At 37.0% G+C, this 72,089-nt stretch overlaps 1 protein-coding gene and 1 pseudogene across 1 annotated transcript; both read right to left on the bottom strand.

The window, feature by feature from the left end:
* Positions 1 to 14,316: 14,316 nt before the first annotated feature.
* LOC114905868 lies at positions 14,317 to 20,803 on the bottom strand (annotated as a pseudogene).
* Positions 20,804 to 24,875: 4,072 nt separating this feature from the next.
* AGTR2 (angiotensin II receptor type 2) lies at positions 24,876 to 27,813 on the bottom strand. Its single transcript, XM_029241133.1, has 3 exons — positions 27,703 to 27,813; positions 27,490 to 27,551; positions 24,876 to 26,236 (listed from the first exon to the last, which is right to left on the bottom strand). Exon 3 carries the CDS (start codon positions 26,195 to 26,197, stop codon positions 25,109 to 25,111), a length of 1,089 nt encoding a protein of 362 aa, XP_029096966.1. The 5' UTR covers positions 26,198 to 26,236; positions 27,490 to 27,551; positions 27,703 to 27,813; the 3' UTR covers positions 24,876 to 25,108.
* Between the last annotated feature and the right edge of the window lie 44,276 nt (positions 27,814 to 72,089).

Genomic DNA, 72,089 nt, shown 5'->3' on the forward strand with positions numbered 1-72,089 from the left:
CATGCTCAGAGGTGTCTATAGAAGCTTTGTTCAAAATTTCCAAAACTTGGTAGCAACCAAGATGTGCCTCAGTAGGTGAACTGATAAATAAACCATGGTGCATCCAGACAATGGAGTATTATTTCAGACTAAAAAGAAATGAGCTATCAAGCCATGAAAAGATATGGAGGAAACTTAAATGCCTGTTACTAATTGAAAGAAGCCAATCTGAAAAGGCTACCTATTATATGATTCCAACTATATGACATTATGGAAGAAGCAAAACTATGAAGACAGTAAACAGATCAGTGGTTTCCAGGAGTTAGTGGGGAGGAAGGAATGAATTGGCTGAGCACAGAGGATTTTTAGAGCAGTGCAGCTACTCTATATGATATTGCAATAGTGGATACAGGTAATCATATATTTATCTGAACCCATAGAATGTACACCACCAGGTGTGACCCTATGGACTTTGGGTAATGATGTGTCAGAGTAGGTTCATCAGTTGTAATCAATGTACCACCAATTATTAACAAGTGTAATACATGTAATAAATGTTGTTTGGGATCTCCATACCGGGGGAGGTTGTGGTTTGTGGGAACAAGGGGTATATGGGAATTCTGTGTATTCCACTCAATTTTGCTGTGAACCTAAAACTGCTCTAAAATTTAAATTATTAATTTAAGAAACACATAACAAATTTACCCTCTTAACAAATTTAAATGTACATTAAATATATGCACATTAGTGTACAACAGATCCATAGAACTTTATCGTCTTGCATGACTGAAACTCTATACCCATTGAACAACAACTCCTCATATTTGCCTTCCCCCAAGCTCTGGCAACCACCATTCTACTTCTGTTTCTATGAGTTTGATTACTTTAGATACCTGACATAAGTGGAGTCATGCAGTAAGTTTTTGTCATTGGCTTATTTCACTTAGCATAATGTCCTCGAGGTTCATCCATGTTGTAGCATATGACAGGATTTCTTTCTTATTTAAGGCTGAATAATATTCTATTATATCTATACATCACCTTCTCTTTTTCCATTTATTCATCAATGGACATTTATGTTGCTTCCACATTTTGGCTATTATGAATAATGCTGCTATGAACATGGATGTCCAAATATCTCTTTGAGATCCTGTTTTCAATTATTTTGGATATATATCTAAAAGTAGAATTGCTGGATAATATGGTAGTTATATTTTTAATCTTTTATGAATCTTCATACTCTTTTCTATAGCAGCTGCACAATTTCACAATCCCACCAAGAGTGCACAGCCTCTGTCTGTGGCTCTGTAGTCCCTCTAATGCTTCAGTGCTGCCTCCACAGTCTCCGTGGCTTTCAGTATATCCTCAAGGCATCCAAATGATGCCAGTTCTGTTAGTGCTCCAAATCAGGTGAGAAAGAAACTAATCCCTCAGGTAGCTCTCCAAAAAGCCATTCCCTTCCTTTTCCCCTCCCCTGAAGGAGAAGCCAGGAACCAAGCTGAGCTATGCCAGCTAAGGTGGGGTGATGGTGGTGGAGGGATTGTGGTCACGTGAAGTGTCTCTTCTTACCCGTTTCAGTGTGACTGCTTTGACCATGCATTCACTTAGGGTACTACAATTTCTTAACTGGTTTCTGGAGTTTTCACAAAGGTATTTTGGTTCATATCTCGTTGTTAAGTTGGTATCTCTGTGAGGGAACAAGTGCAAAGATGTCTTTTTGCTCCATCTTTCTAGTGTCACCATCATGTTGGTGTTTTTATTGGACTACATTAAAGGTATGATTAATTTAGGGAGAAATTGCATCATTCTAATGAATATCTTTTATCCAAAAGCAGGAAATGCCTTTCTATTTATTCAAAAATAATTCTTTTGTGGTTGTCATTAATGTTTTAAAATTATCTTATAAAGTTCATGCATATTCTTGTTAAATTTATTCCTGGGCATTTAATTTTTGTTATCATTGTTTTTATTGTAAATGAGATTTATTTTCCATTCTGTATTTTAGCTGGTTGTTGTTTGTTTTACTTTATGAGAAGTTTATTGACTTTCACATATTGATTCATTGCTCAGCCACCTTACTGTATTTTCTAATTATTGTGTCATTTGTTAAATTTCAGCAATTTCCAAGTACTCGGATTTTTCCTTTTTTTTCAGAGAAATCTGATCTACATCGTGAACACTGGAACTCATGTTTCTCTAAGGCTAAGTTGTTTTTTTTTTTTTGCGGTACACAGGCCTCTCACTGTTGTGGCCTCTCCTGTTGCAGAGCACAGGCTCCGGACGTGCAGGCTCAGCGGCCATGGCTCACGGGCCTAGCCACTCTGCGGCATGTGGGATCTTCCCGGACTGGGGCACGAACCCATGTCCCCTGCATCGGCGGGCGGACTCTCAACCACTGCACCACCAGGGAAGCCCAAAGTTTTTTTTTTTTTTAATGAGATACTTAAGATCGATTCTCTTAGCAAATTTCAAGTATATAATACAATATTATTAACTATAGTCACCATGCTGTACATTAGGTCCCTAGAATTTATTCATCTTATGTTTGGAAGTTTGACTGATGTCTGCCCTTTTCTTCCACTCCTCAGCCCCTGACAATCACCAGTCTTCTCTGTTTCTATGAGTCTGTGTTTTTGTTTTTTTATTTTTTAGATTCCACGTATAAGTAGACCATACAGTATTTGTCTTTCTCTGTCTGGCTTATTTCACTTAACATAATGGTATGTTAATTAATTTGATTGTGGTAACCATTTCACAATGCAAACATATATATCATCATGTTGTACACTTTAAATATACATAATTTTACTTGTCAATTATGCCTCAATAAAGCTGGGGGAAAAAAAACCACACTAAAGCTATTACTATTCCTATTTATTTTTTCTATTTTGTATTGTTTCCTTAGGATGTTCGTTCTTATTTTTATTTTTTTTATAGGGCAGGTGTGTGTTTGATTTACTGTATAAGAGAATATCAAACATTTTTCCATGTTATTTTTTCTTGAGTATAGTTTCTCTTTTTCATGCCATTTCTTTTCCTCAAATGTTTAGTCACTTTTTAATTGTCTGTTCATATTTGTAGACGCAGCTCTAAAATTAAAGTCATTGCTAAAGTGTATTTCCTCAGGCTAACTAAGAACTCTTGTCCTCTTGTTCTATTAATACAAATTTCAGTAGTAGGAGCCAGCATTCCAGTAGTTGTGATGTGGACAAGAAAGTGTTTGTGCATCTGGCAGGCTTTCCTAAGGAATGTAAAATTTGTTTGTTTTCTACCTTGAGGTTTCCCATCCACTTGGAACTTAAACATTACCTAGAGTAACCCGTCTTCTCTGAAATCAACACTTATTCTGAGAGTTTTTCACATTCCAGTGCCCTTTTTAAAGTGCTGTACTCATGGCATTGGCCTGTAGGCAAATTTCTGAATCATTCCTTCTAAGTGCCAGGATTGGCACAGGTGCTCTATTCTAAAACTAACTAATGGACCCATTATCTATGGACTGTTTCCTCTAGCCTGAACTTCCTTTGATCTTGGGGTTATTTGGAGTTCTGGGGATAATCAAAATTTGTATGTCTGCTTATCCACCTCTTTTAGAGGAATGAACATTCTTCTTTTCTTTACCTATTTCTCTTTTTTTAAAAAAAATTATTTGTTTATTGGGCTGTGCCAGGTCTTACTTGCAGCATGTGGGATCTTCATTGCTGCATGCGGGATCCTTAGCTGCAGCATGCGAACACTTAGTTGAGGCATGTGGGATCTATTTCCCTGATCAAGGATGGAACCCAGGCCCCCTGCATTGGGAGCGTGGATTCCTAGCCACTGGATCACTGAAGAAGTCCCTGTCCACCTCTTTAAGATGGCTGGATGTCAAGCTACAATGTACTACATCACTTATCTGTTTCCATCCACTTTATACCTTCCAGATATTTCTATTGATGACATGTTTCTAGGTGCAATAGATTTTGTTTTTGTATTCCATTTGTCATTTCATTGGGATATTGGGATAGAGGGTCTATAAATGAATGTGTTCAAGAAATAACCTGGGACTGGAAATCTTTTCATCTCCCTCATCATCTGATCACTAGTAGAATACTTCTCAAAAAATTGACTTATGGTCAATGTTGATCTCAATAGAAACAGATTTTGGCATCTCCTACAAATCACCTAAATTTATTTTAACCAAGAGTAAGGTAAAAACAAAGTTTGTTTTCCATGGTGGGGATCACCAACAGGTCGCTAAAAATGATTTGTTAAGAGCAGTGGCCACTTGAGAGGCATAGAACCAAGATGGCAGAGTAAAAGGACATGCTCTCGCTCCCTCTTGTGAGAACACCAGAATCACAACTAACTGCTGAACAATCATTGAAAGGAAGACACTGGAACTCACCAGAAAAGATACCCCACATCCAAAGACAAAGGAGAAGCCACAGTGAGACAGTAGGAGGGCGCAATCACAATAAAATCAAAACCCATAACTTCTGAGTGGGTGACTCACAAACTGGAGAACACTTATACCACAGAAGTCCACCCACTGGAGTGAAGGTACTGAGCCCCACATCAGGCTACCGAATGTGGGGGTCCAGCAACAGGAGGAGGAATTCCTAGAGAATCAGACTTTGAAGACTGGAGGGATTTGATTGCAGGACTCTGACTGAACTGGGGGAAACAGAGATTCCACCCTTGGAGGACACACACAAAGCAGTGTGCACCTCAGGACTCAGGGGAAGGAGCAGTGACCCCAGAGGAGACTGAACCAGACCTACCTGCTAGTGTTGGAGGGTCTCCTGCAGAGGTGGGGAGTGGCTGTGTCTCACTGTGAGGACAAGGACACTAGCTAGCAGCAGAAGTTCTGGGAAGTACTCCTTGGCGTGAGCCCTCCCAGAGTCCATGATTAGCCCCACCAAAGAGCCGGATAGGCTCCACTGTTGGGTCACCTCAGGCCAAACAACCAACACGGAGGGAACCCAGCCCCACCCATCAGCAGACAGGCGGATTAAAGTTTTACTGAGCTCTTCCCACCAGAGCAGCACCCAGGTCTACCCACCACCAGTTCCTGCCATCAGGAAACTTGCACAAGCCTCTTAGATAGCCTCATCCACCAGAGAGCATGCAGAAGAAGCAAGAAGAACTACAATCCTGCAGCCTGTGGAACAAAAACCACATTCACAGAAAGATAGACAAGAAGAAAAGGTAGAGGGCTATGTACCAGATGAAGGAACAAGATAAACCCCAGAAAAACAACTAAATGAAGTGGAGATAGGCAACCTTCCAGAAAAGAATTCAGAATAATGATAATGAAGATGATCCAGGACCTTGGAGAAAGAATGGAGGCAAAGATAAAGAAGATGCAAGAAATATTTAACAAAGACCGAGAAGAATTAAAGAACAAACAAATAGAGATGAACAATACAATAACTGAAATGAAAACTACACTAGAAGGAATCAATAGCAGAATAACTGAGGCAGAAGAACGGATAAGTGACCTGGAAGACAGAATGGTGGAATTCACTGCTGCGGAACAGAATAAAGAAAAAAGAATGGAAAGAAATGAAGACAGCCTAAGAGACTTCTGGGACAACATTAAATGCAACAACATTCGTATTATAGGGGTCCCAGAAGGAGAAGAGAGAGAAAAAGGACCCGATAAAATATTTGAAGAGATTATAGTCGAAAACTTCCCTAACATGGGAAAGGAAATAGCCACCCAAGTCCAGGAAGTTCAGTGAGTCCCACACAGGATAATCCAAGGAGAAACACGCTGTAACACATAGTACTCAAATTGGCAAAAATTAAAGACAAAGAAAAATTATTAAAAGCAGCAAGGGAAAAACGACAAATAACATACAAGGGAACTCCCATAACGTTAACAGCTGATTTCTCAGCAGAAACTCTACAAGCCAGAAGGGAGTGGCATGATATACTTAAAGTGATGAAAGGGAAGAACATACAGCCAAGATTACTCTATCCAGTAAGGATCTCATTCAGATTTGATGGAGAAATCAAAAGCTTTACAGACAAGCAAAAGCTAAGAGAATTCAGCACCACCAAACTAGCTCTACAACAAATGCTAAAGGAACTTCTCTAAGTGGGAAACGCAAGAGAAGAAAAGGAACAACAAAAAGAAACCCAAAACAATTAAGAAAATGGTAAGAGGAACATACATATTGATAATTACCTTAAACGTGAATGGATTAAATGCTCCAATCAAAAGACTCAGGCTTGCTAAATGGATACAAAAACAAGACCCATATATATACTGTCTACAATAGACCCACCTCATACCTAGGGACACAAACAGACTGAAAGTGAAGGGATGGAAAAAGATATTCCATGCAAATGGAAATCAATAGAAATCTGGAGTAGCAATACTCATAACACATAAAATAGACTTTAAAATGAAGAATACTATAAGAGACAAGGAAAGACACTACATAATGATCAAGGGATCAATCTAAGAAGAAGATACAACAATTATAAATATATATGCACCCAACATAGGAGCACCTCAATACATAAGGCAACTCCTAACAGCTATAAAAGAGAAAATCAACAGTAACACAATAATAGTGGGGGACTTTTTTTTTTTTTTGCAGTACGCGGGCCTCTCACTGTTGTGGCCTCTCCCATTGTGGAGCACAGGCTCTGGACGCACAGGCTCAGCAGCCATAGCTCATCAGCCCAGCCGCTCCACGGCATGTGGGATCTTCCCGGACCGGGGCACGAACCCGTGTCCCCTGCATTGGCAGGCAGACTCTCAACCACTGCGCCACCAGGGAAGCCCAGTAGTGGAGGACTTTAACACCTCACTTACACCAATGGACAGATCATCCAAAATGAAAATAAATAAGAAAACACAAGCTTTAAATGACACAGCAGACCAGATAGATTTAATTGATATTTATAGGACATTCCATCCAGAAACAGCAGATTACACTTTCTTCTCAAGTGCGCATGGAACATTCTCCAGGATAGATCACATCCTGGGTCACAAATCAAGCCTTGGTAAATTTAAGAAAATTGAAATCATATCAAGCATCTTTTCTGGCCACAGCACTCTGAGATTAGAAATGAATTACAGTGAAAGAAACCTAAAAAAAAAAAACACATGGAGGCTAAACAATACGTTACTAAATAACCAAGAGATCACTGAAGAAATCAAAGAGGAAATCAAAAAATACCTAGAGACAAATCACAATGAAAACACAACGATCCAAAACCTATGGGATGCAGCAAAAGCAGTCCTAAGAGGGAAGTTTATAACAATACAATCCTACCTCAGGAAACAACAGATATCTCATGTAAGCAATCTAACCTTTCACATAAAGGAACTAGAGAAAGAAGAAGAAGCAAAACCCAAAGTTAGCAGAAGGAAAGAAATCATAAACATCAGAGCAGAAATAAAAACAAAGAAAACAGTAGCAAAGATCAATAAAACTAAAAGCTGGTTCTTTGAGAAGATAAATAAAATTGATAAACCTTTAGCCAGACTCATCAAGAAAAAGAGGGAGAGGACTCAAATCAATAAAATTAGAAATGAAAAAGGAGAAGTTACGACAGACTCTGCAGAAATACAAAGCATCCTAAGAGACTACTACAAGAAACTGTATGCCAATAAAATGGGCAACATGGAAGAAATGGACAAATTCTTAGAAAGTTATAACCTCCCAAGACTGAACCAGGAAGAAATAGAAAATATGAACAGACCAATCACAAGTAATGAAACTGCGACTGTCATTAAAAATCCTCCAACAAACAAAAGTCCAGGACCAGAAGGTTTCACAGGTGAATTCTATCGAACATTTAGAGAAAAGCTAACACCCATCCTTCTCAAACTCTTCCAAAAAATTGCGGAGGAAGGAACACTCCCAAGCTCATTCTATGGGGCCACCATCACCCTGATACCAAAACCAGACAACGATACTACAAAAAAAGAAAATTACAGACCAATATCACTGATGAATATAGATTCAAAAATCCTCAACAAAATACTAGCAAGGAGAATCCAACAACACATTAAAAGGATCATACATCATCCTCAAGTGGAATTTAACCCAGTGATGCATGATTCTTGAATATATGCCAGTCAATCAATGTGATACACCATATTAACAAATTGAAGAAGAAAAGCCATATGATCATCTCAATAGATGCAGAAAAAGCTTTTGACAAAATTCAACACCATTTATGATAAAAACTCTCCAGAAAGTGGGCATAGAGGGAACCTACCTCAACATAATAAAGCCCCTATATGACAAACCCACAGCAAACATCATTCTCAGTGGTGAAAAACTGAAAGCATTTCTTCTAAGATCAGGAACAAGACAAGGATGCCCACTATCACCACTGTTATTCAACATAGTTCTGGAAGTCCTAGCCACGGCAATCAGAGAGGAAAAAGAAATAAAAGGAATACAAATTGGAAAAGAAGAAGTAAAACTGTCACTGACTACAGATGACATGATACTATACATAGAGAATCCTAAAGATGCCACTAGAAAACTACTAGAGCTAATCAATGAATCTGGTAAAGTTGCAGGATACAAAATTAATGCAGAGAAATCTCTTTCATTCCTATACACTATTGATGAAAAATATGAAAGAGAAATTAAGGAAATACTCCCATTTACCACTGCAACAAAAAGAATAAAATACTTAGAAATAAACCTACCTAGGGAGACAAAAGACCTGTATGCATAAAACAATAAGACACTGATGAAAGAAATTAAAGATGATACCAATAGATGGAGAGATATACCATGTTCTTGCATTGGAAAAATCAATATTGTGAAAATAACTATACTACCCAAAGCAATCTACAGATTCAATGCAATCCCTATCAAATTACCAATGGCATTTTTTTAAGGAGCTAGAACAAAAAATCTTAAAATTTCTATGGAGACACAAAAGATCCCTAATAGCCAAACAGTCTTGAGTGAAAAAAATGGAGCTGGAGGAATCAGACTCCCTGACTTCAGACTGTACTACAAAGCTACAGTAATCAAGACAATATGGTACTGGCACAGAAACAGCAACATCGATCAATGAAACAAGATAGAGGGCCCAGAGATAAAACCACACACCTATGGTCAACTAATCTATGACAAAGGAGGCAAGGATATACAATGGAGAAAAGACAGTCTCTTCAATAAGTGGTGCTGGGGAAACTCAACAGCTACATGTGAAAGAATGAAATTAGAACACTTCCTAGCACCATACACAAAAATAAGCTCAAAATGGATTAGAGAGCTAAATGAAAAACTGGACACTATAAAACTCTTAATGGAAAACATAGGAAGAACACTCTCTGACATAAATCACAGCAAGCTCTTTTTTGATCCACCTCCTAGAGTAATGGAAACAAAGCCAAAAATAAACCAATGGGACCTAATGAAACTTCAAAGCTTTTGCACAACCAAGGAAACCATAAACAAGACGAAACAACAACTCTCAGAATGGGAGAAAATATTTGCAAACGAATCAACGGACAAAGGATTAATCTCCAAAATATAAAAACAGCTCATGCAGCTCAATATTAAAAAAACAAACAACCCAATCCAAAAATGGGCAGAAGACCTAAATAGACATTTCTCCCAAGAAGACATACAGATGGCCAAGAAGCACATGAAAAGCTGCTCAACATCACTAATAATTAGAGAAATGCAAATCAAAACTGCAATGACGTATCCCCTCACATCAGTTAGAACGGGCATCATCAGAAAATCTACAAAAAACAAATGCTGTAGAGGGTGTGGAGAAAAGGGTACCCTCTTGCACTGTTGTTGGGAATGTAAATTGATACAGCCACTATGGAGAACAGTATGGAGCTTCCTTCAAAAACTAAAAATAGAATTACCATATGACCCAGCAATCCCACTACTGGGCATATACCCAGAGAAAACCATAATTCAGAAAGACACATGCACCCCAATGTTCACTGCAGCACGATTTACAATAGCCAGGTCATGGAAGCAACCTAAATGCCCATCGACAGACGAATGGATAAAGAAGAAGTGGTACATATATACAATGTAATATTACTCAACCATGAAAAGGAACGAAATTCGGTCATTTGTAGAGACGAGGATGGATCTAGGGACTGTCATACAGAGTGAAGTAAGTCAGAAAGAGAAAAACAAATATCGTATATTAATGCATATATGTGGAACCTAGAAAAATGGTACAGATGAACTGGTTTGCAGGGCAGAAATTGAGACACCGATGTAGAGAACAAACGTTTGGACACCAAGGGGGGAAAGTGGCGGGGGCTGTTTGTGGTGGTGTGATGATTTGGGCAATTGGGATTGACAGGTATACAGTGATGTGTATAATGACTAATAAGAACCTGCTGTATAAATAAATAAATAGATAAACAAATAAATAAAAAGAAAGTACAAAGTCAAAGTCCGCATCTCATACCCCATTCTCTCAACTCTTCACTCAAAGGCATTTGCTGTTAAGGGTGATATATATCCTTCTGTCCATTGTACATAGAATTGCTTGAGTGAATGAAAAGGCAATGTCCTTGGAATGGAATTTTAGAGTGAAAGTTTTGTGTTTTCAGTTGTTGAAAGAAAATACCTACTGTATACTAAGCGTTTTAAATGGACATGATCAATCCATATAAATACACAGCTAAAGAGAAGTGAGAACTCAGTCTTGCCCCATCTCCTTAACAGCGCTGGGCCAGCTCAAAGATGGTAGACCAGTACTGCCCCGAAGGGGCTTTGGAAATTTGTAGGAGAAAGGGTATTCTGTTGTCACAATGATTGGGAGGGTGGAATAAGGGGCTGGGACATTAGACGTGCTGCAGTGCATATGGCAGTCTCACTGAATGAACAATTGTCCTGTGTCCCATACAATCTACAAATATTTTGGTGGGCATTCGTGTTGGTGAAGAATCTTTATTATCCTGGGCCCAGTGCCTGGCTACATTTTACATATAAATGCATCCACAGTTTTTTTTTTTTTCCTTTGTCATATTTTTAATATACATTGAATTTTCCAGGAATACAGCCACCATGTAAATAGAGAGTTAAACGTTTTGGAAAGTTGCGTCACTGTGACATTTTAAGTCCTAAACCAACATATTTTTATTAGTCTCTATTTATAACTAGTGCGTTCACAGTGATTCTATTTGTAATCTGACTATGCTACCACTATACCCAAGCTTATACATAATGATATATATGTTTATTATATAAATTACTTGCCTTTTGGTTCCTTTTATATTGTGTTTAGGGTATGTTGTTCATATTTTTTTAAAGTATGTGTATAGTAAATTATATCATCTCTAAATTCTAAAAAAAAAAAGAGCAGTGGCCACTCGTGTTGGCTGAAAAAGCAAATAGACTTATAGGAATGGGTAAGCCAAAGCCTGGAGCATATAAAGTTGAAAAAAGCTTTAAATTTGTGCATTTTGAGCAACATGCACTTTCCTAAACTTCTGGTCTGAGTGTAAGTTCTTATATCTTTTGTGGTGGGCAGTGTTGGCAAATTGTACCAAAAATGATAATAATAATCCAATCTCATTGGCATAGCAATTCTATTCTTAGAAATGTATCATAAAACACTAAACAAAGGTGACTTCCCTGGTGGCACAGTGGTTAAGAATCCACCTGCCAATGCAGGGGACACAGGTTCGAGCCCTGGCCCGGGAAGATCCCACATGCCGCGGAGCAACTAAGCCCGTACGCCACAGCTACTGAGCCTGTGCTCTACAGCCCGTGAGCCACAACTACTGAGCCTGCATGCCACAACTACTGAAGCCCACACACCTAGAGCCTGTGCTCTGCAACAAACAGAAGTCACCACAATGAGAAGCCTGTGCACCACAATGGAAGAGTAGCCCCTGCAACTAGAGAAAGCCCACACACAGCAACAAAGACACAAGGTCAAAAAAAAACTGAACAAAAGAATATGTAAAAATTTAGCTACAAGGATATCAACCATAATATTACTTATTAAAGTGAAAAAATTAGAAAGAATATCAATTTAATAATTAGATATTTATTTCATTTTTTCTTTATCCTTAATAGACTTCATTTTTTTACAGCAGTTTTACATTCACAGCAAAATTGAGCAGAATATACAGAGTTCCTCTGTATTCCCTGCACTCCTCCCCTCACGTGAACAGTCTCCCCCACAGTCAACACCCTGGCACCAGTGGTACATTTGTTACAATTCATTAACCTGTATCGATGCAACATTATCACTCAAAGTGCATGCTTTGCATTACAGTTCATTCGATGTACAATCTGAGTTTTGACAAATATATAATTACATGTATCCACCATTACAGTAGTATTACTGCCCTAAAAATACTTGGTGCTCTGCCTGTTCATCCCTTCCTCCCCCACCCCAACTCCTGGCAACCGCTGATCTTTTAAGTGTCTCCATAGTTTTGCCTTTTCTGGAAGGTCATAGTGTTGGAATCATTAACATGCAGGCTTTTCAGATTGGCTTTTTTCACTTAGTAATAGGAATTTAGGTTTTTTTCATGGCTTGATAGCTTATTTATTTTAGTGCTGAATAATATTCCATTGTCTGGATGCATTATGGTTTATTTATCAACTCACCTATTGAGGGACATCTTGGTTGCTTCCAAGGTTAAGCTACTTTGAATAAAGCTGCTATAAACATGCACGAGCATGTTTTTGTGTGGATATAAGTTTTCAGTTCATTTGGGTAAATATCAAGGCGCACAATTGCAGGATCATTTGGTAATACTATGTTTAGTTTTGTAAGAATCTGCCAAATTGTCTTCCAAAGTGACTACACCATATTGCATTCCAACCAACAATGAATCAGAGTTCCTGTTGCTACACATCCTTGACAGCATTTGGTGTTGTCACTGTTTTGGATTTTCATCATTCTAATAGGTATATAGTGGAATCTTACTGTTGTTTTAATTTGCAATTTCCTAATGGCATATGATGCTGAGTATTTTTTCATATGCTTGCTTTCTATGTGTATATCTTTTAAAATGACATGTCTTTTCAGACATTTTGATTATTTTTACCTGGGCTCTTCATTTTCTTATTGTTGAGTTTTAAGTATTTTTTTGTATATTTTTGATAACAGTCCTTTATCAGATATGCCTTTTACAAATATTTCCTCCCAGTCTGTGACTTGTCTTCACATTTTCTTGACAGTGTCTTTCATAGAGGATCTTTGTTTAAAAAAAATTAGGGCACTTCTATGAGGTAAAATACAGCCACTTCAAAAGATACCACAGAAGAATATTAGCATAAATGTGTCCTCGCAGTGTATTGAGTGAAGCACTCAGATCTCAGATATGATGTGTGTGTGTGTGTGTGTGTGTGTGTGTGTATGTGCGTTAGTTTGAGAGACATATGGATAGCTAGATAGATACATGTATTAGTCAGGGTTCTCCAGAGAAAGAGAACCAATAAGAGATTATCTATCGATTTATCTCTCTATACCTATATATGTAAAGGGATTGGCTCACATGATTATGGAGCCTAAGTCCCAAGATATGCAGTTGGTAAGCTGGAGACCCAGGAAAGCCAATGTATAGTTCCAGTCCTAGTTCAAAGGCCTGAGAAACAGGAGAGCCAGTGATATAAGTTCCAGTCCAAAATCTGGCCAAAATCTGGCAGGCTTGAGATGCAAGAATCACTGATGTTTCAGTTCGAGTCTAAAGGCAGGAAAAGACTAATGTCCCAGCTCAAGCCAGTCAGAGAGGAGGAGTTCTTTCTTGTTTGAAAGAAGATCAGACTTTTTGTTCTATTCAGGACTTCAACTAACTGGATGAGGACCACCCATGTCAGAGAGAGCAATCTGCTTTACTCAGTCTACAAATTCATATATGAATCACATCCCAAAACACCCTCACAGACACATCCCAAATAATGTTTGACCAAATATCTGAGCACCTCGTGGCCCAGTCATGTTCACATATAAGATTATCACAGATCCACCCTTGTCAACATGGCCCCAATACACATCTCCTTAAATCACAATTAATCACCAAATAGAGACAATAAGAAGCTCATAAGTCCATTTAACATGATACAGCTATCCTGCATACAACTGAAAACACACTAGCCTCTTTCCCAGAAGAGGAGGTAGTCCTTGAGTGATGCTTACTCTTTTCCTTGATATCTCCTAACTTAAATACCATGAAGTAAAATGAACAACAATACTTAAATACTATGATATAAAGTCAATACATCTTATACTATATGTCCAGGGAATAAGAGAGTAAAGAAAACGAAGATCAATCAATCTATCTATCCAGATATACAAATGTACTCATAAGAAAATAAGGAAGAAATATTCATGACGATTACAGTCCTATGTATGTAACTGGTCATGTGGTCATAGCTGGTATTTATAACTACCTTCTCTTGCTACCCATTCTGTTATTCCCTTTGCCTTCAGCAAGTACTTCAGTTGGTCATGTTGGTTGTTTACCTGGTGGGGTGACCCAAATCTTTATTTCTGAAAAGTCTGGGCCATTAGTAGTCCTGCCTAGATTGAGCTGTTGTAGTTTTACATTGACCTTAATCAATGGTCATGGTAATAATAAGAGAAACCCTAAGGTATCTCCCATATTCCAGACATTCTCTTCCTTACCCCCATCATGAAATAGTAGTCCAATTACCCTGTAGCAGTCAGGACCAATCACCCCAACCAGCACATTAACTCCCTTCTTTGCCTCTTGATTCAGAGGCTTTATGAGCCCAAAGTGGTCAGGTGGTAGTCTTAACTTGCAGTTCAGTGGAATCATGGTTGTGCCTCCTGTCGGAATCATTCCTGTCTTTGGAATTAAGACCTCTAGGTCTGCAGAGCATAAGGTCGTGTGAACAGGAAGCAAAAATTTTGGTAGAGAGTCACTATGGTTAATGGTGAGTGGTGCCACTCCCGTTTCCACCCCCTTTTTTTCTAGACCTGTGAATCCTGGCTATGGGAGAAACAGGACCATAAATTGAATGCTGATTCAATGCATATACAGCCTTCTGGAAAACCTTGTCCCCACCCTACAAGGTATTGCAACTAGCTGGCATTATAACTGAGTTTTCAAAAGGCCATTACAACATTCTATCAAGCTACCTGCTTCAGAATGGTGGGGAACGTGGTAAGACCAGTGAATTCCATGATCATAGGCCCATTGCTGCACCTCTTTTGCTGTGAAGTGAGTTCCTGAATCAGAAGCAATGCTGTCTGGAAAAATATAATGATGGATAAAACATTCTATAAGTCCATGGATGGCAGTTTTGGCAGAAGCATTGCATGAAGGGAAGACAAATCCATATCCACAGTAAGTGTCTATTCCAGTAAGAAAAAAAACCACTTCTCCTTCCATCATGGAAGAAGTCCAGTATAATCAATCTGCCATCAGATAACTGGCTGATTACCCTAGGGAATAGTGCCATATCAAGATTCAGGAGCTTCCCTGGTGGCGCAGTGGTTGAGAGTCCGCCTGCCGATGCAGGGGACATGGGTTCATGCCCCGGTCCGGGGAGATCCCACATGCTGCGGAGCGGCTGGGCCCGTGAGCCATGGCCGCTGAGCCTGCGCGTCCGGAGCCTGTGCTCCGCAACGGGAGAGGCCACAGCGGTGAGAGGCCCGCGTACCGCAAAAAAAAAAAAAAAAAAAATTCAGCATTGGTGTCTCCTGCTAGCAGATTGGGCATTCAGCAGTAGCCTTAGCCAGGTTGGCCTTGGTGGGTGAAAGTCCATGTTGCTGAGCCCATGAATAACCTCTATTCCTGCCACTATGACTACGTTGTTCATGAACCCTATGAGAGGGGTGGCTGTGGAAAGAGGTTGACTGGTATCCACAGGAAGCATCGTTCTATCCATTTGATTATTAAAATTCCCTTCTACTGCGGTCATCTTTTGATGAACATTCATATGGGACACAGATATTTTCACATTTTTGCCCCATTCAAAGAGTTCTATCCACATACCTCTTTCCCAAATTTCCTTGTCACCAATTTTCCAATCATGTTTCTTCCAAGTCTCTGACCATCCAGCCAAACCATTGGCCAAACTGACCATGAATCAGTATATAATCTCACATTTGGCATTTTTTTCTTCCAAACAAAGTGAACAACCGTGTGTACTGCTTGAAATTCTTCCCAAGGGGAAGATCTCCCTTTATCCCTTCAGTAATGTCCCAGAGAGGGGTTGCAGTGCTACAGCTGTCCACTTTGGGGTGGTACCTGCATATCATGTGGAACTATCTGTACATCAGGCCCAGAGCTTCTCTTCCTCTACAGCCGATTATAGTGAACTCCCCATGAGGCTATAGGTGCAGGCTGGGAGAGAGAAAGTTGGGTAACAAAAATGGAGACTAATGGCATTTGGTCCGCTTATTCATGTAACTTACTTGTGCCTTTAGGGCCTGCTTGGACCCAATCACGTATATAACAGTTCCATTTGAATGATGGAATGCTGTTATGCACACCCAATTTTATGGCTTGGTGGGTCAGATAACACCCAGTTCCTGATGGGCAGCTCAGGTTACATGGTAACTTTGTGGCCCATGGTTAATGTTCAGTCTCTACTAAGTCCCAGTAGCAGGCCAAGAGCTGTTTCTCAAAAGTGGTGAAGATAAACACAGAGGGTGGCAGGGCTTTGCTCACAAGTCCTAATGTCCCTGCTGCACTATTGATTCTGCTGGATCATATTTGCTTGACGGCCTGGACCTATCACAGAGGCTTCTCATTTTTGGGTCCCACTCAAAACTAGCAGCTTTTTGGGTCACTCACTAGGTGGCCAGGATAACACACTCAAATGAGGGATATGTTGCCTCCAAAAATCCAGTGACACCTACGAAAAACTATGCCTCTTTTTTGGTTGTAGGAGGGGTCAGATGCAACAACTTATCTTTCACCTTAGAGGGGATATCTCTACATACCCCACACCACTGGACCCATAGAAATTTTAATGAAGTAGAAAGTCCCTGAAATTTGTTGAATTTATTACCCTCTGATGGGCAAAATTCTTACAAATAAGTCTAAAATAGTTGCTACTTCTTACTAGTCCAATTAGCATAATGTCATCAATGTAATGGACCTATCTTGTGGAATGAGAAGGCATTCAAGATGTCTACAAACTAAATTATGGCACAGGGTGGAGGGTCGATATACTCCTGAGGTAGCACAATGAAGGTGCATTGCTGGCCTTGCCAACTGAAAGCAAACTGTTTCTGTCACTCTTTACTAAAAGATCTAGAGAAAAAAGCATTTGCTAGATCAGTAGCTTCCTACCAGGTACTAGGGGATGTGTTTATTTGCTGGAGAAATGAAACCACATCTGATACAGCAGCTGCAAATGGAATCTGCTCCTGGTTTGGCTTGCGACAATCCACTCTTATTCTCCAAAATCGATCTGTGTTCTACACAGGACAAATATGTGAGTTGAATGGGGAGGTATTAGGAATCACCACCCTTGTTTATCTCACGGCCTTGATCATAACTCTAATCTCTGCAACCCCTCCAGCAATGCAGTGTTGCTTTTCATTTACTATTTTTCTAGGTAGAGGCGTTGCTTCCACTTAGTCTTTCACACCATAAGGGAACTACAGGTCAGGGAACCAATGGGAGGCTGCTGAGTATATCTATTCAAATTATGCATTTTGGAACTGGAGGAATAATCACGTGATGAATTTGGGGGCTCACTGTGTCGACTGTGAGATAGACTGGAGCTAAAACTCCACTGATCACCTGACCTCTGTCTGTGGATCACAGTGACCTTTTGGGTCTTGTGGTGTTAGTGTCAGTTTAGAGTCAATGTCTAGTAGTCCCCAAAAGATTTGATTATTTCCTTTTCCCAAATGCACAGTTACCCTGCTAAAAGACCACAGACACTTTTATGAGAGGCTGGAAGAAAGATGAACAGTATAAATATTTCGTAGTGTGCTGAGGTCCTTCCTCAAGAATCATGGCCTTCCCTTTGTTTTGGGTCTGTAAACTGGCTCAATACTATGAATTAATTTGGGAGGGGCATGACTCTTTGTTTTTATGATTCAGGTTAGACATTTGTTCACTTGAACTAGAACTTTCCTGCTTGTATGGATTAAGTAAGAATTAAGAAAGTTTCCTATCTATTTCACTTCTAGGAACACCGTGATCAACTAGCCAATGCCACAGGTCTATGCTAGTCAGACTATTCTGACTCCTTCTTTGACTATGCTGTCCATTGTGGTAACAATACTCACCTTGCCTTTGGCAGTTGAGTGCTGCCACTTGGTCCCTGCCACCCCAGAATTCAATTACTCCCATTGCGTTTAGGTTTCCCAACTGAAAAATGCAGTTCCCACTGTATGTTCTGGCCTAAAGAGAAGAGCAAGCACAGAGTTCTTCAAGGGTGTCAGGGTTCAGGTCACAAATTTATATCTTATTGTATTGGTAGAAGGTATCTCTTCTGTACCCTCCCAGGGTGGGTGAGTAGATCTAAAATGACAAATCCACTTTAAAATACCTATTTCTCTAAACCTTTGAATCCCTTCCTCTACATTAGACCAAGGTAGGTCCAGCATTTCTAACTTGCTCACTTTGGTCTGCCTTTTGGTCCATGTTTTAGCCAACCAACCAAACTGTCAGAGCCTTTTCTAACTCTCCAACCTGTAACATTAAATGCAGAATCTTTGATTAGCGAGCACGTATCCATAAATTTGGGCTGATCCAACTTTATATTCCTTCCACCATTATCCCACACCTTTGATATCCATTCCTACCCATTTTCTCCAGACATCTGTCTGCATAAGATAGAAAACTCAAGTAGTTCTTTTGGAGTAGAGTGCACCTCCCCATGGGTCACAGTTTGTGTCTCACTTTTAGAGTCCTGCTGGAACTTAAATCTAGTTACAGAACTAGAAGCAACGATTGGTGATGGAGTGGGTCCTGAGGAGACTCAGAATTCTTTTGCATGGCAACTACCTCAGGAGAAGCCATTACAGTTTCCTCAGGTAATGCTGGATTAATCCCCTCAAATGCGGGTAAAGAGGCTGCTACCACTGAGGGTTGAGAGGCTTCTTCCACTGGCAAAGAATACTTGTCAGAATTTAGGAGCTCAATGTCCTCAGCTTCATCAGGGTCTTCCCACACATCCCCATTCCAATTTACAGGATGTCATTCTTTCCCAATCAATGCCCTCATGTTAAACCACAGACCATGTGAGACTGGGAGTTCAATTTGCATTGTAATTTAACCAATTGCCAGAAGAGATACTGCATTTGATTTTCCCTTGAACTGGGAATTCAAATCTCTGAGCTCATTTTTTGCTTTCCCCACTTTGTCCGGTAACATCAGATCTTCCTCTTCTTAAAACGTCATCAGTCCTATCAGATTAGAACTCCATCCTTATGACTTCATTTAACCTTAATGACTTCCTAAAGCTCTACTCCAAATATAATCACATTCAGGGTTGGGGCTTCAACATGTGAATTTTGGGAGACACAATTCAGTTCATAACAATAGATAATAGCATACTCAATGAGACCATTTCAAATTATTATCCACAAGTATTTCAAGTTGTTAAGACATCAAGAAACACTGCAGTGGATTTGTTGTTGTTGTGATAGGAATGATCACTTCAGTGGTAATGAATGTAGAGCAAGTAGGGATCCATTTTTCAGAGAAAAGGCTACAACTGGAAATTTGAGGGCTTGGCAATGGTCTGGTGGTTCCAGGCAATTGGAACTGTGCCAACTGTATCCCATACATATTGGTATATTGACCTTGGGAATTTTGGGGGAAGAGGCAATTGGCAAAGGAGCCTTCTGAGAGGAAGGGAATCAAGTACTAGACCCTTTTTCTAAGAAGTTCAAAGTTACTGCAGTATATCTTATGCCCTGAGGTGTCGCTTACTAATGTGATCGTTTAAGAAGCAACATCAATTTTACTACCCACCCCCTCTGCCAACCAGGGGTACTCATTTTTATTGAGAAGAAGTTTGAACTGTGACTTCCACTGCATATGAGAGCTTCATTTAAGAAAGGAAGAGGATTGGTTCCTGGTGTCAGGGAGGAATGAATTTTTCTCTACTCTTCTAGGTTCTTTTGGCTGGTCTAAGAATTAAATTGACATGAGTAGGTTAACATGAGAAAATCAAACAAAAGTTTAATAACATGTATATATGAGAGAGACCCAGGAGAACTGAGTAACTTGCCAAAATGGCTGAAGCCGTCGCCTTAAATATCATCTTCAGCTAGAGACAAAAGGGGATGTTGGGAATAGGGGCTGGGGACTTCAAAGGGAAGGAAAGCAATTTATATGGAGATGGAAAAGCAAATGTTTGGTAAATAAATGTATGCTGGGCCAGGCAGAGACAGTGGGAGACAGAGAGGAATTGTAACAAACAGACTTTGCTAGGTTCCTCCCTGCCTACACACCTAGTTCATAGTATAATTATCTATGGTAATATCTCCCTTCCTGGAGCAGGTCCTATATCTACATTCTTTAGGCATTTAGGGGGAAGGTCAGAGTTTGTTTCTGAGTTTTTTGGGCCTTGATTGTTCTCAGCTCAAAATAACCCGCATGCCAAAGAGACATTTTGAGGTGTCAAGTTTTGCTCCCCTACGCTGGTATGGCATGTTCCTCCTCCTGGATTTCTGTTGATCCCTCCTGGCTCCATGAAGATGCCAAAACAAATAAAGATGTGTTTGAGACCTTGTCTACTGTGGCATGCATCATATATAGGTGAGTGTAACACTGGAAGAAGAAGCTTCCTTTTTCTTTCTCTTACACTCTATCAGATGGCTTGTGTAGATCACTTGGAAACTCCTTAATGTGTACAGGAGTCTGTACCAGTCTGAACTGGTACCAGTCAGTCTGGAATGGAACAGTCTGAACCATCTGTTCTTATGTGGACCAACTGATATATAATGTAGCAAAAACAGCAGCAGAAAGTGGGCGAGAAGTCTTATCAGATTTTCCAATATTTTCTCCCACTGGGCAATAGTAACCGGGTTTGATCTCTTGGATTGTTTAAAGCCCTGAAGATTTGGGACTTATCATAGGAAAGGAAGACCCAACAAGGGAAGAAACAATATTTTCCGGTAAATCAGTTGGGAGCTTGGGATCAAAATATTTTAAATATTAAGAAAAAGTGTACCACAGGATGATGAAGGATATATCCATTAGATAATAGATGAAAAGAGAAAGAAATATGGATATGGATAAAGAGATTATATATATATATAATATACATATATATACAGTATCCATATATATATTCACACAGTATACACAGTATCTATCTATCTATCTACCTATCTATGTCTATATTTATATTTATAATTTTACCTCATGCAACTAACAGTCATTATGTCTGTGGCTAATTTTTATCCATACAGTTAAATTTTTCAACAAGAGAGTATTGATTCTTAATAAGAAATACATATAAATTATTTTTAATTTTAAAAAGAATGCTCTCTTCCTAGAAGAAAGAATTTCAAAAGGAAAGATTTCTCATTCTGAGGATGTTAACCCTTTGTAGATATGTTTGTGCAAGTCAGAGTCAATGTTTAGAAGGCTATTCAACTCAGCTGTAGGCCACTGGTTTTTTGCAGGAAAAGTGATTATTTTTTGTGATAGCATATGGATTTCTGTTATTTTATGTGAATCATCATTGTTGATGTAATTCATCTAGGAGTTAACAAAATAATCAAGTGCTACATTTTCCTTATTTTCTCAATCCATTCTTGCTTCAGTCACCTCATGTGCTACATTTTCCTTATTATCTCAATCCATTCTTGCTTCAGTCACCTCATGTGGTTAACTCAGCTTGTCAAGTTTGGATTTTTCTTTTGTTGATATGTCAGGCCAGCAAACAGTTTCCCACTCTCAGATCCCTGTGGATAAAAAAAAAAAGAAGAAAAGTCAAAATAGAATGTGCTTTCCTTTAGATTGTCCTCTCATTTTGCTACAGACCTCAAAAGATCAGAAAAAAAAAGGGATTTTCCCCAAACATTTTATTTAGCAGATCTAATTTAGGGATATAAAATGTAACAATAATTAATACTTGGCTTTCCATAATAAAAATATATATGTTTTGCAAATTGTGAGAGGTGAATTTCTCTGGTAATCCTGTATAATCTTATTTCACAGAGCTGGCATTTGTGTCAACAATTTTGTTCCTCAAAAGAAATGTTTGAGGTGTCAGTCTTGCTTTGTGTATGGGGGTAGAGGGGGCAGCAGTGGGGGCAGGGGGTAGTGGTTACTTCGTGTAGTTCTATAGAGCATGGAGCACAAGAAAAGGGCAGTGGAGAACCAGGAAGAAAGCCTCATCAATTTGCCTCCTCTCTTTTTCTCCATACGTGCAAATATACCACCTGTCCAGTGCTCTAGTATTGCCGTGGTCAGGGACATACAAGCAGTGTGGTCTGGGGGGAAAGTTGAAGGACTGAGCAAGACTGTCTCTGAGATATCTGCTTGGTAGCCTAAGATTCATTTAAACTACTAAATACCTCTATCAGGATTACCCAGATCATTGGTCAGAGGCAAACTTAAAGATGAATAGGGACTCACTTGTGCCTCAGTATCCTTATATGTAAAATGAGAATAATTGAGTCGTTGTGGGAATAAAATGGGATAATAAAATACTTACAGTAGTATATATCATATAGTGCTCACAGAATCGTAGCTATTATTGTTATTATTATGTGGTTCTTGGGCGTTATGTGGGTGAGGTGAATAAAGGTGGAACCATGGAAAGGAAAGGGGATTAGGTAATACCTGGAAATGATACAAACAAAATGAGAAGAATACAGTTTCGTTTGCTATCTGAGAAACTTACCTGAAGTTTACATTTTCAAAGAAAAAAGAGGACATTTATACCTTTGTATACTCCTGCAATCAGAGTTCATATGTTTGTGTACCATCTTCTTAATGACATTTCTTCTTAGTCCCAGGAAAGACCACTGGAGTCCAAGCCTCAGAGAATTACTTAGGGCTCAAAACTGGGCACCTAAGGAAGTGGAGGCCAGGCTTAAAATCCCAAGAACTAGAGAAATAATTCTCTTCATTAAGGGAACTCCCAGGGGTGGGAGGTTTGTATTATAATTAGTATAATCATTGTTATCCTGGTAGAGGAACTGACATGAACTAATGTTGGAAGCCGAGTAGGTGTTCGTCAATTGAATGAGAGACCCTGAGGGTGGGGTGGTTGGAAGAGAGAGTTGTGTGAGCCAAAGCAGACAGGTGTGAGCGAGCATTAGGCTTGAAAAAAAGCAGTTTAAGTCCTTTTGTGATGCTTGAACACATAATGCAAGAGAGAGATGGCAAAGAGAAAAAAAGCCAGCGAGGCAGGGGAGAATCAGATTTCCGGTGGTCTTGTAGACTGTAACAAGAAATCTGGATTTTCCTTTCATAATTAATAAGGTTTTATGGCTGAAAACTCAAGAGCGGGAGACTAGAAGAGTATAGCAAGAAGCCAGATAAGGAATGATGGGGGCTGAAACTAAGAAATATCAGTGGGGACTGTAAGGAAGATAAGGATACAAGAGAAGGTAAGAATCCATAAGTGGAGGTAGTTACAATAAAAAAGAAAGCACACATGATCTTCCAATTAAAGATTTTATTTAATGAGATGTTTTACAAAATTATTTAAAATATGAAGTCATGTTTGCTTATACATTTAGCTATTTGTTTTTATTGATAATAATAGATTACATGAAATTAGGACTTTCCCAGAAAGTGGAGCCAGAGTATTTTTGGATCTATAGCCCTGGAATCTGGCAAAGACACCAAGCTTCTGTAACTTTATTTCTACCTCAGAGGTCAGTATTGGTCTAGGAAGGTCCTAGATAACCTGATATAATATGGGGCTGGTGCAGAATGAAATCTCTAACTTCTAAAATTAAGATTAATACTCTAAGTTAACTCTAGGTACCTCACTCAGTTTCAGGCACTCCTCAAACTTTGGAGTTCTAATAGTGTTGAAAGGAGATCTATGGACCAGTGATTGGTATAGAAGAGTTCCACAGAATTCTATAAATTCTGGAACAAGCAGTATCCATAGGTATAGGTTAAGTCTACCCCATGGTCTATATTTTCAAAGCCACATTGCATTGCCCTGACAGGTTTGTTGTGTGACACCAAACGTGTCATTTGCTGGATCTGTTTGTCCTCCTTGGGTGTCAAAATTCCATTTTGACATAATCTTTTCCTATGCCCATTAAGGGTTTATTACAAAGTAAAGAGTTAAATAAGCCACCCAGATATTTTGGGAAGCAACCCAGAACCAAAGCATCAATAATAAAACTCAAGTCAACTTCCTATATATCAAAGCACCACATCCCAAAGGTCAAGGATGTAAAAAATGACCTTTACATTTTATACACTAAACACTGTTTAGTTATTTTCAAAAAATTATCAGAGGACATAGAAACCTTCAAACAGTAGTTAGATAGAAAATGGATAGAAAGTTTAAAAAGTGTTTATTCAGACTTTAGTGAACAAATATTTGTTTATTGCAAATCTATGTTATTATACATTTTACTTCCTATAACTCTAAATAAAAGCTAAAATGTAGGAGTACATGTGATCTAATCTATATTCCTAACCCTACTCAATAAGTAGCTATACCTTAAATACAAACTTATGCTCAAGCGAAATATAAAAGGATTATTATTTATAATATAAAGTAGAAGGCATATGCCTAGAGCCTGAATAACTGGTACCAATCTATTGTAGTACACTGCACTTAGAAGTGCTCATTTATTTTAGCGTAATGTCTTTTAAATAGTGCAGTGAGTTAAAAGACCAGCCTTGGTTCAAGAGGAAAGCTTGATGAAAATGGATCTAAGAACCAATAAAAACTCCAGCATATCTCAAGGAGAAATCTGAAGCTCCAAATCATCATTCATAACTTCCTATTAATTATAATTGGAGATAAATTCCCAGTTACTTCTCAGTTATGGGTACATCTCCCCAGTGACAGTCTAGTACAGATAGACCAGAAAAAAACAAAAGGTGGGCAATTCTTGAAAGTCACTGGAGGATAAAACTTAGAGTTACATTTGGTTTCCTGTTCTAGAAGAGTGAGAGAAGATTACATGAAGGGGAAGAACTTGTTATTTTACTAAAGCCATTAAAAGATAATTCAGGGAGATCTCAAACCAAGTAACCATGTTGATAACATGCATTCCACTCTCATGTTTAAGACACAAAGGTCTCCATTTCTCTAAGGGAACTGCTTTTTCGGCATGACACACTCTCTCTCTTGCCTTGGAGCCAAGTAATTGGAACCCTAAACACACGGCGGAGCTTCTGTTGGAACCGGTTTCCAACAAAACAATACAAAAAGGGATTAATGCAGCTGTTGGTGAATCCCAGGAGGATGGCAAAAGGAAGTGCCAGGTCAATGACTGCTATAACTTCACAGCTATTAATGACACCCATCCAGGCCAGAGCATCCAGGAAGGTCAGAACATGGAAGGGAAGCCAACAGATGATGAACGCCAGAACAACAGCAGCTGCCATCTTCAGGACTTGGTCACGAGTTATTCTGTTCTTCCCATAGCTATTGGTCTTCAGTAGGTGTTTTCTGATTCCAAAATAGCATGTTGCTATGAATATTAAAGGGATAATAAAACCAAGGATATTTTTCATTAAGGCAATCCCAGCTGACCATTGGGCATACTTCTCAGGTGGGAAAGCCATAATGCAAGCATTCACTCCTAAATATTCAATTGTTCTGACATCTCGGAAGTAAAATGTTGGCAATGAGGACAGACAGGCCATACACCAAACAAGTGGAACTATATAAGATGCTTGCCAGGGATTTCTTCTTTGAGACAGAAAGGGGTAGATGACAGATTGGTACCTATCAACACTCATGCACGTGATAAAAAAAATGCTTGCAAACATGTTCAGGGTCAGGAAAGAACCAAAAACTTTACACATTACAGGTCCAAAGAGCCAGTCATATCTGTAAGAATAATAGGTTGCCCAGAGAGGAAGAGTAGCCAAAAGCAGTAAGTCAGCCACAGCCAGGTTGAAGATGTAAATGCTGGAAACCTTTTTAGGACCCTTTTGACAACAAAACAGTGTAACCACGATAGTATTGACAAGAAATCCAACCACAAAAATAATGTAGTAGAGAATAGGAATTGCATCTAAATGCTTATCTGATGGCTTATGGGAGCAGTTAAAGGTAGACTCATTGCCAGAAATGTTCACAAGTCCGACGTGAAGACTGCTGGTAATGTTTTTGCTGATGGTGGCAAGGGTGAAGTTGTCCTTCATATTGACTGAAATGTCAGCAGCTCCTAATTCTTACACCTTCTGGGGAAAAAAAAAACAACAAAAAAACCCAACAAAAACCTCTCAGAGCACATACAGAATTTAGGACCTCATCACGTCATTAGCATTTTAAAAGTTTGTTGAAAGCAAAAAATGGTGGATGGTTATAGAAAATATTGGGAAACGGAAGCATGCCTTATGAAATAAGAATGGATTTTACTTCTTGAAGAAGAAAAGAGAGTTTTCTCAATAATACCAAGAAGCATCAAGACTGAAAATTCTGAACAAAACTACATTTTGCCCATCTTTTCTATTATGTTGTGAAAAGGTTTAAAGAAAATTAATATTTCAAAAGGTTAGCCAGAATAGGAAATGCGTGAAACAAGAAGGAACTAAGAAATAAGACAAGTTAGCATTTCAAAAACACTTGAGCACATATCTCACTCTATATACTTTCTAGAAACCACACTGCTGCCTGCTATTGCGTAGAGAAATGCCTTATTCAAGTAACTAATTATATACAAATCATTCCAGCAATGGAAAATATAAGTAACATAAACTATGGAAAAAATAAGTAAGTGTACAAAAGATTGAAAGAGAATATGCAAAAAGGAACATATTGGGATGGGGGATTATGGTTGGTTTTTACTGATTAAAAATAATTCCTTTAGTTCTACTTTTCCATTGTTTTCACAATAATAATATAATTACGAGGTAGTTATGGAATATGTGCATATTTTTAAAAGCCCCCATCACACTTTAATAGAGACTATTACTTTTACATATAGATACTTAAGTTTAATCCATTTAAAAGAAAATCTATTTTCTTTTTCAATTAGGAAAAGAAAAAAAAATAGCCAAATCTGATTTAGGGTCAAATAGAAAAAGTTATGTTGCTCAATGAAATAAGAATTGAATATCAATGATTAATCATGATATAACTGTATCATTTTTTCCTTTGCTATTTTAGTTTAACACAACTAAGTAGTAACAGTGCTACTTGGCTCTCAAATGTTATGATCAATATTCAGGGTTTTGTGATACTGTTAGTTTTAGTAGCAACTTTATTTTAAAACAAAAGAAAATTAGCTGGAGATAAACACAGTAAAGGAACAGCTATTCCTTTAGACAGTTTCAAAACACAGATAAAGAAACTACTCAGTGAAAATGTAATCAGCAAAGAATCTCCTAATAAACAGCAAACTTAAAATTTTTGTCTAAAGCTTATTCTTTCGTAATCTTGACCTAACAAATTAACATGAAAGAATCTAAAATAAACCCACTTGAAGACTTACTGGTTGTTGGAGTTTAAAGCTTAGTTATCATAAATCAGCTTGCCTAGTTCCTAAGTGCACCCCTGTAAGAGAAACAGCAGTTAAATAATTTAGGAGTTTTGCAAAATAGTGTTAAGATACAGGAAAAAGGAAAAGTTCATCCATAAAAAAATATTTTCATTTAATGTATGTTCTACTTTCCAAACAGAGTATATATAAATTGTGCAGACCTACCTTAAAAATTCAGGCTGAAAATGCTTTTAATTCTGTGCTTATTCGTTCCCTTAGACTCGGGGACGTAATAGCACCAGATCTCTGGTTTCCTTCTTATATGTTCGGTCTGTCCACTGGGAGCCTTCAACCTACATAATTCTAGGGCTGACTTATGAACACTTGCCAGTTTTCCAGAGTTTTTTTTTTTTTTGGCTGCAAAACATTAATCTGAAATTCTCACTGTCTCCAATCATAACAGCTCATTCAAATAAATCTCAAACAAAAAAATGAAGTTTCCACAAATGTGTTAGAGAATTTTGAAGTCAGTGGCTTACTTTAAAAGAAGAATATAATTATTTGCAGAATTTTCTCTTTCTTTTATCCTGATACTGGCATTCTAAAATGAGTTAAGGAGTGGAGACTAGGGAATTTATTCTGGTAGTAGAATCTTTGTCCATCAGCATCTTTCGCAACCTTCATTAATTTTTGAAAAATTTACTCCTGCTTATTAAAGAACAGCAGCAACTTTACTTGAAGTCTAAAATTTCTCCCTTGCTTTAAGCAATTTTCGTTGGCTTGTTGCTGGAGAGGTGGTGATAGTAGGGATATAATTCTCATGTCTTCTAAAAGAAGTATTAACATGTAGCATCTCCTTTCATGGGTCCCTGTCATATTTGCGGTTTAAGTACAAAGCACACAGGGTGAGAAGGATTAGGCAGCTACTGCAGCCTAGATCACTGTTGTTTTTCTTTTTGTGGGAGTGGGGGTGATTAGCCTTATACAACAACTCTAGTAGAAGCAGGAGTGACAAAAAGAAGAAAGTTAAGTACATAATAAGTGATAAGAAGTGATAATACCAGCTGACAATAAACGCCATGTGCCAAATACCGTGCCAAGTGCTTTTTGCTCGATACTTTAATGGAGGGGCAATATATATAGCACACTGGTATGGACATGGCCTCTGGGTTCCAATTGCCTGGTTCACAAGCTCAGCTATACCACTTGCAAATTCCATGACCGTGGCCAAGTTACTTTCCTTCTTCACGTCTTAGTTTTCTCATCTGAGAAATGTTAATTACCTGCATCATGGAGTTATGAAAATTAAATGAGTTTATATATTTAAGGTGCTTAAAACCGTGCCTAGTACATGGTAGATGCTATTATAGGCTATTAATATTACCTCCATTTTAAAAATCAGGAAACTAGGGCTCACAGAGCTTAAGTAACTTTTCTGAAGTCACATAGCTATTAAATGAGAACATTGGAATTCAAACTAAGGCACTCCAAAGTCAGAGCTGACGCTCTTAACCTCCACACTACAGGAGGGAGCATTAGCTGGTCCTTTAATCTCACCCTTTGTCCTAGCAAAGAAAAAACATGCAACATTTACAAAAAGTCCCTGCTGACCATTCATAAGCTGTTACAGAGCATTAAAGAAGGGAGAAAGAGTTTGAAGATTGTTATGTGGTAGAAAATGTTCTTCTTCATTTTATTCCCAAAATGGAGACCACAGGTAGGTGAAATGTGTGACTAGTTTACTACAGTCAGTACAGAAAATCAGAGAACCCAGGACACTTACATGGGTATAAAGGATTCCAGTTATTTCTACTGATCATATTTTTCTGAGAGCAGTAAGAGTGCACCTACCCGGGCTGCAGGCTGCAGGCTGCAGGTGGAGGACGAGGGCAGGCAGGCTCTGAGGAAGTAGCTGGGGACCTAAGTAACGGTCTGGCAGAAGGAGCGCAGCAAAGAAGGGAGGGTGGGTGACGGAAGACACAATTACAAATGACATGATACAAAACAGATGGCTTTTGACATTTGTCTGTTTCTCCGTTCATCTTGAAGTCAATCCTGTAGTGCACAGGCAGATGAGACCAGCAAGAAGAGGTCACCATTGCCTGAAAAATATAGTAGAATTCAAAGGTTTGCACAATACCATTTCACTGTTTCTTTCGGTAGACTGAACATTAAGCAAATGCTCCTAATATACAGACACAGCATTTTATGAAATCTCAAAATATTTGCTTCCTATGCTCTGGACAGATTCAGGTTGAGACTCTGTCCAAATGATGGAAAACTGATGTTTGGGAAACAAATGAGCGGGCACATATGGTTATCGGCAGGAGAGTTGAAATGGGAACTGGTTTCACTCTTTGTTTAAGCCTGGTTTCTCCCTCTATTTTGAATGTTTGTTTTTACCATGTACAGGGGAATTTTCCAGGCCAGAGCCTCCTGAGTGGTCACGATGGGTCAGATTCCCACCCTGCTCTATTTCTAGCCCCCTCTCGTGCCCCTTTTAAAGAAATAGCCAGGAGGTGAGCTATAAACTTTTGAGAACAAACTGCAGGCTCGCCTCTGGGAGCCTTAGCCTTGAACACCCCCGAGGAGCAGGGGACCTTGTCTAGAGATTTTGTCCTTCATTACAGTAAGTTCTGACGTAAATAAAGTTTAAAGAGGCACACATTTCCCAGAAGATTAAGAGGACATTTACTCTGTTTCTTTATAATCTTAGGAGTAAAAATTTTCACCGGTCGAAGAAAAACTATGTAACTGCAGGGAAATAAGGGAAAAAAAGCAAAAAAAGAAAAAAGGAAAAGCAAAGGAATAATAATATTGACACCACTTGAAGTGAGAAATATAGCATATTATTGATTCAGTAAAGAACTCCAAGTTGAGCCAACAATGTAAATACACTTGAGAATCAAATAAATGTCAGTCATGGGAAGCAGTACAACACAAAAAAAATCACTCTCCTGGGGGCAGAGGGTAATATTTCTGCTGGAAGATTGACTTTAAAAGCCCCAGGTCATTTGAATAAATTATGCAGCTCTTCAGGACAAGTGCAGCTTGGCTAGCAGAAGTAAACAATGGTAAATCATATTGAATTAATTTTTTTCTAGTGAATACCTTTTATTTATTGTGAGATTACTTAACGCTAAGTTTAAAAAAAAAAAGATGCTCTTGAGAGGAATTTCTCCTCTGCTAAAAATCTCAGGAAAAATCTTATTTGTCCCTCTTGCCCCGACTCACACTGTTTTTTTTTTTTTTTTTGGCTGCACTGCCAGGCATGTGGGATCTTAGTTCCCTGAACCCGCACCCCCTGCATTGGAAGCTCGGAGTCTTAACCACTGGAAGTCCCCCAGATGAGGTTTTGAAGGAGAAAAGAAACTATTAAATGCAAAAGTCTGGATATACATGCCCTGGTTATAAAGGTGAGGATTAGAGGTGCAGATCATGAAATGATTAAATGTATATCGGCCTTCCTTTTTAGTTTGTTTTTCAGTCACCTCTCTGAGTTCCTGTCCAGAACAGTAGCATTTCCACTCTTCCCAACTTCAACACACACACACACACACACACACACACACAAGTACCACCACCACTCCCCATTACCCACATACATACTTAACACTAATCTTTTTTCAATTCAGTTACCATAGGGAAGCCTTACTTGAATTGCCACTGGACTTTTCCAAACCTGGGGGTCCCTGAAAGGAGGAGAGTGAAGAAGATTGCCTTGTTGATATGTCCTTGCAGATTATTTTTGTGTCTCACTTTAGTTTCCAATACAATGAGAACAAGAATGTCAGGATGAAAACAAGTGAGAAAAAACAATAAGGACTTCTAATCAGAAATAACAATTAGATTGACCATTTTGTAGAAACCGGCCTAAAAATTCAGTCAAGTGGCCAATATGAGTGACTGTTTGTATCAAATTAACTGAGTGCCTAGGCATCACATAGAGAGTGAGTGAGAGGACTATTAAATCAGTTAACAAGTGGAATCCATGCAGTGAAATGAATGGATGTCTGACTCAGTACATTCCTGAGACCGGTTGCTTCCAGCTGAATCTGGTCCCAAAAACATAAGGAGGAGGAAGAGTTCCAATTTCCCTTTACCCCAAAGGCATTTGCAGGCCTGAGCATCATGTTCAGAGCAGGATCTCACAAAAGGCACCCTAGTTCTACCAAATAGCATCTCAATATATGTAACCCAACTGTTGGAAAAATAAACAATTAAAAATAGTCTATATTTTTGACTCATATTCAAAATATCAGCTAACTGATATGACATTTTCTCCTATTTATCTGACTAAATTGATTATGTAGGGTATCACAATATGCCACTCCAAAGTATGACACTTTGGCATAAGGATTATTTTGAGCTAAAGAAGATTGAGAAGAAGCAGATACAAGAAAAGCTCTCTGCCTTCCCCCTATTTGCCTAAAAGCAGGACATAAATTTGTAAACATGTCTCCCTTTCCTTTACCAAGAAGGACAGAATTCTTAATGAATAGGAGAAAACTTTAGACTCTATCGGCCCAGAGGTGGACACCAGGAAGAATCTACATAACAAGTCTTACTAAATAATCTTTATCTTCCATTCATTTCCCCCATATACAGTTGACCCTTGAACAAGGCAGGGGTTTTGGGGCATCACCCCCCCGGGGGAATTGGAAACCCATGTGTAACTTTACAATGGGTCCTCCTTACCCACAGTTGCAAGTCGGCAGATTCAACCAACAGGGGATCGTATACTGTAGGAAGAATTTATTGAAAAAAATCTGCATATAACTGGACCCTTGCCTTTCAAACCCATGTTGTTCAAGGGTCAACTGTATTGGGTTGGCCAAAAAGTTCATTTGGGTTTTTTCCGTAGCATCTTACATTCCCACAGTTTGCCACTAAAAATCTAAACCCCCTTTCCTTTGTCTTGTCAGTTCTCTACAATTTAATTGTTCTTTTATTAAGATGCTATATAAGCCCAAGTTCTGACCACCCCTTTGAGTTACTCATGACTGAGTTCTCCCACCCAAATGCAGAATGTGTATGTTCATAAACTGTTTTTTTTTCTACTTAATCTGTCTTTTATAAGTGAATTTTGCAGTCCCAGCCACTGAACCTAAGTGGGTAATTTTTTTTCTCCTACGATTAGTTTGATTAAATTATCCAAAATGGCCAGTTAATTAAATTGAACAAACCAACCAGTTGTATTATCAAGCTTTAAATATCACTGTTAGGTAATGAGGATGTTTTGAGGGATATGTGTTCAGGTTGGATCTCTCATAGGGCAGTGGATCAACAAATCATTAAGTCTAGGGTTTGGTCCTCAGGCTTGAGGTCCAGAGACTGAATTTTCTCAGGATACCCAGGTTTTCAGCAATAAACTTGTGCCAACAAAATTCTTACAAAACTGATGTACCACCTTGACTGCTAATGTATTCATTTATAATAAGGATATACTGTTTTGCAATGACCATAAAGCTGTATTCTTTATCTAAAGCACTCTATCTCCTTCACAATATCAATAAAGGGGGGAAATCTGGCTTGGTGACTAGGCAAATCAGACCAGGAGCACTGGTAACTGGGAGAATATTTCACTTCAGCTCTGGGAAATTCTATAGCAGGGATTATCATTCTCAAAGCCATATTGATGATTCCCCCAAACCATTCTCTCTGCTAACTTTGCCTCTCTGAACCCTAATTTCTGGTAGCCACCCAATTCTATCGATACATTATTTTAAGTATTACTATTACTGATGAAGCTATAGTCACGTCCCTGCTCCAGGCAGCCTAGAAGACATTAAAGCTCTTGTTTGATTAATTAGACAAACAAAGTTGGAGGATGGGCAAGGGTTGGGGGAGGGGAAGCAATGCCCCACTCTTTGTGTCTACAACAAAGATAGAGGGAAAGGGGGGGATAGCATCTCTCCAAAACTGGCCATCAGTTCACAGAGAATAATAAAAACAGATGGTTATTTGGCTTTGTTTGAGGGGCTCATTTGCCCCAACCTCTTCCTCAGGCCCCTAAGAAAACAGAAAAACAACAAAATGATGTACAACTTTGGGCATATTTCGCTTTGGGGGTATAAAATGATTTAAGATTAGAAGATAGAGGAAGATGACAGGAAGTTTGGGGGTGGGGTTCTGGGAGGATTCTGGGGTCTTAATTCCAAGGAAGTGAAAACAGGAGACTTATCACTGGGAATTCTGAGACTGCTTGAGCTTTTAGACGTTTATCCTGCAGATGTTTGGATTCATGGCGTTCAACACAGATTTGTAAAATCTATAACTGAAAGCGGAATTTTTATTGTAAATAATTTTCAATGTATCCCCCAAGACACTAGTTCATTTTCAGGTATCTAGAAGTTGATAGAATTCTTTACGATTATGTTATTGCACATTATTTCAGTATTAACACCCATGTTTTATACTGGTCCTATTTTGTATGTCACACAATTGAAATTATTCAGCTTCTATTTATTTTTAAAAATTGAGACATAACTCACACACCATAAAATTTACCCTTTTAAAACATACAATTCAGTGGTTTTTAGTATATTCACAACGTTGTGCAACTATCACCGCTACATAATTCCAGTAGATTTTCATCACCTCTAAAAGAAACCTGATACCCATTAGCAGTAGCTCCCCATTCCCCGCCTCCCCTGCTTTTATTCTCCTTTTACGTTGAGCTTAAAAAAGTGAGCTGTAGCCTAGAAATTCCAAAACACATTGTCCAGAGAAAAAGATAACAAATCAATACGTAAGTGAATGAAGTTCAAGAACAAATTGCATTACTATTTTCATTGTGCTTTAGTTATTTTCAGTGGCATGTTCAGTGAACATTTAGTACTGTTAGTGTAAGTCTACTTCCCCTCAACTGTATACATTCTTGGTGAGTTATTTGTACTGAACTCCCAGTCAGAAGGTTTGGCGTTAATGCAAAAAATAAATGTCATGTAAATAGCCTCCAAGGTTGATTCCATCTGAAGGTCCCCAACCTTTTTATGAAGAGAAGTCACTTTTCATTTCCCCAGACATGAAGTCCCCTGGGGTTGTTAGGGAGGTGCTGACATTAAAGAACGTGAGTGGAGTACAGCAGAGGGCACCAGGCACTGTGCTGGGTACTAGACACACATTTCACGTGTACTTCTCAGTGATCCCGAGAGACTGTGATCATCCTCGTTTTCTAAATGAGGAGAAATTTGGAGACTGAAGTACAAAGGGGTTAAATAACTTGCCCAAGATCAAACAGCTAGTAAATTATAGAACTGATGCTCAAACCCCAGCCATTATTTCTCATATACCATTCTGTTAAATATGAGGTACAAGGTGAATTAATTTCCCCAATTCAAGTGGAACTTTTAAGCATTCTGGGAATCTCTGGGTAAAAGTCAATTAGAAAAATGTTTTAAAAGCAGGATAGCTCAGCAAAAGAGAAGAATTGGTAAATATGATATACTTAGGGCAAATCTCAGAGGCAAAATGTTGTAAAAGGAAGATTTTTCTTTTCAGAATCTTAACTCAAAGGTAAATTCCTGTAGCTAAGATGAAGTCACTAAGATGAAAAGAGCTTGAATTGCAACGGTTTAGGTCTTTGTTTATATAATTTAATTGACTGTACAAAGCTCCTCAGAGTACTGGAAAAGCTTTTAAAAGAAATCTAAAACTGTATAAATATATAAAATAAAGAACAATGCATACACAACTTGTCCTACAGTTTCAAAATAAATTTTTTTAATCAGATTGTAAATTTCTAAAAATGTCTAATTTTCCCCTTGAAATTTTGCCAAATACTCTGAGAAGTTCCAGGCCCTGCAGACACACAGACTTAGTATCCTAAGATACTAATAGAGTCAAAGAGAAATGCGAGCTCCATTAAATACTGAGCGAGCTAACCTAATAACGCCTTCCCACTGCACAAGACAGCAAACTCTAGGCAGGAAAGGACAGTAGAGGAGGCAGGTGAGGAGGATACAAGTTCATTGCTTCAGCTGTTAAAAAGTAAATCTTTGAGAATAATGAACTGATTTGGGCCAGTAGGTTAATTACAGCAGTCCTGTGCTCGTTTGGAGGTTCAAGCGTGGAAGCTAGAGAGGAGAATGGTCCTCCTCTCTCTGGGAAGGAAGCACATGGAGAATGAAGGAATGAAAGGGTTATCTCCTTCACCAGCCAATTGGGCCAAATATGGTCAGTACTGGAAAAGTTGGATTCAATATTTTATAATACTAAACCTTTGAGTGCTCATGTAGGATACTGTTGACATTATCCACACCAATTTTATAGCCTGAGCTTCATTAAAGCACTCATTCTTTCAGCAAACATTTTTTCAAGGCCTAGCATGTACCAGGCCTTGGGCCAAGTACTGGAACTACAGAGATAAATAAAACTTGCCCCCTGGTTTCCAGGAGCTTCCAGTCTAATTTATTTCAAAGAATAAACTTTTCGTAACAGTTTTTTCTCTTTCTGACTTTGTGAATATGGACAAGCCTTAGGGGGAGTTCTTAGGATAAGGAGATGAGCAAGGAGGAAAAGTAATGAGGTTCACCCATTCTCTGGAGTGTTTGTTTTCTACTAGGAGAGGGGAGTGAAAGCAGAATCTTTCAGAATCCACAGTAGACTGGTGGCTATTGGGAGACTGATGCTGGTACTATATTGCCACTTGTCATTGGCAGAGTCCAATCTCTCTGACTCTCTCTCTCTCTCTGCCAGCCCCTTTCTTCTCATTGCCCTTCCTCTTCCTCTCTCATTTTTCAGCAATTCATCTTAGCATTTTGTCCTTGTTACTATTTTTTAACTTCTGTTGGACAGACTGAAATGACAAATGTATTTTTCCACGTTACATATTCAAAGTGATAGGCACGCCATGGCCATCACTGGTCTCAAGGACCAGACAGTTCAAATGGTTAGATAAACAACATATGGATCATGTGGACAGATCAAAGTAATAATGTGACTGATTGTCACAGAGGCTAATCTAGAAGAAACAGTACAGTTGTGCTTTAGGTTTATAAAATAATTCCAAATGGACCTAAGCATCCAACTGCTGATGACTCTATGTTCAAAGATTAAAAACAAATTGGATAAAGAGTGTTTTGAAATATGTTAAACCAAATACACTTTAGAAGATTTTGAATGCATCAACCTATTTTCACCCACATTTATTCATATAGCACAGTAGTTAAAAACACAAGCCCTGGAGTAAGATGGACCTAGGTTTGGTCCCTGTTCTAACATTTGTTAGCTGTGTAACCTTGGATAACTTACTTCGCATCTCTGAGTTCCAGTTTCCTTGTCTGAGTTATTGTAAGTATTAAACGAATTAATGTATATAGCATTTAGTATGGTACCTGGAATATAGTATATTCAATTAATATTTGCCATTTTGATTAAACTACTGTTATTACTTCTCAGAAGCAAGTCAAATAAGTTGTGCATTATATTACTCTGTATTGTCATTTTATACCAAAACAAGATAAATGTAGTTTTGTGTAAGATAGATGACAGCAGAAATGAAATGTTTTCTGGAGATTAAGTGATTCATAACATGGGAAGAATAATAGCACTTCCTTACAGGTAGTTGTGAGGATCCTGTGAAATAACATATGTATAATACACAGAGCAGTCGCTTAAGTGGTACCATTTATGTACATTTTTGCTGTTGTTGCTGCTGCTGTTGTTACTATGATGATGTTTAAAATTAATAACTATTATTATTAAACATTCATTACTATCCTTATTCATAATTATCTAAAACTGCCTAAGCTGTTTCTGGTCATGCTCTTTGACTTCTAAAACAAAGTAATGAACTAAAGTGTGGCCTAGTAATGACTAATGAAGAATTTGGAATGAAAGCCACAGCTTATGTAGACAATATATAAATAAATGTCAGATCATGTCACTCCTCTGTTCAAAAGTTCCCAGTGGCTTCTCCTCTCTCAACATGGTTTACAAGGCCTCTCATGATATAATCTGCACCCCTCCCAACCCACATACACATCACCATCACCACTACTTCTAAGACCTCAGCTCCTACCTCTTTCTGCTGGTTTACTCCACTCCAGTCACACTGGCTTCCTTGGTATGTAGCTAGTCCCCAAGCACATTCTGCACTCAAGGTCGTCAAAAATGCTATCCCCACTATGTGACATTCTCTTTCCCTAGATAGTCACATGACCTATTCACTCACTTTTCTTAGATCTCTGCTTTCCAATCCCTCCCTAACTATCTCCCATACCCTGCTTTATCTTACGTTATAGCCCTTATCACCATCTGACATAGCATTCACACACACATATGCATACATGTATATAATAATACTTTGTTTACTGACTTTCTTCTCATGCAAGAAAGTAATCTCTATTAATAAAAACTTTGCCTCTTTAGTTCACTGATGTAAACTTTGGTCTTAGAGCCAAATCTGACACAGAATAGGAGCTCAATAAATGTTTGTTGAATGAACAACTGTCACTTAAACAAATTTGCTCTTTAATTAGAAGTGCTTTTTATTAGTATGAAACAGAGGACCAGATGGAAAATTTTCATATCAATTACACCTAGATTTCTGACAACTCTCCATTCAAAAGTGTATCCCCAAAATGGATTTTTTTATAACTGGAGTAGATCTAAAGACTTCTTTCCTGTTGATTTTCACCTTTTTATGGCAAACATTTGTCACCATTGGCTTTGATATATTAACATTTCAAAGTCTATTTAAAGTCATGTAATTGAAATGCAATCTGAAGCTTTCTTTTGCTAAATAAATTCATCAGGTGTAGGGCACAGAGCTTTATTTGTACTATTAGAATTTTAGAAAATTTCATACCAAGTACAATATTAAAATGGGATTTCAATTATCCAACTACTAATAAATGAAATAAAACCTTATATTATGATCTGTTTCTCAAAATTCCTAATTGTTATTACTAAGGAAAATTGCTTAATATCTATGCCCCAAGGCAGAATCCAACCTAATAATTTCTAAACTACAGTATTTTTTCATCTGATGTTGAATATAAAAGCCAAGGACTTCCATCAACTCACTTATTCCTTCAAAAAGCATTTCTTGGGCATCTATTTTTATGCCTTAGACACTGTGCTAAGCTCTAGAGTGTGATACAAAAATGACCAAGAAAGTCTCAGCCCTTAGAAGCAAGTCTAAATTGATTAAGGTTAATAGAAATTTCAGCATTCAACATGCATGCAAAGTATAGGAGGAACAGTAATTCTCTTTGGGCAAAAGTTTCAAAGAGGGAGTAACTTCCATCAGGCAGAGAAAAGGGAAGAAAGGAATTTAGACATAAGAATGGAAAGGTGGGGAGGTACAAACTGAGATGGACTTTTGAAGGAATGAGAAGACATTTGTTGGAACAGGGTGTAGGCCACTGTTTTTCAAACTGAGATCTGATTATCAACTGCTTTGCTCATTAGAAACTCAAATTCCTATGGGCCACTGCCAGATTTCAAGAGATATGGCCCAAGAATCTGTGGGGTTTTTTTTTTTTGCGGTACGCGGGCCTCTCACCGCCGTGGCCTCTCCCATTGCAGAGCACAGGTTCCGGACGCGCAGGCTCAGCGGCCACGGCCCACGGGCCCAGCTGCTCCGTGGCATGTGGGATCCTCCCAGACCAGGGCACGAACCCGTGTCCCCTGCATCGGCAGGCGGACTCCCAACCACTGCGCCACCAGGGAAGCCCGAATCTGTGGTTTTTAATGAGCTTCTGACCTGATTCTGATGCACATTAAGTGTAAGAACCAGGTGTATGGGAGGGGTGGTGGTTAGAGGAGAGAAGAAAAAGTAAGAGTAGAGAACAATAAGGCTAGAAGATACATGTCAAAGCATTATTGTAAAAGACTTTATAACCCTACTATGGAGTTTAGATTTAATCTACTGATAGTGGGTAAATTTTAAGCAGAAAATTAGCATAATTAGGTCCTTTTAAAAAAGAAATGGTCGTACAACCATGGGCAGGATAAATGGGTGTGAAAGAAATTAGAGCTATGCAGACCTGTTAGGATGTTTGGTGTAAAATTCCATACTCTATGCTCCTTGCCAACCTCAAATATGACTTGAAATTCATCGTCAAAGAAAAATTTGAAAAAAAAAACTAAGGTCATGGCATGTTCAGAATTTGTTGTTTGGTTTGATGAAAAGGTTTGTTAGGTTAATAATCCACCTGCTTTCCCTTCCTAAAAATGTCTGACATTTTCACCTGTTATGCTGCAGTCTATAGAAAAGCAGTGTCGACCTGTGGAAATAAATTGATTTTAGTTTGCATCTGGATTTATTTTGCAAACCCAATCGACCACTAACTTCTTATGTACATTTTCCATTGATGACTTATCAGGCTAATTACTTTAACAGGCTCTCTCAAATCTCCTCATAATTTTTCCAAATTACCATGAGTCTAGTATATTTCTAACCAAATGTCCACTTGTAACTAACTTTTATTTTCTCCTGTATTTTCAACCTGTGTGAAGGTACCTCTGTGAAGTTTGAGAGAAACAGTTTACTTTTCCTCTCTAGACAGATCCAGTTCTACCATCTAAAGTTCTCAGATTTTGCATGTATGAGGCTCCTTTTAAAGAGTATTGTTCAGGACTGTTACTCAATAAAAGAGTTAACCATCATGGTTACTTCTATTCACACACACACACGTGAAATTTTTGATTATGCTAATTAATTGAGATATTAATAATACTGCTAATAATAACTGTGTTAATAATAACTACCATTTCTTCAGTACTGACTATGTGTTAGGAACTGTACTAAGTAAGCACGTTACAAGTACCATTATTTTTCATGTAACCCTCATAACAACACTTTGGGGTAGGAACCATTGAGTCCCACTTTACAGGAAAAGTGGGACAATTTGACAAATGTCACTCAGCTGATAAGTGACAAACACAAGACTGGCATTCAGGTCTGCTTGCCTCAAGAAATGACATTCGTGACCCTCATGCTGCACCATCTTGGCTCAGTTTAACTGTATTCAGTTTCCGTTATGGATATATTCCTATGCTAATGAGTTATTACAATGTTTTTTCCATTCAACTGTTCTAAGATATCAAAAGGTCTTGTGATCCTGACTTCCAAAGGTCCAGGGATTAAGAATTACCCTTGAGACTACCATGGCCTATTATGAGTTACTCTCCATAAGTATATGCAGATTTAAATTTCCTATAAGTGTCCTAAATTGCTACATGCATGTGTTCTTTCTCTAGGGATACCCTATGTCAAAAGTAAAAGCCTGCTCCCCTACCCACTTCAAATTGCTGCTGACATGGAGAATTCTCTAAGAGAACCATAGTCCACACTGATAGTATCTCATAATTCAGACTATTAGGGAAAGAGAGTAGATTTTGGATGCCAGTCTTAGCCATAGGGATTTTGAGCATCTACTTTTCCTCATCATAATAGTAACAGTAAAAATACTTTACATTATTATTTTTTAACATCTTCATTGGGGTATAATTGCTTTACAATGGTGTGTTAGATTCTGCTTTATAACAAAGAATCAGCTATACATATACATATATCACCATATCTCTTCCCTCTTGTGTCTCCCTCCCACCCTCCCTATCCCACCCCTCTAGGTGGTCACAAAGCACCGAGCTGATCTCCCTGTGCTATGCGGCTGCTTCCCACTAGCTATCTATTTTACGTTTGGTAGTGTATATATGTCCATGCCACTCTCTCACTTCTTCACAGCTTACCCTTCCCCCTCTTCATGTCCTCAAGTTCATTCTCTACGTCTGCGTCTTTATTCCTGTCCTGCCCCTAGGTTCTTCAGAACGTTTTTTGTTTTTTTAGATTCCATATATATGTGTCAGCATATGGTATTTGTTTTTCTCTTTCTGACTTACTTCACTCTGTATGACAGACTCTAGGTCCATCCACCTCACTACAAATAACTCAATTTCGTTTCTTTTTATGGCTGAGTAATATTCTATTGTATATATGTGCCACATCTTCTTTATCCATTCATCTCTCGATGGGCATTTAGGTTGCTTCCATGACCTGGCTATTGTAAATAGTGCAGCAATGAACATTGGGATACATGTGTCTTTTTAAATTATGGTTTTCTCAAGGTATATGCCCAGTAGTGGGATTGCTGGGTCGTATGGTAGTTCTATTTTTAGTTTTTTAAGGAACCTCCATACTGTTCTCCATAGTGGCTGTATCAATTTACACTCCCACCAACAGTGCAAGAGGGTTCCCTTTTCTCTATACCTACCCTCTCCAGCATTTATTGTTTGTAGATATTTTGATAATGGCCATTCTGACTGGTGTGAGGGGATACCTCAATTTAGTTTTGATTTGCATTTCTCTAGGTCTTCTGCTCATATACAAGCAGCTCATGCAGCTTAATATCAAAAATACATTAATGTTTTAACTAATGTTTTTCAAGTTCTGTCACATCTTCTATCTTATTCAATCCTCACAAAAACAAAGTGAGCAGGATAGAAATTATCTCCTTTTTTACATGGAAATTAACACTCAAGAGTATTTAAGTGATTTGGTCAGGGTCTTATGGCTAGTAAATCTCCAGTTCCTATTCCAGTGTTCATCCAGCCTCTTTAGTATTTCTGTACAATGTAATTTTTTTTTTACAAAGAACATGATAGACAGTTCACACAAAGGGAAATAATAATAATAGCTGTTATTCATTAAATCAGTACCCAAGTTAAATTTTTTATATACCACATATATGACCATCAAAAAATCCTTACACAGCAGGTATTATTATATACATTTTTCATTTGAGATACCAAAGCTAAGAAGTGGCAGAGCTGAAATTTAAAGCCAGATCTGTTTGGTCCCAAAGCCCATGGTCTTTCCACTAAGTGAAAAGAGTAAATGAACACAAAAGAAGTTCCTACCCTCTAATAATCAAATAAATGCCAATTAAAGCAAGCTTAGATTTTCATTTGTTCAGCTTAATAGTCAAAAATAACACTCCAAACTGATGAGATATTATTACTCAATGGCAGGATTAATAACTGCTACACTTTTGGAAAGTGACATGACCATACTTAGAAGAACTTAATTATTCTACTCTTAACAATGAATCCCAGAGAAATAATTCATCAGAAATAAGAAAATATACATGAAGAATGCCATTGTAACATAATATATAATAACAAAAATTGGGAACTACTAACAGTTTTAAATATGATATTCCTATTACAATATTGATATAATAAAATCCTATTACCAAAAGCTATGCAGGAAATAAGGAAATGTTTAAGTATTTCATTAAAGTAGCACAACTCAAAATTGGGCCTACTGGGTAGCCACCAGAGAAAATAATACTAAATCAAGTTGGATCCCTAATTCCCAAATTTAACCAAAATAAATTCCAGATGAATCAAAAATTTAAACAGAAAAAGCAAAAATATAAAAACAGTAAAGAAAGGCCTTCTTAAGCATAATGCAAAATCCAGATGCAATCAAATGAAGAACTAATAAATTTAACCACCTAAATATTAAAAAAATTCTACATGGCAAGAAAATACTGTTAAAAAGTCAAAAGAAAATTACATAGTAGGAAAATGGATATATACAATACACATGACAAAAAGCTATTTTCCTTTACATATAAAGAGCTCCTATAAATGAATAATAAAAAGATAAACAGACCAATAGTAACTTGGGGGAAAGACAGGAACAGAGAGTTCACAGAAAAGGGAAAAAAATAAATGGCAATTAAACAAATTAAAAAATGGTCAAATCCACTCATTATTAGAAAATCACAAAACAGAACTACAGTGAGATACCATTTCTCAACTATGCTGTTTGAGATTTTAAAAATGTTTGCTAATATACTACATTGATGAGAATATACAGAATTGGGCACTTACGTTGTTGGTGAGAGTATAAATTGATAAAATTTCTATAAAGGAAGATTTAGCAATGATGTCTACATTCTTTGCACCAACAACTTATCCTATGGATTTGCATGTTTGTGCAAAGAAGTATGTAAAAGGATATTCATTATAGCATTATTTATAATAAAAAATGAAAAGAACCAAAGTACTAATTTATAGGGGAGTGTTAAGTGATAAGATATTCTTAAAATGGAATGCTATGCACCTGTTAAAAAGAAAAAAACCAGATGCTGTATTATAATATGAAACAATTTCCAAGATCAATTATTAACTGAAAAATACATGGTGCAGATACTTCTGGTTTCTGGTCCCGCATGTAAAGAACTTGGAAGTTGTCACTTCATCCTAACAACAAGTAAAAAGCTGTATAAAGTGAAAAATTAACAACTTTTCTTATATCTGTCAGAGAAGTGAGGGAAAACCACTGCCGCCCACATTGGAGAGGCAGACAGGCAGATACAGAGAATTGTAACTTACTGGAGCAAAAACCCATGAGCGGAAACACATATGGGAACTGGTACCTGAGGTAGGAAAACCTGAAGTTCTGGAGGCTTAGTGTGGACAAGTCTGAGAGTTAAAAACCCCAGGGAAGGCCAAGTCATTGGGAGCTTCCCCAAACTTTGGTGAGTTTCACCTCTAGGAGCTCTACCATGTTCTCAGAGCAAACATCAGAGAAAGATTCCCTTGTGCTTCTTGCAGAAGGAGGGGAAATGTAACCATTATGAATCATACCAGATCATTTTATTCTTTTAAACAAGGCCAGCCCTCAAGAGAAAGACCTGGAGGAAGGGAAATACCCATGCCAGTTCCCTCTAGCTGTTCTGTCCCACCTAAGGTGAGGAGAAAACTGAGAAACGCTTATAAAGTTTACAGCCTAGGAGCAATGGCTCACTAAAAGACTGAAACCTAGTCATAGGACTATAGAATGCTTCCTGCCCACTCCACCACTTACCACCACATCACTAAAAGTCTATTTATCAGAGTTCCTTTTGCACGGTATATTATGTCCAGCTTTCAATAAAAAATTACCAGGCACCCTAAAAGGCAAAAAAACACAGTTTGAAGAGACAGAGCAAACATCAGAACCATACTCAGATATGCAAGCATGCTGGAATTATCAGACTGGGAATTTTAAACAAGTGATTAATATGATAAGGGCTCTAATGCAAAAGTAGACAACATGCAAGTATAGATGGGTAATGTAGGCAGAAAGATGGAAATTCTAAGAAAAAACTAAAAAGCAAGGCTTTGATGGGCTCATTATTAGAGTGGACACAGCAGAGAAAAGAATTTCTGAGCTTGAGGATATGTCAATAGAAACTTCCAAAACTGAAAAGCAGAGAGAAAAAAGACTGAAAAAAAAATCATAACATAATATCCAATAATAGTGGGACAACTACAAAAAGTAAAACTTATGCATACTAGAAATAGCAGAAGGATAAGAAAGAGAGAGAGGAACAAGAAATATTTGAAGGAATAGGACTGAGAATTTCCCCCCAAATTAATGTCCAACACCAAACCACAGAACCAGGAAGCTCAGAGAACACTGAGCAGGATAATTGAAAAAAACAAGAACAAAAACAACAACAAAAAACCCATATCTAGGCATATCAAATTCAAAGATAAAGAAAAAATCTTGAAATAAGTCAGAGGGAAAACCCTTTATCTATAGAGAAACAAATATAAGAATTACATCCGATTTCTCCTCAGAACCATAAAAACGATGCAGAGAGTGGAGAAAAATATTTAAACTGTTGAGAGGAAGAATACCCCACCAACCTAGAATTCTATACCCTATGAAATTATCCTTCAAAAGTGAAGGAGAGATAAGGCTTTTTCAGACAAACCAAAATTGAGGGAATTTGCTACCAGCAAACCTGCTTTGCAATAAATGTTAATAGAAGTTCTTCAGAGAAAAGGAAAATATGTAAGTCAGAAACTCAAATCTATGTAAAGAAAAGAAGAGCCTTGGGGAAGGAATTAATGAAGGTAAAATAAAAGCTTTTATTTTTCTTATTCTTAATTGATTTTACAGATGTCAGCTTGTTCAAAATAATAATAGCAACAATGTATTCAATTATGTATGCTTATATATATATATGCTTATGTATCGGTGAAATGATTGACAGCGATGATACAAGGAAAGGAATTAGGATTATTTTGCTATTACAAGGTACTTGCACTACCAGTGAAGTGGTATAATATTATTTGAAAGTAGACTTGGATTAAGTGTAAGTTATTGCAAACCCTAGGACAATCACTAAAATAAGTAAAGAAAGAAATATAACTGATATGCCAAGAAAGGAGGGAAAACAGAATCATACAAAATGCTTGATTAAAACCACAAAGGCAGGGACTTCCCTGGTGGCGCAGTGGTTAAAAGTCCACCTGCCAATGCAGGGGACACAGGTTTGAGCCCTGGTCCGGGAGGATCCCACATGCTGCGGAGCAACTAAGCCCATGTGCCACAGCTACTGAGCCTGCACTCTGGAGCCCGTGAGCCACAACTGCTGAGCTCACGTGCTAAGCCTGCGTGCCTGGAGCCCGTGCTCCGCAACAAGAGAAGTCACCGCAATGAGAAGACCGTGGACCACAATGAAGAGTAGTCCCTGCTCGCTGCAACTAGAGAAAGCCCGCGCACAGTAACGATGACCCAGAAGACCCAACGCAGCCAAAAATAAATAAATTTTTTAAAAAACCCACAAAGGCAGAAAAAGATTGAAAGATAAAAATAAAGAACAAAGGCATCTAATAGAAAACAATAACAAATATGGCAGATATTAATCCAGCCATATGAATAACTCACATACTATATAATTCATCCATTTAAAGGGCACAATTCAATGTTTTGTGCTATATTATTAATTTTTTAAAATTTTGGTGAAGATATATATATATAACATAAAATTTGCTATTTTAAAATGAATGGTGTAGAAATACATGTATTATGCTAAAATTCATGTAAAAAGTAGATATTTATACAGAAATGCTTTTAAAAGCATAGACTATCTCTGAAAGAAATTGCAAAAATAGTTGCCTCTAAGAAGTGGCAGTTGGGAACAGAGGGAGAAGAATGGAAGGGAAAATAACTTCTCATATATTCTTCTGTGTTATTTTTACGATTTGCTATGTTACTATACTACCTATTTAAAAAAACAAAAAATTAGAAAAAATTAACTTTTCAAGTGTATTAGATACATGGTAGTTTTTCACTACTCTCCCTTTTCACACTAATGCCAAAATCACTAACCACTCAGGGTACTCTTTCTTACTGAGAACCCTGAGGAAACTTCAGAATCCTTCTCAACACAGTGTTCCAGGATTTACCACTGAATCAGAGCAATCCCTAATGTAAAATATAATTGCAATTATGTAAAAAGATGAACACATTGAAAATACAGTATATTAGAGATCTCTCTATACACAAGATTTTCCAGGCAACTAGGCTATTACACTAGGCAATGCACCTTTTAAATGGTACTTTCCCCAAAAATATAATTAACACAAAGATGAATAAATATGCTAAATATGAACCATGATTGAACTTCTGACTGTATGTTTACACTTCTCTGCCAGATAAAGGACAAGAAAAACAGCATTTCAGGACTTATATACTTGCCCATATGTGGAATATTCCAAACTGTACCATTTCAACATATCCTGGCAGGTTATCTAACAATGCTGCAACATTTTTTAAAGCAGTTGGACTGCCAAGCCTTACAGTGTGGGATCCAGATGTGGAAGGTATTTGGAAGTGTGTATTTTCTTCTAGGCAAACTCAGCATCAGTCCATGTGAAAGAATTCTGACCTCCTCACCCCTGGAGTGTAGGTTAGTAACCATGACTGGTGTGGATTGCTGGTGGCTCTGGAACAGGAGTGATCCTATCTTGCATTTGCCGCTAGCCAAAAACTAGTAGAGAGCCTCTCTTGGCAGAAAGTCATTTTCAATCTAAGTCAAATGCTCAAGTCCATGGCATTTCTTTATTAAAGCCAGTAGTGCTTATAGTTTTGCAATCTCTAACACCTACGCTCACATCCAAGTGCATGTGCCTGCCCTTGGGGGCACATGCACGCATGTGTGCACACACAGACACACTCTCCTTTGGAGAAGCAGAGAAGGAACACTTCCTCAGATTTCCTGGGTTTAGAGTTGAAATTTCCTTGACATGATTTTAATTTAAACTGCCAGTATTATACCCAGAAGGAAAAACCCCATACCGCAATTCAACAATAGGTGTGGTCTTACAGTAGGTGTAGCTTCAGTTTCCTCATCTGTAAAATGAAATAATTTCATTAGGCAATCTCTTTGGATCCTGTCTAGTTTGAACATTCCTAAATAATCGGAATCATTTAAATATGAGCAGCTTTACATGGAGAATAGGTGTAATATTCAACCCTCCCTCCCCAACCCCAATAACAATTAATATACCTTGAGGCTGGGATGCAAGGACTAAACTGGGTCACCTTTCATCTCTTAAGGTTTCTTTCAACTCCAAGATTCTATTGGTTTTCTGGGTGTCAGTTTTATAAATTAATATATCTGTAGAACACTGAAAAAAAAAAAGGCTTACTGGAGTTAAACACTTCAGCCCTTGCTCTATTCAACAAAACAGGAATAAAAATCTAGTGTTTAATGATTGTAATCACTGAAGCTGTCTGCTGACAGGAATGTATTTGTACATTCCAAATAAAAGCAAACAGAGCTTTACCATGAGATAATCCCAAAATTTCTATCCTTGCCTCATCAGATCAGGATTTACCTGGATATCTTTGACTTGCTTCAGAGTCAGATCAATACCAGCTGTCCCAAGGCCACCTACACCCAGAAAATAATATAAAATAGTACAGAGAACAAATAGTTTGTCTGATGGAATTGAAAGTCACAAATCCTGTTTATTATGGGGGACAATAATTTGGCTTTAAAGAAAGATGAGGTTCAGATTCCAGATCTACTACTTATTAGCTGTATCATCTTGGATAAGGTATGTAACCCCTCTATGTTTCAATTTCCTCATTAATTAAGTGGGAATAATAATACCTCATTCTTAAGGCTGATGTTTCTGCAACAATTGAAGGCACTCCAGAAATAGTAGCTATTGTAACTATCACTGTCTCCTTCTGGATTTTATATCCTATATCTTGTCCTACCGTAGCAAGTCTCCTGATTCTATTCAGTGCTTTCTCTCTCTCTCTCTTTTTGGTATTTGAGTTTTGTGACCTACCCAGCTAGGGATTATTTTGTAGATCACTTCTACTTAACTAAATCATGAACCCTAACACCTTCTGAGCAGTTCATGGCCCACCCAGATTGACACTAACAGAGAAGTCTAAAAATGTCCGTTGTACCGCTTCTTCCATCTGAGATGAGTGTATGCTATTTTAATTTTAATCAATATTATGGTTGCTGGCCCTTAAACAGTGTAAAAATTTATCAGTCACAATACAAACATTGACCAAAGAAACCTAAGAATAGTCAGGGCATTTATCTTAATGACTCAGTCTATCAGCTGCACCAATTCTGATGCCTAGAATAAAACTTACAAGTTGTCTGTGAGAAAACATCTGCCTCCCCTCCAGCATCAATTTCTTTTGTGGCAAAAGAGGTTTTTATAGACCTGAATTCTATAGTTTTATTTGGAATTGTAGACTTTAGTTTTGGAAAGTTGGAAGGATGTGAGTGGTGAGCTTTGAAAACACAAACTTTGTACAGAGGGGAAAACAACATTCCTCTAAAATCTTTGCCCACATCAGAAAATCTCTGGGCAAGTTCTAAAAATCGATTGAATACAGAAAACTCTTATTTTTAGAAATAAGCATAAAGACAATGACAGGATTTTCAAGTGAATATGATGCGGAAACTCTCTGACAACTATACTTCTCTCTCTGTGATTCTGCCATTGCTTTGTAAAGAGAATGCTGAAATATTGGTGGGGGGATTCTATTCTACTTCACGGTTAACATCAGCCATACCTAAAACTCCATGTACGCTGTATAGTCTTTAGCTGCAAAAATTTTTAATATGTTCTGGATACAATTCTATTGTGAGATATTTTGTTCCTGGTCTGTAACTGACCATTTCATTCTCTTACTAGTACCTTCCGAAGAGCAAAGTTCTGCTGTTCTTATTATTGTTGGAATTATTGTTGGAGTCCAATTTACCTTTTATTCTGGTCCCAGCTAAAGGTTTTTATGTTGTATATTTGCCTAACCTATATTTACAAAGATATTTTCTATGTTTTCTTAGAACAATTTTATCTTTTATTTTTAGGTCTATATTCCATTTTGTGTTCATTTTGGTATGTGTTGAAAAGTAAGGATAGCACTAAATTTTTTCCTAACATATCCAGTTGGTCCAGCACAATTTGTTATAAAAACTGTTCACTTCTCATTGAATTAAATTAGCACATTTGTATAATCAATTGGACCATATGTCTTGTTCTATTCCTGAAGTCTCTATAAGTTTTATGATAAGTGTTGTTAACTTGGAGATGTAAGTTCTCCAATGCTCTTCTCTTTCAAACTTGTTTTGGGTATTGTGGGGTCCTGGCATTTCCATGTAAGATTTGCAACCATCTTATTAATTCCTACAAAAAAATGTCTTCTGGGGTTTTGTGTTGGATCTATAGTCCATTTGGGGGAGTTGACATCTCAACAAAATGCACTTTTCCATATATGAATTCACTATATATTTACATTCATTTAGGTTTAAAAATACTTTATTTTAATAATGTTTTATAGTTTTCAATGTACAGATCTGGAACATATTTTGTTAAATTTATCCTACATATGCCGTGGTTTTTGATGCTATTGTAAATAGTTATTTGAAAGTTCATTTTTCAAATGTTTGTTTCTAGTATATAGAAATACAGTTGATTTTTGGGTGTTGATCCTGTATTCAACTTTCTTGCTAAATTTACTTATGATTTCCAGTAAGTTTTTAAAAAAATTCTATGAGAGTTTGTATGAATACAATCACATCTTCTGAAATAATAAGAGTATACTTTTTGTTTTTAATTTTACATCTTTTGTTTGTTTTACTTGCCTCATTGTACCAGGTAGGACATCAAGTACAATATTGAATAGGGGTGGTGAGAAGATAACATACTTGCGTTGTTGCAAATCTTAAAGGGAAAAAAATCAGTCTTTTAAGATTAGGCAAGATGTTAGCTAAAGAGTTTGGGGTTTGTTTTTCTGTTTTGTTTCATTTTGTTTGTTTATGCTTTTTATCATGTTGAGGAAGATCCCTTCTATTCCTAAATAACTGAGAATATTTCTCATGAATGTGTGCTAAACTTTGTAAAATGCTTTTTCTGCACCTTTTCTGAACTTTAAAATTTTTACTCTGATTATTTTCATATGGTGGACTGAATTGATTTTTTATTCTGGTAAAATACACATAACATAAAATTTACCATTTTAAACATTATAACTGTACAGTTTAGTGATATTAAGTATATTTACATTGTTGTGCAACCATCACCACCATCCATATCCAGAGCTTTCATCTTCACAAACTGAAAGTCTATATCGGTTGAACATTAACTGCCCACTTCTCCCTCCACCTAATCTCTAGCAACCACTATTCTACTTCTTATCTCTATGAATTTGACTACTCTAGGTACATAATATATAGAATCATACCATATTTGTCCTTTTGTGTCTGGCTCGTTTCACATAGCAAAATGTCTTTAAGGTTCATCCATGTTGTAATATTTGTTAAAGTTTCCTTCCCTTTTTAGTGGAAATTAGTACCCCACTGCATGTATATACCATGTTTTGTTTATTCATTCATCCATTGATGAAGGTTTGCATTGTTTCCACCCTCTGGCTATTGTGAATAATGTTACTATGAATATGTGTGTACAAATATCTGTTCAAATCCCTGATTTCAATTCTTTTGTGTATATACCAGAAGAGAAATTGCTCAGTCATATGGTAATTCTATTTTTAATTTTGAGGAACAACAATACTGTTTTCCACAATAGCTACATCACTTTGCATTTTCATCAAGACTGCACAAGCATTATAATTTCACCACATTCTTACCAACACTTGTCATTTTCTATTTTTATGATAGTAGCCATCCTAATGGGTATGAAGTGGTATCTCATTGTGGTTTTGACTAGCATTTCCCTGATGATTAGTGATGTTGAGCATCTTTTCGTGGACTTATTGTCCATCTGTAGGAGAAATGATCACTTAACTCCTTCCCCACCTTTAAATTGGGTTGTTTGGCTTTTTGTTGCTTAGTTGCAGGAATTCTTTATATATTATGGATATTAATCCCTTTCAACATATGTTTTGCAAATACTTTCTTCCAGTTCAGATAAATGGGAAATCTTTACACTTAGTTGGTAATGTTCTTTGATGTACAAAATTTTTTATTTTGATTAAGTCCAATTTATCTATTTTTTGTTCTGTTACCTGTGCTTTTGGTGTCATATCCAAGGAATCGTTGTCAAATGCAAGGTCATAAAGCATTTCCCTATGTTTTTATCCAAGAGTTCTATAGTTTTAGCTGTTACATTTAGGTCTTTGATCCATTGTGAGTTAATTTTTGTATATAGTATTGTTGCCGAAAGTGGGTGTCCGGCTGCTCGCCACCCAAAAGCCAATAAAGAAGCAAGGTTGGTGGAAAGGAAAGTTTGCTTTTTTTGGGGATGCCGGCAACCGGTGTGTGTGGGGGGAGGGCAAACTCCTGTCCAGAGCCCGACTACCCCCGACTGACAATCAGTGGGCAAGGGCTTTTATAGATGGAGGGAGGGGGCTACATGTAGAATCAGCAGAGTCAGCTCTGACAGTCATCTTGAAATTGGTCGTCGGTGGTCTGACCAGCGTCATCTTGATTGTTTTAAGTACAGTTAATCTTCAGTTCCAGGGTCGGTTTGTTCCCATTTCTTTGAGGCCAATTCTTGGAATTGTGGCAGCTTATATTATGGCTATAGCCTGGTCATCATGTAGTTATCTTCTTCCACCTGGTGTGGGCTTCAGTATCTATAAGACAGCTCACAGGATGTGGCTCAGAATATTATCTATAGCCCATGAAGAGGAACTAAAAGTCCTTGACTATGCTTAATGACTAAACTATTATTATTTAGTCTTGTTGAACTGTTTTCCTTTGTTTCTGCGTTTTCTCACTTCAAAGATTAAACTTATTCTTTGGCTAAGATTTTTCACAGACAAAAGGCAGGTGGAGGACATGGCAGGTGGGTGGGGAAGTACCATAGGGTCCTGCTTCATTTCAGCATAAGGTAAGGGTCCAAATTAGTTCTTTTTCATATGGATACCCAGTTTTCCCATCACCATTTGTTGAAAAGATTGTCCTTTCCCCATTGAATGGTATTGGAATTTTTGTCAAATGTCATTTTACCATATATGTGAGGCATTATTTCTGAGCTTTTTATTCTATTCCACTGGTCTGTATGTCCGTCTTTATACCATATCACACTGTTTTTATTATTGTAGCTATGTAGTACATTTTGAAATCAGGAAGTATGAGACTTCCAACTTTGTTCTTTTTTGATTGTTTTGGCTATTTGTGTTCCCTTGAGATTCCATATAAATTTTGAGATAGATTTTTTTTCCATTTCTGCAGAAAAACATTGTTGTGATTTTAATAGGGATTGCATTGTAGAGTACTTTGGGTACTACTGACATCTTAATAATACGTCTTCCAATCCATGAACACCGGATGTCTTTCCACCTGTTTATGTCTTCTTTAATTTCTTTCAGCAACATTTGGTACATTTCAGTGTGCAATCTTTTACCTCCTTGGTTAAGTTTATTCCTAAGGATTTGATTTTTTGGACGCTATTGTAAATGGAATTGTTTTCTAAATTTCCTTTATGAATTACTCATTGTTAGTGCATAGATACACAACTGATTTTTGCATGTTGGTTTTGTATCCTCAGTTTTTCTGAAATTATTTATTAGGTCTAAATTATTTTTTATGTGGAATCTTAAAGGGTTTTCTACATATAAGATCATGTTATATACAAACAAAGATAATTTTACTTCTTCATTGCCAATTTGGATATCTTTTATTTATTTTTCTTTGTCTGGCTAGAAATTCCAATACAATGTTGAAAGGAAGTTGTGGAAGTAAGCATCCTTGCCTTGTTCCTGATCTTAGAGGAAAAGCTTTCAGTCTTTTGCCATTGAGTATGATGTTAGCTGCGGAGTTTTTTTTTTTTTTAATATTTATTTATTTATTTGGCTGCACTGGGTCTTAGTTGCAGCATGTGGGATCTAGTTCCCCGACCAGGGATCGAACATGGGCCTCCTGCATTGGGAGCACGGAGTCTTAACCACAGGGAAGTCCCCAGGTTTTTGTTTTTGATTTTTGTTTGTTTTATATATGGCCCTTATTATGTTATGTTCCATCTATTCTTAGTTTGTGAAGTTGAAAATTTTTTTTATTATGAAAGAGTGTTGAAGTTTGTCAAATGCTTTTCTGCATTCATTGAGGTGATCATGTGGTTTTTTCCTTCATTTTGTTAACGTGGCATATCACACTGATTTATTTTTTTAGTTTTTTGCGGTACGTGGGCCTCTCACTGTTGTGGCCGCTCCCGTTGTGGAGCACAGGCTCCGGACGCACAGGCTCAGTGGCCATGGCTTATGGGCCTAGCTGCTCCGCAGCATGTGAGATCTTTCCGGACCGGGGCACGAACCCGTGTCCCCTGAATCGGCAGGTGGACTCTCAACCACTGTGCCACCAGGGAAGCCCACATTGACTGATTTTTGTTTGACTGATTTTTGTATGTTGAACCATCCTTGCAGTCTAGGAATAAATACCACTTGGTCATGGTGTATAATCCTCTAAATGTGCTGTTGAATTTGGTTTGCTAGTATTTTGTTGAGGATTTTTGCATCAATATTCATAATGGATAGTGGTCTGTAGTTTTCTTGTAGTATCTTTTTCTGGTTTTGATATCATGATAATGCTAGCCTCATAGAATGAGTTAGGAAGTGTTTCCTCTGCTTCAAGTTTTTGAAATCTTTGGGGAAGGATTGGCATGAATTCTTCCTAAATATTTGGTAGAATTCACTAGTGAAGCCACTAGTACAGAGCTTTTCCTTTTGGGATGCTTTTGAACCTGATTCATCTCTTTACTATTATAGATCTATTCAGATTTTCTATTTCCTCATGGTTCAGTCTTGGTAGGTTGTGTGTTTCTAAAAATTTGTTCATTTCATCCAGGTTATCCAATTTGTTGGCATATATTTGTTTATAGTACTCTTTTATAATACTTTTTCTTTCTGTAAAAAATTATAGTATTAATGTTATTTTCATTTCTGATTTTAGTTAATTGAGTTTTTTCTCTTTTGTTCTATGTCATTTTTTGCTAAAAGTTTGTGAATTTTGTTGATTTTTTTCAAAGAACCTACCCTTATTTTTATTTATTTTCACATTGTTTTTCTATTTTATTTATCTCTGCTCTAAATTTTATTATTTGCTTCCTTCTGCTAGCTTTTGGTTTACTTTGTTCTCCTTTCTCTAGTTCCTTGAGGTATAAAATTAGGTTGCTGATTTGAGATTTTTCTTCTTTTAATGTTAATATATAATTTACAGTTATAAATTCTCTTCTGAAAGCTGCTTTCACTACATCCCATGAGTTTGGGTATGTTGTATTTTCGTTTTTCTCAATATATTTTCTAATTTCCCTTGGGATTTTTTCTTGGAGCCATTGGTTGTTTAGGAGTTAAATTGATTATTTTTTTCAATGAAAACCAATCTAGAATTCCTGGAGTAAATTCCGCTTGAGTATGATATATTATGCTTTTTTTTTTTTTAAGTTTTATTTGTTTATTTATTTATTTATTTTTAGCTCTGTTGGGTCTTCATTGCTGCACGCGGGCTTTCTCTAGTTGCAGCGAGCAGGGGCTACTCTTCGTTGAGGTGTGCAGGCTTCTCATTGTGGTGGCTTCTCTTGTTGTGGAGGATGGGCTCTAGGCACGCAGGCTTCAGTAGTTGCAGCACTTGGGCTCAGTAGTTGTGGCTCTCGGGCTCTAGAGCACAGGCTCAGTAGTTGTGACGCACAGGCTTAGTTGCTCCGTGGCATGTGGGATCTTCCTGGACCAGGGATCGAACCTGTGTCCCCTGCATTGGCAGGCAGATTCTTAACCACTGTGCCGCCAGGGAAGCCCCGATATATTATCCTTATATATAGCTAGTTGCTATTTGATAACATTCTGTAAGAATTTTTGCACTTATATTTATGAGGGATATTGTTCTAAGGTTTCATTTATTCTAATGTCTTCTTTTCCTTTGTTACTTTTGTGGCTTTTCAATTGAGGTGTAGTTGACATACTAAGTGACCATATTTAAATTATACAAATTGCTACATTTTGATGTATATGTATGTTTGCAAAACTGTCACCACAGTCATGACAGTGAATAGATCTATTACCCGCAAATGTTTCCTTGTTTGCTTCTGTGATCTCACCTTCTTGCTTTTCCCTGGTCCCTGTCATCTTAGCACTGATCTGTTCTCCATTACTATAGTTTAGTTTTAATTTTCTATCATTTTCTATAAATGGAATTATACAAAATGTGCCTCTTCATCTGGCTTCTTTTACTCAGCATACGTATTTATATATTCATCCATATTATTGCATATGTTGATAATGTATTCTTTTTTATGGCCAAATAATATTCGACTCTATTGATATACCACAAACTGTTTGTTCATTCCCTGTTCATGGACAATTGGGTTGTTTCCAGCTTCTGGCTATTAAAAATAACACTGCTATAAACATTAGTTTACACGTGTTTGTGTGGATATGTGTATTTGTTTCTGTTGGATTGGAGTGGCTGGATCATATGGTAGGTTCATGATTAGCTTTTTAAGGAACTGTCAAACAGTTTTTGAAAGTGGTTGTACCATTTTACATTCCCACAAGCTGTATTTGAGAATTCCGGTTTCTCTATATCTTCACCACTTGGTATGGTTGACCATGTTAATAGTTGTGCAGTGATAACTCATTCTGGTTTTAATTTGCATTTCATCAATGAATAATGATGTTGAGCATCTTTCCATGTACTTATCATCTGTGTATCTTCTCTAATGATGTGTCTATTCAAATGTTTGACTCTTTTTAAAATTGGATTGCTCAGTTTCTTATTATCACATTTGGAGGTTCTTTATATATTCTGAAAGTAAGTATTCAGCCAAAGACTCTAGGAGATCACCAATGAAGATCTTGAGAGCTCATTCTCTATGTGGCTGTCTCTTCTCTAGTATGCTGCCTTGCAAATTATAGTCACATAGCATTCCCAAACTTCAATCTGTCTCTTGAAATCAGCAAGATGCCCTGTTGTGTTTGGGAGCCCTTCCACACATGGAGTGCAGAGAGTACCTCCAAACAGAAAGTCAGGGAAATAGTAAGGCTCCCTTTGTTCAGTTTTCTTTTCTCAATGTTCACTGACCTGTACGGCATATTTCCCAATATATGAAAATGATTAATTCATATATTTCGTTTAGTTTTCTAATTGTTTATAGTGGAAGGACAAGTCTGGTACCAGAGTCTGTGTCATAGCCAGAAGTATAAATTTGTTCCACTTATTTTCTTTTATTGCTTTTTTCTATTACCACTTTATCTTCAAGGTAAAAATTTCAGCTACTGCTTTAAACTTGTATAGTTCCTGAATTTCCATTAGTCCATGAGGTCTTTGTATGATACCTAAGAATTTTCACTCTTACCCCCTCGTCTCCTCCTCCTTCACCCCGTCCCCTTTAGAATTATTTTCCCAATTTTGTATGTAAATACATTTTCCCAATGCATTCATATAGTATGCATTTTCTGCAATTGTACAGTGAGAGATTAGGTGTCTCTTTTCTTCCCCTTTGCCTCACTTTTGTCTTAAACAAGTGAGTGACTTAAATATTATAGCTTTTATTTTGGTTTCAACTAATAATTTACTATGCATTTCATTATAGTTTATAATTGTGAACTTTCAGTTATTCCTAATCTTCTCTTGAAATATTTGTTTATATATACATTATTTATTTATATATAGGTTTATATATACTGTTATTTTTCAAGAATTCTTTTTTAAAGGTTGTTTTTCTCATAAGAAATTCCACATTGCTTGTTGATATCACTTATTTTGAGACCCTCATTTTAGAACCATTTACCAAGTACAGTAAGTAGTTATGATTTCTAAACCCTGTCTTTCAGTGGGTAAGTACTTCACTTACCTTCTGCTTATAAAATCTCAATGGATTCCCTAATAAACAGTGGCATTGATAACAATATGCAGTCTGCTGTTGGAGACCGGAAATAACAAATAGAAAGGAAATAACTTTCTTCAGTCTCCTTTCTTAGAACATGGCTTAGCTCATAGTAAGCACTCAATAAATGTTATCAAATAGTTTATTATTATTACTAATAATATGCTAATCCATAATGTTTCACCTATTATTTATTTTTATTTCCAATTCACTTTTGTGTAATGCCATGGAAAATGTCAAACAGATTTGTATTTGAAACTACATTTGCTGCTTACTTTTTCTCACTGAACTTTAAAATGGGATTAAAACATTCATTGCAAGATTTTTGTGTGTCTGGTGCAAAGCTCAGCACATAGTGGGCATTCAAAAAATATTTGTCCATTTTTTTAAATGTCAGCTTTCCCTCCAAGAGTCAAATTTTCTTATTTCTTACCTTCCATCTTTCCTTCAAAATAAGTAAACATATACTCCACCAAGTTGTCCTCATTCTTTTTTGCCCCCAAATTTTGACTTCCTCAGTGCTTAATCTTTCTTTCTTTGTATCTTCAATCCCTAATATTAAGTAGGAGCATAGGGGATGGGTAAACTAAATTGATACCTATGATTTTATTTCTTTTCAAAATTGTTACTGTAGTATATGCAGTAATAATGAAGATAATGATAATCTTCAGTATGTAGAAATGGTAAAAGGTTTGATGTAGTTAGAGCGAGAATGGAGGAATGGAGTAATAAGTGGTTTAAAAATGTCTGTAACAATGTGTGGGGCTCAAACTTCGTGTGGTCTCATATTCCAAGCTATTTTATATTTTAACCCATAGGTGAGCATCTCCCAAAATGTATTTCAGCTAACACTAACTTGAGAGGGTTTGGATAAAGTTTCTGTGAAAAAATTCCATGGCCAAATATATGTGGAAAATGCTGGATCAAAAGGCAGGAATTGTCAGAGCCTTGAATATAATAATATGTTATATGCATCTCTTAGAAGAAAACATAGCTTGTAGAATTTCTAGTTATTTAACCTCAGAAGGTGGATCATGCAGTACTGACTTTCTTCAGAACAACAGACCTTTTGTAAATCAACTATACGTTAATAAAAAGAATAAAAATAAAAATTAAAAAAATAATCTACAAAAAAAGAACAACAGACTTTTTATGTGATGAAATGACATAAATTAACTTTAAGAAGATAACTGCCTGTTATGGTGAGGCTGACCTGTAGGGGAGAGAGTTTGATTTCTAGGAGATCAGTGAGGGGGCTATTGCAACAGCCTGGACTGATGATGGCCTGAACTAAAGTAATGACACAAGTATAGAGCAACTAATGATCCTTCAAATGTGGTACAAGTAGATAATAATACTCCCATGTTTTTAGTTTGGGCCAATAGATAGTGATACCATTAACAAGGACAGGAAAATATGAAGGATAAATGGCTAACTGGGAAAAGATAATTAGATAATGAGTGACTCACAAAACTATGTATCCAACCCCAACCTGTATTCCAAGTTTTGGATTCATATTTTCAACTGTCCTTCTGAGACTCTACAAGTATTGTACTATAATACTTTAATCTTAACATGTCATAAACCAACTTCATCCAAAAAGGGAGTATCTATTCCTTCAGAGATCCTACATATTAAAGCTTTTATCCTTATTCTACTTTCTTATGTATCTGTGGGATATTCTTTCCTGAAATAAGAGGTTACAGGTTCTGTTTGTTCTAGGAAGTACTAGGCCCTATATACCTTTTGGAAGAAGCCCACCTCTCCTGGTGACTGTCCAACATGCATACAGGGAGTCTATTACCTTATAGTCATGACAGAAGTTCCTCTAAGGAATTTCTCAGTATATCAAAATTCTTGAATATGAGTTGAAATCTAGTTGGAACAATTTGTGGGTCCCTGCTTACCATCTTAGAAGGCATACCTCACTAATCAAAGTTTATGTTTCTGAGCTTAAGGCTGCTTGGAAATCAGCAAGTTGTATCCTCCTGTTAAGATTAAAAGAGCTCTCTGTTCATGCAAGAACTTCCAAGTGAACAGATTTCCCCAATTCCCAGAACTAATATCTGCACACCATGAGCTCTGGAATATCTTCTGATAAAGTAGATCTTCTCTTAAGAAGTTCAAATACTCTTATAAGTTCCATGGGTGGACTGAAAAACAGTCTTGAAATTCCTGAAATTACTTATACAAATTAAAATATGTGTAGATAATGTACAATTTTCTTGGGAGAAAGTCCATAGTTTTTATCAAATTTTCATCAGGGACTATGATTCTTATAAGACTGATATTTATGAAAGTCAGGAAGCTAAGAGCTTTGCTCTGTCTTGAAATATCACAGCTTTGGATCAATTTGCTTTCAACATAAAGCTTGATGAACCTTAGCTAAGAGATTACAGATTTTCTCTGTTCTTATGTGTGAGATGTAGAAGATGCACTACAAAGATCTCAAATTTTACTTTCAGTTTACATCTCTCCAATATTTTAAAATTGAAGTTTAGTTGATTTACAATATTGTGTTAGTTTCAGGTGATTAGTTTCAAAGTGATTCAGTCACTCATTCGGTTATATATATATTCTTTTTCAGATTCTTTTCCATTATAGGTTTTTACAAGATATTGACTGTAGCTCCCTGTGCTATACAGCAAATCTTTGTCGTTTTTGTACTTTACATATGGTAGTGTGATTCTGTTAATCCCCATACTCCTAATTTATTCCTTCCCTCCATTCCCTTTGGTAACCATACGTTTGTTTTCTGTGTCTGTGTGTCTGTTTCTGTTTTGTATATAAGTTCATTTGTATTACTTTTTAGCTTCAATATTTTCTTAAATAGAAACCAGGACCAACTTTCCAGATATACTTCAAGGCACTACTCTTCCTTTGTTTTTAGATCCTTTCAATCTAAAATTGGCATTGGGCAAGCTCCATATCACAATGTCCTCTGATTACTCTCCTGAAATTGAGTTTTTACCCCCTTATTTCTAGTGCAATGCTATGCCAAGTCAAGTACTCAATACATATTTGTTGAATGATTAACAGTTTATAAACTTCTTACTGCTTTCCTATTATTTTGGATCTTTTTCTTTCTTGCACTTGTGATTCTCATCATATTTCTATCCTAAAATACTCTCAAATATGACCTGCTTCCATAATTAACAACAGCTTATTATAGCAGGGGTCTAGATTCATGGATCAACACATATATCAATTATGGGAAGTTAGAATTTCAAAAAGTTTATGTGTAATCCTCAGTTGCTTTTTTATGCTGCCTAGAGGCTCATGTCTTCCCACAACACATCTTACTGAAAACATCCTCAGTTTTCTTTAATAAGATTCTTGTTCTTATAACAGATTATTCCAAAGGCTTGAGATTCAGTTTACCTTTTGAGATATTATAGGAATTAGAAGCATGACCTACATTCTTATATTTTCATTTATGAGAAGCAAGTAGTCTTTCCCTGTTGCTCACTAAGAAAAGTTGTGCTTTACCTTATGCCTCTTTCTAGGCCCTCTTAGACTCAAAACTAGATTAAAACCATTTTGGAAGAGGTGCATCATTTCTTATAGCTGTTCAGGAGACTTACTCTCTTTTTCTATTGTTTCCCATTCAGCTAGCTCTCTTGTCTCCTCTATAAAGGTAATTCCTGAATGCTCAGCTAAAATAGAGTAATGCCATCCTCTCAGCTATACTGAGGTGAATTTCCATTTGCTTCATAGTGGAATATCATTATTCTTATTACTAATACTACTGTTGTTAATCTCATCACATAATGCAACAGTCAAAATGTTTTAAGCTTCAAGAGACCTATTTGTGATGGAGAGAAGAGCAAGCCAGGAGAACAGCTACCCTACCAGAGGCCTAGGCTGGAAGTGCCAAGGTCTTTTAGCTGCAGTTTACAATGACCCTTTCAAATTCTCAAGCGTTCCACAAGTGACATACATTTCTTTTCCTCTCTGAGATAAAGAGTGTGTTTCAAAGTGGGATCCTCTAGCCCCCACATTCATCTTTGAAGGATATAGTAATCAAATGTGGAGAAAAGAAAGAAAGAACTAGGGGAATTGCTTGTTACTGTATTAATTGCTTCTCTGAGCACAACTGGAAATTTTCATGGCTTTGTGTTGGCTTCTATATATCTCCTACAGCAGAAGTGGGGAGAAAAGACAAAATTCTTGAGTGCAGTTATTGGTTGGCTGGATGCCATGCCAATAGCATATGCCCCAGTTATTGAAGATGAACAGATGGGGTATTCATGACCATCCAGGGTAGGCTCCACATCTTCGACATGGGAACATTAAAACCTACAGGAAGCAAAACATAAGCTGTCTTTGGAAGACCAAGATAGAATTTTACTCTGCTTCTAATTACTGCTTAAATCTAAGGGACTGAAACAAAATTAGACCCATGAAATAAGTATCTATTTAGACACCAGTCCTCTTTTCACAAATCATCTCTTTCAATGAGTATCATCTATGAAGTGTGACATTTAGTTATTGGGATTCAAATGAGATGTAACATTTGTCACTTACTGTTTATTCCTAATGAAATTAAACATATGCCAGGCATATGGTCATTTATTCACCACTTATATTTGCATCATGATGGCAACGCATTGTGTTGACCTCCACACCTAACCTAATAAAATGTAGTCATGTATCCGTAGGTAATACACTCTAACTTCACTCTAATGTAGTCTTGTAGGTTCTAACATGGCAGATCTATCTGGGATCACATTCAATAAAGTCTACTTAATATTGTCCTGAAATAGCCTCTTCTATGAAAGCTTGGATACCTAAACACCTTCATAGAAAGTACCAATGCAGCACAGTAAATAGCTGGATATTTGGGGAGGCCGAATGGTAGAGTTGGTAAGAGTTATGGTATCAGAGTGAAGGGTTTGGGCATGTTAACAAATCTCCCTGAACCTTAGTTACCTCATCCATTGAAAAATAATACCAATCTTGTAAGAATAAACTGAAATAATGTATGTAAAGCACCTAGCACCATATCTTGCCCACGGCAGAAGCAAAAGGGGGGTACCTATAACAAGTTATAGGTACAACAGTCTATTTTAAGTTGACAACAACTTAAGTTGGCCCCATTTTAAAGCTGAACATTTTTATTTTCCCCCTCATATTTTATGGATTTGATGTCACATTTTACATTTTTTATCTTGTGTATCCATTAACTAATTATTGTAACAATAGTTTTTTTTTTACTACTCTTGTATTTTAACCTTAACACTAGCTTTATAATTGATTAATCCACTATCTCACTATATATCTACCTTTCCAGTGAATTTATTCTTTCATATGTTTTCTTGTTATTAATTAGTGCTCTTTCTTTTCAGCTTAAAGAAGTCACTTTAGCATGTCTTCTAAGGCTAGTTTAGTGGTGATGAAATCCTTTAGGTTTTACTTGTCTGGAAAACTCTTTATCTGTCCTTCATTCTGAATGATAACTTTGCTGGGTAGGGAATTCTTGGTTGGAAGTATTTTTCTTTCAGAACTTTGAAAATATGATGCCACTTTCTTCTAGACTGAAAAGTTTCTGCTGAAAAATCTGCTGATAGTCTTATGGGGGGTGTTCCCTTGTACATAACAAACTGTTTTTCTCTTGCTGCTTTTAATATTTTCTCCTTGTCTTTAAATTTTGACATTTTAATTATAATGTGTCAGTGTGGGTCTCTTTGGGTTCATCTTTTTGGAATTCTCTAGGCTTCCTAGATCTGGATGTCCATTTCCTTGCCCAGTTAGGCAAGTTTTCAGCCATTATATCTTCAAACAAGATTTTTGCTCCTTCTTCTCTCTTCTCCTTCTGTGATCCCTATAATGTGAATGTTAGTCTGTTTGATGTAGTCCCATAAGCCCCTTAAGCTATCTTTACTTTTTCAAGACTTTTTCTGTTTTGCTGCTCTGATTGGGTGAATTCCACTGCCTTGTCTTTGAGTTGACTTATTCTTTCTTCTGCTTCATCTAGTCTTCTGTTGAACTCCTCCAGTGTATTTTTCAGTTAAGTTAATGTATTCTTCAGCTCTGTGACTTCTACTTGGTACTTTCTATACTTTCCATCTCTTTGCTGAAGTTCTCACTATGTTCATCCATTATTCTCCTCAGTTCAGTAAGCATCTTTATGACCACTGTTGTGAGCTCTTTATCAGGTAAATTACTTATCTCCATTTCATTAAGGTTTTCTTTTCTTTTTTTCTGAGGTTTTATCTTGTTCTTTCATTTGGAACATATTACTGTTTCTTCATTTTGCTTGACTCACTTTGTTGGTTTCTATATAGTAGAAAAAACACTTCTCCCAGTCTTGAGGGTGTGGTCTCATGTAGGAGGTGAACCTTGTTGTTCAGCCCAGCTCTTTGTTTTGTCTCAAATCTCTGTGCTTGTCCAAGCAGCCTATTATATTTTTAACAGTTCCTAATAGTTGAGGATGTGCCAAGACCTGTCAATATCTCTAAGGGGAGAATCTTAGCACCTAGATTTAGGTTGTTTGGAAGCCAGACCCTCAGGCAGCAGCTTTTAATAATATGCAAATCTATTCAGTCATGTGGGACCATGAGCATAAACCCTGCTGGCCAGGTGATCAGGCAGTATCTCCTGAGTGGCAGTCACAAAAATTGGGGCTCCAGATAAGTGTATAAACTCTTTCCTGGGAGATTCTGGTGAGTTGGAGCAAGGCAGAGGGTGAATGCCATGATGGTGTCCACAGCCTATGTTTCTTGAGAGCAGCTCCATAGTCCGCTAGATGTGTGCCAAACCTGAAACCTGTCCTTCAGGCTGATGCTCCTTGACAAGCAAAGGTGCATCTTTCACAGAAAGACTGGGAAGTGTGCCTCAGTCTGATGTCTGTGCACTATGCTGGGAGTGGCAGCCTACCAAGAACCATGTCTTGGACTGCCACAGTGCTGTGGCACCCAGGAATCCAAGCCCTCTGGCCACTAGAGCCAGGCAATCAAGGGGCATCTTCTGGGTGGCAGCTGCAAAAACTGGGGCACCAGATATAAAAACCAGGGCACTAGCCATATATAAATCTCCCCTTCAGGAGACACTAGTGCCCTGGAGCGTGACAGAGAGAAATTGTGAAGATAGAGCCTGCCTTCCAAGGTTTCTGGAAAGGATTACAGTTAGCCCCTAGATGTGTGTGTAATTGGAAGCCTGCCCTTTGGTCTGCAGCCATGATGATTAACTAATAGGCCTCATCACAGAAACACTGAACTCCTGGGCCTGTTGCCCCTTGCTTGATCCTTGGGTGTGGTAGCTGTTTAAGAACTCTCTGTTAGTTACAGTTCTGTGGGACCCAGGAGTATAAGCCCACTGGCCACCAGAGTCAGGGGATGTAGAGGTGTTCCCCGGAAGCAGTTGTAAAAATCAGGGCACCAGACAAGGATATGGGCTTCTTTCTGGGTGACAGTGATTATTAAAGTCCCATGGGATGAGGAATGCAAGCTCCCCTGTCCTCCACAGCCAGGCAGTCAAGAGGCATCCCCTGGGCATCAGCCACAAAGATTGGGGCACCAGACACATGTAAAATAAAAATTTAAAAAAGGAAGGTGCAAGACAGCATATATCATATGCTACATTTGTGTAAGAAAGAAGGAGAAATAAGAAAATAAACATTTATATGTTGTGATACTGTGATTCATAATGAGAAATATTTACATTTGGTCTTTACTTCTAGTCCTGACACAGAGTTCCTAAAACCCCTGTAAATTCCTGAGTAATAAGAGCACTTAGAGCATCTTTTATTCTAATGAGGTGACTCTAGGACGGCTTCTGGATGCCTTCAGGATGGGGGCTGGCCACAAGGAAGACCAAGCCATGATTAGAAGCTTGACATTTTCAGCCCTGCCCCCACTTCTCTAGATGGGGAGAGGGCTGGAAATGGAGTTAATAATTGATCATTAAAAAATATGTGTTGACTGAATACATTTATGGTTAATTGGCTCATGAAATCATGCATGTGGGTGAAAGAATGGGTTCAGAGGAGTCCGGAACACATCCTGCATGTCTGAACTGGGGAGCACCAAAGAAATAATGGCTGGATTCCCATTTCTGACCTCTATTACTGTACTTTCTTGGCACTCTCAAAAATGATATTTAGGTTTGGTTCACCAGAGATTATTTGATAGTCTTCTCTTTTAAAAGTCATACCAATTTTTTAGATCATTATTGTCCAGAGGTGATTCTGGCACATACCACATAAGTGCATCTTCTTCAGAGTATTTGGTAAAATTCTGAGCTACAAGTAATTTCCAATGGTAGCTTATTAAGTCAGAAAGCATTTGAAGACCAGCATGTTCTCTAAATCCTGGAATGTTAGAGGTAGAGGACACCAGACTCTTGAAACCTCTTAAAATTTGATGCCAGTAAATAGTTTATCTCCCCTGATAAGCTGTTATTCTTCTTTTTTGCATCAATGAAAAGCAGAGCTTATTTTTATTTTTTTTTGCAATTTACCACTCACCTATACAATATTGACATATTATTTTCTTCCTATTCTATTTCCACCAAATGGACTTTGATCTTTAATTTGTGTAGAGGCATGTGGTATGTGGAGAGCAGCATAGTAGTAAAGAGAGACAGAACTTGGAACAAGACACTTATGGATTCAAATTCTGACTCTGCCATTCACTAGCTATGTGACCTTGGGAAAATTTTGTAACCTCCCTGAGCCTCTTTTGTCATCAGTAATACTTAAAATATCTCACAGTATTGTTATGAAGAATATAGTTTATAAAGAATGTGTTCAGTAAGGTGCCTGAAGCAGCATAAGTGTAATTTACCTCTTACAGCTTCTATTGTCTATCCTTAATGGCAAGTCACCTTAAATGTTTTGGAAACATTGGAAGGCATATACAAATAAATTTTTAAAATAAGAAATAGAAGCTTGTAAATATAAAATGTATAAAATATAAATGCAGAAAAATATTATACAAATCCTAACACCTTTGAAACGCCAAATGTTGTAAATAAAATTATAGATATCATTAATTTAAGAGATTTCAAGTTGAAAAACTGACAATTTGTATTAATTCATAGAATAATATGATAATAAATTTCATGTGGAAAAATAAATGTGCAAAAATACTGAGGAATATATTGGAAAAAAGTTTAATAATGAAGGAATAGATATAATTACTAAACAATGTTGTTTTGGCCCAGGAATTGATAAGCAGATTACTGGAAAAAATTAGAGTGTATATAAACAGTCAAATAAATACAGGAATGTAATACATTAAAATTTGTGATTCATAACATTGGAGAAAATTGGATTATTTTATAAATGGTTTTGGAACAAATGGATAAACTTCAGGAAGAAAATCACATTAGATTGCTTAGAATAGAATATATTCTCTAGAATAAAATACATTCTAGGGCTTCCCTGGTGGCACAGTGGTTGAGAGTCTGCCTGCCGATGCAGGGGGCGCGGGTTCGTGCCCCGGTCCGGGAAGATCCCACATGCCGTGGAGGGGCTGGGCCTGCGCGTCCAGAGCCTGTGCTCTGCAGTGGGAAAGGCCACAACAGTGAGAGGCCCATGTACCACAAAAAAAAACATTCTAAAAGAATAAAAGATTTAAACATAAAAATAAAAATCTAAGAGTATTAGAAGATAACATCAAAATTTTTTCTTATAATCTTCATGTGGGAATGACATTTTCTAAGCATGTCTTAACGTCCAGACCTATTTTTTTTAAGAAAGACAAATTTCACTATATAAATTTTACAGAAGTATGCATGGCCAGAAAAACCTACCACAAATAAAATAAAAGACAACTTACAATTTGAATAAAAATGTTAAAATATTAAACTATGGCAGTCAAAGGACTAATTTTTGTGAATACATAAAATGTCTTTAAAAATAAATCTGTAAAAGATGGACAACCCAATAGGAAAATTGGAGGACTTGGGCAGGTATTTGGGAAAAGGAAATACAAATGTCTTAAACATATTCAAAGATGTTCATTCTTCCCATATAGGTTGTTACAGAATATAGAGTAGAATTCCCTGTGCTATACAGTAGGTCCTTTTTGGTTATCTATTAACAGATGTTACTGGATCATTTGGATGTCCATACAAAAATAGTGTATTTTGAGTCCTATTCCTACCTCACATCATACATAAATATCAAATATCAATTGCGGATAGGTTGCAGATCTATTAGTGAGAGGTTCTAAAATAATTTTCTGTAGAGGAAGACATAGGACATATTTTTGACCTTGGAGTTTTCAAAGATTTCTTAAACAAGGCACAAAAAGTGATAACTATAAAAGAAAAAAAAATGAGAATAACAAATTGGACCTTATTTTAATTGTGAAAATTTGTTCATCAAAAAAACACAATTGAAAGGGGAAAAACAAGCCAGTGTGAGAGACAATATTTTTAATACTTTGCAATTTATGTATATGTCTTAATATATAAATATTCAGAATATATAAAGAACTCCTAGAAATCAATAAGAATAAAGACACTGATCTCAAGTTAAAAATGTGCAAAGTACTTTAAACAGACACTTCACAATAGAAGATAGCCAAAAGGCCAATCAATATATGAAAAGGTTCTCAAGTTTATTAGCCAACAGAAAAACACAAATTAAATGGCATTGTGAAACAATTATATATCCACCAGAATGGGTAAAATAAAAAAGGACACAAAAAAAGTTTTGTCAAAGATTTGGAGCAACTGGAACTCTCATATTTTTCTGCTGGGAGTATACATTTGTACAACTGCTTTGGAAAAGTTTGGCAATAGCTGCATACAACAATATGAATGAACTTAATAAACATAATGTTGTGTGAAAGAAGCCAGATACAAAAGAGTATAAATCGTATGATTCTATTAATATAAAGTGCAATAAACTATGGGGTTAGAAGTCAGACTGATCCTTACTGTTGGTAGGGGGACTCAGAGGGACCATGAATGATGCTTCTGGGCCACATGTAACCATAGCATGATTCTTGAGCTAGGAGCTAGTTACATAGATGTGTTTAGTTTGTTAAAAGTTACTGTGGTGTACACTTATGTGTTCTTTCTGGAAATATATTCACTTTAACATCCTGTTAAAAATGATGGAGGAAGTTTTGATGTAGTGAGAATGGTGGTATGCAGAGAGAATATATATTGTTTAAAAAAAATTTGAATCCTCACTCCTATGAGAATACAAATTTAAAATACAGTATACAGTTTAACCCATCAAATTGGCCAAGATGAATATTTTGTTGGTAAAGTACGTATAAATAGAGATTGTTATACGTTGGAGTCTGGATGGTCAATTGGTGCAACTCTTAGGGAGGACAATTTGGCAATAATGTACATAACCTTTCTCATAGTAATTTCAGTTCTAGGAACTTATCCAAGTTTATGTTGGCATATGTAAGCAATGAAATTTATGAAAAGACAGCTATTTAAGTATTGTTTATAATAGCAAAAGACTGAAGATAGCTCATATGCCTACTTAAATGGAATTTTGTAGCAAATTATGTTATATTCATACAGTATAAGACATTAGAGCTGTTAGAAAGAATAAGGCAGTTTTGTTAGCGTATATAAGACAATCTTTGGGATAAACTGATAAAAAATAAACAAAATCCTCACTAACTTAAGCTGATTAATAGTATGTATAGTTTGTTACCATTTGTTTATAAATTGTGTATATATATATTTGAATGCATACATATATATGAACATTCTATATATAGAGAATATCTCTGGAAATTGATGCAAGGAACTGGTCACAGTATTTGCCCTGTGATGAGTAACTGGATATCTCAGACAAATGAGTGATTGAGCACCTTAGTTTTTCAGTGTACCCTTTAATTTTTTTAATTTTGTATTTTTAACCTTATTTGTATACTATATATTCAAAATATTAAGTAGTTATTAAGCAAACTACTAAAAATAACTCCACAGTTGATAAATGGAATCACAGAATTGATACAGCTGAAAGTTAATTACTGGATTGGAAGAACTAATATTTGGATTCTTTCAGAAGAGAGTGCAAAAAAATGGTCAAGGAGAAGAAAAAGTTTTAGAAAAAGTTAAAATACATAGAGATTAGAATTGGAAGTTCCAACATCTATTTAAAAGTAATGCCAGAATGGAAGAAAATGATTAAAGAAATAATAGAAGACACCCCAAACTTAGCGGTGTAAACAACCATTTCATTATGCTGGTAGAAGTTAGAAAAACTCCAGAATAAACTTTCACTGATGAAATCCATGCAGATTCTGATCTTTAAGAATCACATTCATGTGTTCCCCCAAAGTGATAGGATGTCATTATCAGAGAAAGACTACTGGGCTGGGAAGACCAGTGGTCTCACAAGCTTGAAATATATTTTTGGTAGCTTGTATGTATGCATCTATATCGTTTTTATCCTTAGAAAACAGAATTTAATGCTCAGCAAGAAAAACTGAAATCTGCATTGCTAGCAGGTAGAATGTGTTCCAGCTACAACAATCCTGCTTTTTTACTATGGTTAATTTTCTGCTTAATCTCTTTAAATTATTTTATAGTTCAAAGTTACACACAGTTGTAATTAAAATCCAATAAAAACATCCATCATTCTTTAAAAAAAAAAGAAATAATAGAAGATAAATTTTATGAGATGAATGAAGCCTGAAAGATTTACCTTGAAAGGGTCCACAAAATGCAGAGTAACAATAACTAAAGAAGACCTATATCAAAACATACCTTAGTGAAATTTCTGAATGTCATCATTATAAAGATATTTCCAAAGAGAAACAAATAGGATATCTAGAAAGGAACAAAATACAGTTGACCCCTGCAACATTAAATCTAGAAAACAGTGAAGCAGGATCTTCAAAATTTCAAAGGAAATAACTTGAAACCTATAATTTGATATGTAGACAAATAATAAGAATATGAATTTTGCACACAGTTATTGTTATATGTTATAACTTTGGCATGGTGAAGTGCCTCCCAACAGGACAGAAGTCCTCCAAATCATAAAACTTCCCATATGGCAAGAAACACCAATAATAAACTGACAAAAATATAACAAAATATTTATAATGCATATAAAAGAAAATGATTAATATCTATAATATCTCGAGAACATCTACAAATCAGGAAACAGTCAATAATCCAATGGAAAAACAATCAGGCATTTCATAGAACAACTAGTACAAATGACTAATGAATACATTAAAAGTTAATGCTTAACGTAATTAGTAATCAGGAAAATACAAATTAAATCAATAATGAGTATTATTCCTCATTCATTGGATTTAAAAATTTAAAAGATTGTGAACATAAAAATGGGTGTGGATGAATGTGTGGGGGAAAGAAGTCTTCATATATTTTTTGTTGGGAGCAGAGGTGATACTTAATAAATTAATAATTGGTATGGCACTGGCTCTGACCAAAAATGGACACTAGTCAATGTACTCCACAAGTATACACCAGTGCAATATCAGCCCTCTGTGGCAGAGTAAATTAGTAAAACTCTTTGAGAGCCTTTTGGGACACATCGACACAAAATTTCACTTAGAAATGAATCTATCCTATAGAAATACTCACATGTAATACACACACACAGAAGAATGTTCCTTGCAGAATCAAAAAAAAATTATTTTTGTTCAGTGATTGTTCTTTTTTTTTTTAACATCCTTATTGGAGTATAATTGCTTTACAATGGTGTGTTAGTTTCTGCTTTATAACAAAGTGAATCAGCTATACATATACGTATATCCCCAAATCTCCTCCCTCTTGTGTCTCCCTCCCATCCTCCCGATCCCACCCCTCTAGGTGGACACAAAGTACCAAGCTGATCTCCCTGTGCTATGCGGCTGCTTCCCACTAGCTATCTATTTTACATTTGGTAGTGTATATATGTCCATGTCACTCTCTTACTTCGTCCCAGCTTACCCTTCCCCCTCCCCGTGTCCTCAAGTCCATTCTCTACATCTGCATCTTTATTCCTGTCCTGCCCCTAGGTTCTTCAGAGCCATTTTTTTTTAGATTCCATATATATGTGTTGGCATACGGTATTTATTTTTCTCTTTCTGACTTACTTCACTCTGTATGACAGACTCTAGGTCCATCCACCTCACTACAAATAACTCAATTTTGTTTCTTTTTATGGCTGAGTAATATTCCATTGTATATATGTGCCACATCTTGTTTATCTATTCATCTGTTGATGGGCACTTAGGTTGCTTCCATGTCCTGGCTATTGTAAATAGAGCCCTTGCAGAATTTTTAAATAACAAAACATTATGGGGGAAATTTATGTCAATAGGGAATGGTTAAGTGAATAATGATCCAAGTCCACTATGGAGCACTATGCAGCTCTTAGAAGAATAATGTAGATCACAATTTAGTGAAAAGATGTTCAAGTTATAATGTTATGGAGAAAATATTAAATTGTAAAACAATTTGTTTAGTATGATGATTTAAAAGTAAGAGGAAAATGTATACATACACATAGCTATGTAAAGTAGGAAAAAAAGCAAACTGTAACTGTGCTTAAA

This window comes from Monodon monoceros, unplaced genomic scaffold (genome assembly GCF_005190385.1).
Source record: "Monodon monoceros isolate NGI ecotype Baffin Bay Population unplaced genomic scaffold, NGI_Narwhal_1 Super_Scaffold_22, whole genome shotgun sequence".
NCBI lineage: Eukaryota > Metazoa > Chordata > Mammalia > Artiodactyla > Monodontidae > Monodon > Monodon monoceros.

Excerpts from the sequence above, each read along its gene's own strand:
- AGTR2 (XM_029241133.1), bottom strand. The coding sequence starts at position 26,197 with ATGAAGGACAACTTCACCCTTGCCACCATCAGCAAAAACATTACCAGC.